At 42.9% G+C, this 60948-nt stretch overlaps 1 protein-coding gene across 1 annotated transcript; it reads left to right on the forward strand.

The window, feature by feature from the left end:
• The first annotated feature begins 3509 nt into the window (after nt 1-3509).
• Nucleotides 3510-60143, forward strand: ntn1a (netrin 1a). Its single transcript, XM_070920248.1, has 6 exons — nt 3510-4533; nt 36205-36393; nt 44468-44617; nt 47391-47444; nt 55241-55315; nt 59815-60143. The coding sequence occupies exons 1-6, from the start codon at nt 3510-3512 to the stop codon at nt 60141-60143; spliced, it is 1821 nt and encodes a 606-aa protein (XP_070776349.1).
• The last annotated feature ends 805 nt before the right edge of the window (nt 60144-60948 follow it).

The following is a 60948-nucleotide window of genomic DNA, read 5'->3' on the forward strand; positions in this document are numbered from 1 at the left end:
GAAAATACAAATCTGATGACGAAAAGAAGCGAGGTCAGAGATTCATTGATCAGTTCGTATTTATGATCAGGGTGTGCCGGATTAATTACCAAAACTTGATCTAGAAACTGGTCTTTTCTTCAAAACGGTCACTGCCCTACTGCTCTTCCTGCAGTGGTGCAACGTGTATCTTACAAGCCTTGATGATCACTGCTCCACAAGACATCAAATATTGTGCTGGACTTCTAACTTCCAATAAAAAGACAGAAAACAAACTTGCAGCCGGCCGGTCATCCCAGACACCGAGAGCTTTGACAGGAAAACGACTGAATGAAAGCAAATGCTGAAGAAACAAAAACAGAGCTATGTTGAAATTTAAAAAGATCCAGGAGGATGAAATTGAGGAATGAAAGCATACAGTGAGTTACTGACTGAAGTTAGGGAAGAGGTGAAGAAGGAACAGGATCCTGAACAAGGTTCCTTCCACAACAAGGAACTGCAAAGTGGTTGAAAATAATTATTTAATTATTATATGATTATTTGTTCTTTTTTCACCTCAGTTGATTTCTGCTTGGCCACTTTTTTTAACGCCTCACTATTGTCAAACATGCTTCTTTACTGCACAAAAACATGTTTTTCTGCTTCATGATATCCACAATGGCGAGCTTCTCACTTCTCCATGTGTTGGATTCTCATTATGTTCTTGTTGAAATGTGTTGAAATGTTCGAAAGGCCTCAAAAAACAGCTGATTGTCCAGAACATATTTTGGTTTGTTTTTTTAAATTTCACCTCTCTGTAACTCACTTTCCATATGTAGGTGTTTAATGACTTCTCTGTGATTTCCTGATAAGGGAAGTTGCTTCATTTCATTAAAATAGATTGAATGCATATTGATTGTTGTAACATAGCAACCATTGTTTTGTTTGGTTTTGCTGGTGTAAATCCTGTTAACATCACCTTCCTCTGGTTGCCTTAATTCAACCTTATATGGACAGTTTATCCTCCCAAGAGGCCTACAGCTGTCAAACACCTAACTTCTTCCCAGCTGGGGAAGTAGGCAGTGTGTGGCATGTGTTTCCATGCAAGAGCTGATACAAAGCAAATACCTAGTAACAGTGAAGATAAGATAAGATAAAATAAAATAATCCTTTATTAATCCCTCAGCGGGAAATTTGCATTGTTCCAGCAGCATACAGGATAGTGCAATAGAGACATAAGTAGAAAATCAAGATATGATAAATAAAAACAATAAAGACTGTTATAAAAAAGCTACTAAACTAAAAACAAACAAACAACTGAAGCCAGGGCAACAGCTGCAGGACTGATAATACTTCATCATACCTGCATATGGGAGGGGGGAGAGCTGAAATTAGAAATATTAACAAAAAGTATTAAAGGCTTTTGTTTGTTCAAACCTGTTGAAGAATGTAATCATCCTGTGTTGATTATAAGAGTAAAACCAAATTTGACTGTGCCCTCCTGTCTCCCTCCTGACCTGCACATTTTATTGAACACCATAAAACCTATTATTATTTGCATAATGGTGTACCCTCTACATTGGGTTTCTATAAGAAATAAATACTTTTGATAAAAGTGTGAAAATATGTGTCAGTAACTCTTAAATGACCCTTACCATGCATTCTTATTTCCAATTTCATAATAGTAATAATTATTGTTATTCTTGAATTTGCATGGTTTAAAATGCACTTATGCCTTTGTTTCCCCCACTTTATCTCCCTCAGATCGTTTCATTAAAGATTAAAAGTCTCCCAAACAACATCTTAAATGTAAGCACTGACTTCTTGCTATTGATTAACGAAGGCTTTCTGAGGGAAATGTTCAAATCTCAGCACTAAAAGTATCTCAGACTTGAACTCTAGTGGTGAAGTAGGCCTCCCTATCACTCCTGCAGCAGCCAATCATCTCCATGCCCATGAAGTAAACGGTGTTATGCCTCCACCGCCTGGGGACAGTAGAAGACGCCGCTCGCTGCCCAGGGTGGGCAGGTGTTTCTCTCCATGGGCACAAGATGGCGCTGTTACTTCTAATGCCAACATTCAACAGGTCCAGTAAAGCTGAAGCTGCACCACGTCGGACTGCACGAGAGAGCCACAATACAGGAGGGATCAATCTCACAAAACAATATCTGGTCTGCAAACGTCTTAATTGTCAAGACCTAATGTTGCTTGCATGTAAGTAGAAGCCTCCAGTGTCATTTCATACCTCAATGGTCTCCCAATCAGTGTAAGGGTGGGGATTGGTTTTCAGTCAAGAGTGGTCATCTAAAAAAAAAAAAATACATGACAACTGTATCACACGATGGAAAGGGAACTTTTTATTTGTTATAAGGTAAATTAAGTCGCACTTAAATTAAGCAAACTTCACATTTTATTGTCTGGGATGTTTTATTTTGAAGGAATCTCTTCATTTACTCCACATGGACAATCTTTAATGCATTGTAATGACGACTCACGTGACTATACATGATCCTACACGGTGTGTCGAGTTGGTGATTTTCGAAGAGACCTCTGTTTGACATAGGGCACTTTAATGTTGCTTAATTAGTGCACTACAAATGACAGCCTTGTTAGTAGCCTATTCATCACCAGGATACTACAAACCGTTCAGCCCCCGAGAGTGACAAGCAGAGCACGCCAAAAAAAAAAAAAATAGTCCGAGAAAATGATGAGCAGTATTTCATGGTTACCATCACAGCTTTTATTGTGTAAACGGTGAAAGCTGCAATAATAATGTTCGTTTTACTGTAATTGGATTGCGGTAATAGGCCTACATCCCGACGATTAAACTACATGGCCGTAGTATCAGGTGTCGTTCAGACTGAAGGTGTGGCGAGCACCGAGTCGGTGCTGTGCTCGGGTTCCACTCGTTTTCTCTGGCTCCTGCGGTCATTTGCGTCTCTCCGCGCGTCAATCTTGTGATGCGCCACCAGTGGACGTCGTTGTTCCGCCTGGTGTCACCCCTCAAGATGAGCTGACCGAAAGCTGTGCCAAGCAAGATCCGACTCGAGAGAGAGAGAGAGAGCGAGAGAGAGAGAGAGAGAGAGAGAGAGGAGACCGGCAGGAGGAGTGGGACTTGCTATAAGGACACTAGCGACTCTTCCAAAATCCAGCCGCTCCTCTAATTTTACGCAGGAGATTTGAAGAAACCAACAACAAACCAGGAGGAGCTGTGATTGAAGCCCGATAGAGAGCAGTGGCCTAACATCGCCGGTATTTTGACATCTTTTTAAATTATTCCCAGGTAAAGTGAGCTTTATAGAAATTTCACCAAACCTGACGTTTGCATGAGCTGCGGGAGAATTTTACTTTTATGTCACCGTCAAGTGTTAATGCTTGCCCCAGTGTTTGTTTGGAAACTGTTTGCAGACATTTATACATCAAACTTAACTCTCTCTCTCTCTCTCTCTCGCTCTCTCTCTCTCGCTCTCTCTCTCTCGCTCTCCCCACATGCTCGCTGCTGTCCCTTCCTCCTCCAGCGGCAGAGACACTCGGGGACGGAGGGACCGACCATGATAAGGGCTGTGGATGTTGTGCTGACTGTGCTGCTCGCCGCGTCCCTGTCGTGCCGGAGCGCCCTCGGCGGATACGGGATGAGCCTGTTCGCGGCGCAGACCTCTCCCCCGGACCCCTGCTACGACGAGCACGGCAACCCGCGGCGCTGCATCCCGGACTTCGTCAACTCCGCCTTCGGGAAGGAGGTGAAGGTGTCCAGCACCTGCGGCAAAGCGCCCAGCCGCTACTGCGTGGAGACATCGGCGGAGAAAGGAGACGAGAGGACCAGGAACTGTCACACCTGCGATGCTTCGGACCCCAAGAAGTACCACCCTCCGGCGTACCTGACGGACCTCAACAACCCACACAACCTCACCTGCTGGCAGTCCGAGAACTTCATCCAGTACCCGCAAAATGTCACCCTGACTCTGTCCCTCGGCAAGAAGTTTGAGGTCACTTACGTGAGCCTGCAGTTCTGCTCGCCTCGACCCGAATCCATGGTTATTTACAAGTCCATGGACTACGGTAAAACGTGGGTACCCTTTCAGTTTTACTCGACCCAGTGCAGGAAGATGTACAACAAGCCAAACAGGGCCGTTATCACCAAGCAGAACGAGCAGGAGGCCGTCTGCACGGACTCCCACACCGACATGTACCCTCTGACCGGCGGGCTCATCGCCTTCAGCACGCTGGACGGGAGGCCGTCGGCGCACGACTTTGACAACTCCCCGGTGCTGCAGGACTGGGTAACGGCCACTGACATTAAAGTCATCTTCAGCCGGTTGCACACTTTCGGCGACGAGAACGAGGACGACTCGGAGCTGGCCCGGGACTCGTACTTCTACGCCGTGTCGGACCTGCAGGTCGGGGGGAGATGCAAATGCAACGGGCACGCGTCTCGGTGCGTAAAGGACCGGGACGGGAGCCTGGTGTGTGAGTGCAAGCACAACACCGCCGGGCCGGAGTGCGACAGGTGCAAACCTTTCCACTACGACAGACCGTGGCAGAGAGCCACAGCCAGGGAGGCCAACGAGTGTGTCGGTAAGTCCATCTCCATCCCGGAGCGACTGTCTCTGATGCTGAGCAGAGCTGCTTCACATGCAGGACACTTCTTTATTTGTGGTGGCTGGACGGACTGATATGATTTTAAGATAAACTGTCGGCTTCAGTGGAAATATTTCATAGTTAAAGACAGAGAGAGAGAGAGAGAGAGCTGTTTGTCAGAGGGATGTAAAATCAATGAAATGTGGTCATTCAAAATGATGCGTCTGACGGTTTTTTGAGTATGAAAGACATTTGATAATAATAATAATAATTATAGTCGTAATATTAATAAGACTTTAGTGATATTTTATGACTAATCTGCGACTAATTTTACAGCTCCAGTTCATTAATTCCAAACTTGAACACTCCCTGTAAACAAAACCACAGCAAAGCCACATTTTTCCCTGATATTGTGGCGCACGTCCACGAGCATAAAACTGGGTTTAACTCACATGCAACATGAAAATGCAATTTGACAGTCCATTTAGCTTTGCTGCGGGCCATAATGGAGGCTTTTAAACCACCTCAAACGGGACCACTGAGCCTGATCGTCCACAGGAACATTTCTCAGCGCTCCACTTCACCGCTGCAATAAAGCGAAGCCTTTTCATTTATTTGAAGAATCCTGCAATAAACACACCGCAGTGCTAATCGAACACACATTTATTTTTTATCATTATCACTTAATTATTCTCCACATCAAAATCAATCTGAAAGGACGTATCAAAATGCCAGGTCTTGTGGTTGAGAACAGAAATATAGATTTATCATTATTAATGCATAAATTATTAGTTTATTATTACATTCTAAGTTATGATCAAATTGTTTCCTAATTGTAAATTTGAATAATGCAATTTGGCTCTAGTTTTATTGCATTCATTCTATGTTTTAGATATCTTTTTTTTTTTTTTTTTAAATCACAGTGAAAATTAGTTTTAACTTGGACATTTTTATAATTATTATTAACATGATTCACTCACACTTATGATCAAGGCACAACTGAAAAACAAGCTTAGAAAGTGGGCAGTAAGACGTTAAGATATATCACAGTATAACACAGAATTTACTATATTAAAAAGAAAGCAGGTGTAACAACAACCAAAAAAGAAGCTAGTCTCTGATCACATCTCTGCTGCTGCTCTTTGTGTCTGAAAGCCAACATGTTTCATCAGCTGCTGAATGATCAACGTGATCAAAGTTACAATGGTTTCAGTAGTTGTGTTATATTACAGTCTGGCACAGACATATAAACCTGCAGATTGCAAAATCCAGGATCCCTGGCCAGGTTTCTGTCAATTTAAGTTCAGTACCTGAGGTGCAGATTCAGAAAGAAAAGTTGTGAGAAGTGACTGGAAGATTGTTCGTGAAATTACTGAATTATGCTGCTAGAGTGTGCATCACCAAATTTTTGTAATATCACTCATCTCTGAAGTCCATTTTCCCAAAAATGTGCCTTTGGAGTTTCTGTGCCATGATTTTATAAAATCCTGAGCCTGAATCTGCATTCACCATCCGCTCTAAGGCCTTATGTGATATTTGGCTTTTCATCAAATTCCCTGTTTGCATTGTTTTGGGGTTTTCAGTTAGTTTCATTTTATCTTAATTATTGGACAGAAAAGTGTTTGAATCGGGAAGATTGCAGAGGAACAACAAGACTTGCAGTAATTTGATGTTGGTCCGGCTCCTGCTGACGAGGTGTGCGGCGAGGAGGATGACGAGGGACAGCTAGAGGAACAGAAACAGGTCTGCAGGGGAAAGAGGCTCTACATTGTTTGACAGTCACGGCACATGTCAGCCGCTTTGACACATAGCAGCTGTTCAAAAGGTTTTTGTTTGCTGGCATTGTCCGTTTTTAAAGCCCTGACATATTCTCACTGGCACAAGTGAAGGTGTTGCTAAATCAACAGGCGCAGATTTGTGGAAATATCTACATTCTGTATATTCTGTGTGACTATCGAGACACTCATGATGTGTTGAAGCAAGCAATGAAACCGATGCATAACGTGTTTACTCTTTAAATTTTGGCTGTTGTCAGGTAACCAAAATGGAGGCCAACTGACCCTACCGACTGATTTTCTCTCCACATTATCCAGCCTTCTGTTTAACATCAGTTAAACTTACTTTGTCGCATAGTAAAATTAGATCAATTTTACAATCGTGGCACTTTTAAAAGCTCTCTTTCAAAGTGATTTACAGAGAGAATACAAAGGAGAGAGAGGTAGAAAGAATTATATATATTAAGCACTGATAAAGCTGTCCATTCTTCCTCCATGTTTTGTTGACAATATTATCAAGAAAAACACTAAACTTTAAATTCTTATTTGGCTGACATTAGAAGCACTCAGTAATAAAGACTGCTGTGGTTTATTTATTATCTATTTTAAAAGTGGAAGGAGATTTTGAATTTACAGCTTTTGAATTACTACATGATCTACAGTGATACACGTGTAGAAATGGAAAAACTCCTAAGTTTTTACAAATGAATTGTTTAGTTTAGTCGACATCTTTGACACTTTATTTTTAGCGGACCGACACGTGTTTAATATGTTTCACACTGGAGCCATAAAAGCCTGGCTGTCACTAACTGCATCCATCATGTTATCAGCAAGATATTTGGTTTTTTTCCCACATTATAGTTATGGAAATGTGTGTGTGTGTATGAGCTAAAGCAAATGCCAAATCTCAAGGAGAAGAAGAAGAAACCACACCTCTGTAAGGGCAGTGAACAATGGAAGGAGGTGTGTTGGATGGATGGGTGCATACAAACTTCAGTGATCACACCGAAATCCGAGAGTTTGTCGCCGCACTGCCCTTAATGACGGCACTGCGAGTGTCACTGGACTCTCATAAGGATGTAGTTATCACAGAAGTGTTTCTGTGGGCAGTAAAAGGTCTGGCACTGTGTGGGGTCGAAAATGACGTAAGCTCCTCCGATATTCCCTGATCTTCACTTCCCACCAAAAAAAAAAAAAAAAAAAAGAGAGAGAGAGAGAGAGAAAGAAAAGAACGCTGGACAGAAGGAAGAAAATAATTCACAAAAGCACATTTGAACGCACAGGTCTGTCTCTGTGATTGTCTTGAAGTGCACTTTGCTGATTACTTCCATCAGGATCTTAAAGGACACTCGTGCGAGTGTGCACCTCGATCCATTTGGGTTATTGACTCTCCGCAGCAGAGAAAAGGCTTCTAATGCAATGAGTTCGATAGCTGGGACCACAGGCACAACAGAGACTCAATGTTTCAATCTCACTTTAGAGGTGTTGCAGCAAAGGTAGGAGGAAATGTCTGTAGTTTCACCGTGAGAAAATGATGGATGCATGTCCTGTCAGAATGCTCCTGCAAGCTTCATAGGCTAAACGACAAGCTCAAGACAAAATGTAAGGAAGGTGACATTGTTTCAGCTAATCACTGTGTGATGAGAAAGGGCTGCAGTCAGAGAGTCCCCTCTGGAGATACATTCTTTCAATGCAAATTCACTGTAATTTTTATACCCCAGTTACACAGTTTTCAGGTTTGTGCAGTTTTCTTGACGTGTTAGGTAAAAAAGAAGAAGAAGAAGAAGAAGAGGAGGAGAAAGTGTCTTGAATAATTCAGGAAGATTAGAAAGACAGCTTGAAGGCATGCAGAATGAGGGGACCGAAACTGCACCACAGAGAGAAGCAGGGACAGAGGGAGGGGCTGGAGATGGAGCAGGACGACAATAGTGAAAATGAAAGGGACGGACGTAAGCGAGAGAGGGGGAGTATGATGAGGAAAATGTGTGAGGGGAGAGGACCAGGGAAATAAAGGGCCAGTAGAGTGACATCTCCATGGCCTCTGGGCCAGCAGAGTATTTTGACAATTGGGAATGTAAAGGCTGCGGGGACAGGAAGAAACTTTCTTTCTTTCACTTAGAAATTCAGAGTTCTGTTGGTGCATTGACACTGTAACAGATCAGTGACTTGGAAGAGATTCCACCTTCCTCCCAGCCTTTGCTGCCATTACTCCTTTATGCCTGTTTGCACATGAAGAGTCCCCCCCCCCCCACTCCTAATGCCCCAGTATCAGCTGGACAATTTGAACAGACCTGCTGCTTGTTTTGCCTCACTATCTCAACATCTACACTGCTGCACTGCACTACACTCAAATGTTCCCAGGTGCTGCTCAGAGGCATCAGACTGACAGGAGCAAACATGCAGTGCAGAAAAGTTGACATGGTTGATTTGATACCCATTAAAATAATTGAGTTTTAAAGCCACAACCACTTGTATAGACGGGGAGAAAAAAAGTTGTTTTTATGCCTTCATACGTGGGTACGCTTCCAACTAGAAAAAAAAAATCCTACATCTTCTGAGTGCCTTGACGAGATGTGAATATTAACTCAAACAAAATGTTCAAGCAAACATACGTAAGCACTTAAAAACAGCTGTGGCCACACTGATGTTTGGTGGTGAATTCCTCTTATTTTTATGGATTACTGCCCGAATGAGGTTTAAGATAAATCCAAAGTTTGATAACAGCAACAAACAATATCAAGATTTTCATGCAGTTCCTCTGACAAGGATTAGAAAACAAAGAGCTTTTCGTTGTGCACCAACCTTCAACTCCATACAAGAATAAAGTCCAGTCCAAAAAATGCAGAAATGTAAAGTGTGTAGAAACAGGAAATTCAGGATGAAGAAAAAGTCATTTTGATACATCATCACATTTCATCGTAAGAAAAAAACGATCAAATGTCACAGACAATGATGATATCTGACGGTGACTACATTATGGATTATCCCACCAGTCAGACGTGTATCATTTCACCTTGGTTTGCACAAAGAATAAGTGATGCTTTTAAAAGACATCAAGTCAGTTGTGGGAACAGAGATGTTTCCCAGGCCTTTCCTTAGGTGTCTCCCTGCTGTCATGTTCGTTTGGTACCTTTCAGACGTGACTGAAGGTCTGGTTAATGTTTGAGCAGCTCACCGTGTACCTTTATAAAGCGGCATCCTTCATCTTCAAAGGTGCCGGCAGGATGCGTTGTTAGTCCCGCTCACGGCAAACAAAAGCTGGGAATAAACTGACTGAGTAGGGTTGCACTTTGCACTGTCTTTCTATTCCTCACCTTCACTTCTTCTTTCCACTGACATGCACACACCTGAAGGCACGCACACACACGCGGGCGCACAGAGTTTTCTTCAGGTCTTTAGCCGCTAGTTCAAACAGGGGGAATGGCCTCTCTCTCACTCCAAGAATCTCTTTCGCCTGAACTCTTATCAGTGTTTATGACTGGCTTTGTAAACCGCTGCAAAAAATAAGGCGCTCATGGTCCAGACGGCCAGCTCACCCTTCTGCTTTAGATTTTGAGACCTGCTCTATCTCTCAAACAGACAGAAACATGGCCACTGAGCCAGCACATACTGTAAGCAAGGCTGACGCTACGGTATATCAAGTGCTGTAACCAAACACAAGAAAAGACAGCCAGAAAAGATACACACACACACACACACACACAAATGCAGTGAGTAGGCAGGCAGTACTAATGACTGCAGCATGGATCATCACAGGAGTCTATAGCTCTGTATGTGTGTGTTGAAATGTTGCTCCTGTTGTCTCATGAAGTGTGTGTGTGTTTGTGTGAGTGTGTGTGTGTGTGTGTGTGTCCATGAGGGGTTAGTGTGAGAGGCCTGTCACACTGCTCATTGCTAATTTTCCTGAGAATCTATGCCATGTATTTAAAAGTAGTTGTATTTGAAATTTGAAGAGCTGGACGTTTGAACTTTCAGACTTGGTGTTGCTGTCTCAGTGCTGGAGCCCGACTGTATTAATTGTGCATACACTGATGGTAAAAATAATACATAGTTGGTTATATTTATTGATAAACCTTCTAATCAAACAACTTGGTTGATGACAGGAGGTAGATTCTGTCCCTGACTCTTGAACCATCATTTTGGACTAAAAAGAATCACCAGGCCTGGGTCAAAGCAAGCCAGTTGATCCATTTTGGTTTTTGGGAATGATAATTCTGACGTCTGGGTCCATAAGCATATCAAAGCAATAATGATGATTAAATAAATCCATTACAATCAACGGACTTTTATAAAACTGCTACTTTGAGAACCTCTGTAACCAGAGACCGTGCAATCCCAGGTGCAAGATCATTTGTAATCGCAATCATTTAGGCTCAAATGGAAGCAATATATGTGACAAATAATGCGGATACTGTTGAGTATGTTGAAGCATGGACGATCTTGAAGCTATTAATGTCAGCGTTTGGCAGCAGCCCTTTTGAGCTGGAATTTTGGAGCTAGTTGTTGCTTGTCATGGGGCCTGTTCAAGAAACAATTCAATTTTGATGGAATTCCAGTTTTGAGCGGATAATACATTCTGACAGGCCTTTGTAGAGTGGAAATGAGTTTATATTAAAAAGAAATGTACAGATAAGACAGGCAGTTAACACACAAAGCGGTAATTAGAAAGTGTGCATGTCTGTGTTTGTGCTGAGAGAGAAACACAAGGAAGGCTGCCACCATTCATAAAACTAAAAACTGAATCCAAAACACATCTGTAACTGTGTTTTACTAAAGCTTTCTGCATGTTGCCTGGTATTAATCTCAAGTGGAAAAATATCATTTTCATTACAATCCGTTTTTACTGCCTTTGACGAAGCTCAGGTCGCAGTGCTCGGGGTGAGGGAATGTGTTCACTTGTCAGAAAAGACAAAATCTGCTCTGAAATTTCACAGCCTGAGTGTCTGTTGTTGAATTCAGGGTCCTTTGGGCAAAGTGAACATATCTGCAGGCCGTGGTTTTGTTTCATTGCTTTGGCTACAACTCATAATGCAACACAGATCCCGCTCACAGTGTGAGTCCGCATTTTTAGCCAGCGTCTGTGTGCGTGTGTGCACGCAGGGATCTGCGCGCGTGCCCCCACCAGGAGTGGAACCTCGACCTTGTTTTTGAGAAACGGTTTGGTCGGCAGCCATATTGCCTCTGAAGGAAAGCCATATTGCGTTACTCTGTTGGCTTCTGGCCTGCGCTCACTTCCTCTTGTCACCCTCACTGGTGCTTGAACTCACCGTGGACTGTGACTGGTTCATCACAACATCCAGTCAGGCCAGAAACTCTGATTGTCATCATCATTATTATCATCATCTATTTGTTATGATCAGAAATATCACTGCCACATACCTGTGGGTGAAAACATGCTCTGTGTGTGTGTGTGTGTGTGTGTGTGTGTGTGTGTGTGTGTGTCTTGCATTCAAAATGTTTCCGTCCAATCTGTGGCGCACTCTTCCAGCAGCTGGCGATAATTGGTCTGGCCAATGAGATCCAAGCGGATCTTTTTCTCTTCTTTCTATCCTTCCAACACAGCACTCCTCTTACTCCACATTAGCTGCTGGAAGTAGCTCACGTACACACACTTCCGTACTATGTTTTTACGCTGTCAGGTACGTTCTCAAGAGAGAAATCTGGGCGTTCTGCACAGTAAAGATTTTCAACAATCTGATTAATCTCTTTCAAACCACAGACATGAAGTAGGCTTTCTTTACAGCGATGACAGCTGTTTCATTATTTTCATTGGACGACGGGCTCTTTGACAGCGCAGAGAGCTCGATTATAGCTGGTCGCCTTAGGTGCAAAATGTTAAATGCATTACAAATTTACCCAAACAGTGTTCAAACATGACCAGGATGGCTCCCAAACATCTGCTAAAGTGCTGCTAGCTGCAGCAGAGAAGGTGTTTGAAGGACGTGAGGGATACAGGCAACTCACACACACACTTGTATACATACACACCACTCAACAGGTTGCTCTTCATGTTTAATTCCCTCCAGCGACAGACAGACATAAGATGCTCTTCTCAGTCTCTGTTGATACCTGCCGTCTGCCAGTTACCTGTTTATATTTGTGTGTGTGTGTTCGCGCTTGTGTGAGTGTTTCCATGTGTCTTTCTTCACCGCCAGTAGGCCTTGACATTGTACAGTGTATTTATTTCTGTTGTAGAATGTGTGTGTGTGTGTGTGTGTGTGTGAGAGAGAGAGAGAGAGAGAAAGAGATTGTGCAAGCGTGTGCCTCTTAATCTGCGTTGTCTGCCAGTGGGTGTTTACGCAAACAGTGATTCTGCCCAGGATGTGAGCAGCTATTATTCAGTGCCTGGGGAGACGTCTGTTAATGAATTAATTGGTGACTTGATGCCATAGTGAAAGCTCGTATTAGCCGAGGGAGGGATCTCTGCGTGCTGTGGGTTTGGCATGAACTGCGGGATGAGTGTGTGTGTGTGTGTGAGAGAGAGAGTGCGAGAGACAGAGGTGTTTGTGTATAATGGAAAGGTTTGGTTCGAGCGGGTACCAGATGATTAGGGGTAATCAAAACCTATGCCAGACAACATCAGTGTGTGTTCACACATTAGACGCTCCAGTGCCTTACTCATGATCTCGTATATCAAGTGGCCACATTCACATTACAGAGTGAACGCTGTCACACCGGGACATAGTCTGTGCCGTCTTACTGGAAATGAAGAAACTGTTCTGACAGAGCTTTTAGGTCCATGTCTGGGATTTGGGGATATGTGATACAAAAAAAAAAAACGTTCTGGCTTTACTCATTGTTACTATAAATGTGAGAAAGCTAAAGAACACTTAACTGCACACAGCACAGAGTCTGTGTTGCACTAAAGCTTAATCCCCAAATTCAAATATTGTCTTACAGTGAAGGCACAAAAGACACTTTTGCAATCGGCTGTCGGAGAAAAAGCCAGGCAGGACCCCAGTGGTACTACTGGAAGATAAAGTCAGGACTTCTACCACTGAAGCAGTGTATTCCACTGATTTAGCATTGCACTGCAATAACACTGTCGGACTCACGAAATAATAATCAAAATCACAGAACCAGAAAAATCTTCTTTTTTAATCCCACTCATTCTTCTTCCTTGTCAAAACCTACTGCCTACGTTACCCACAATGCAACACAAACGCCGACAGTTTGGTCAGAGATTCGGGTGTGTTATGCTAGTAGTGGCTAACGTAACCTCGAGCTGCTAGCCTCAAGCAGAGATGAGGAGCAGGCTACAGAGGTCTGGTAAACTCACACCTTTCCAACTTTTTTTTTCATCAAACTTGCAGTCTTCAGACTGATGCTGACTCAAGTGACATCACTTGAGGCAGTTTATCAGACTTAACTCGGCTCCCTTTGGAGCAACAAAAGGCTGAATGCAACTTTACACATTGCCTTCAAATAGGCTATGCAGCAGTGCTCCCCGACACCTGTTAACAGACTTTGATCGGAGGAGTTCCCCTTTAAGCCCGCCAGTTTATGCCTCAGCCAGTGTCACTCCTGCATGCAGTCATCAGGTCTGAAACACACTGGTAGCACGATCCTGATTCATTGCCGCAACCATAGGCAGACCAGAGCTGTCTCACATGTTAACAGGGAGCCATAAAAGGACCAGTAAACAGGGTAGGAAAACACAGTGAGTGAGTGTGAGAGAGTGTGTGTGTGTGTGTGAGATGATGTATGCGTAGGTATTGGCAGCTTTTTAGAGTTAAAAAGTGGTGAATGTGTGTGTGTGTATGTGAGACCTGATCCTGAGGCCGGGGCCAGCGGTGCTGTAGAGGATCAGGACTGATGACCTCAGCAGCTCTGTGTGGCAGCGGGTTACTGCACGGTTACCAAGAGGAGGGCGAGTGTTTGCAGCCAAAGCAAATATATAATGTGGGCGGGAGGCAACGGCAGAGAGAGCAAGAAAGGAAGCAAGAAAGATGAAAAGTGATTTTAAGAGACGACAAGAATGTCATTCTCCTGTGCTGTGCCCTGGGCTGTGCCTGGCAGTGATTAGTTAATGCAAAATGAATTAGATCAAATGTAAAATCTTTTGCATGCTGCACTCCTCCTTGTACTTTTAGGTAGAAGAAACACATCAAAACAAGCACTGAAGTTGGTGCAGCATGTGTTGTTACATTGTGCTACAATTATCCGAGCCTGTTCGCACTTAAAAATGAAAGCCCTGGCACAGCTTGTTACAACTCCTCCAAAATCTCCCCGTAGCTGATAGGACTGTAACAGCATCAACAACAACAATAAAAAACAGATACTCGCTTATGTATGTGAGAGAGAGAGAAATAAAAGAGAAGGAGACTTTTATATTTGCAGCAGCGTTTGATTCAAGGTGAAAGTCCTGGCAAAAACTTCTCTGGCACCAGTCGCACTACTCCCCGACAGGACCACCTAGCACGAGCGTGAGCACATCGGGCCTGAAGCAGGGGTCCTTAACACTCACAGCTACAGATGATTAATGGCTGGACGAAGTCGCAGCAGCCCGCTGTGTAGATCAGAGCGCCCCCCGCTGTTCCTGTGGCACACTGCTGTCGTCATCTGAGGGAACTGCAACCAGCTGGAACCTGCCTCTGAGGAATAAAGTGTCTGCGGTGGTTAATTATGTTGTAAATATTCAGACTGCAGATGCAGATTAAGTTGCAAAGAGTTCTGACGCAGAGTTACTCTTTAATGATATTAGATCTTAGTGAACTCAACATGTATTGGTTAATCTGTCCTTTTACCTTTTTTATGGATCTCATATTCACAGTCTCTCTCTCTCTCTCTCTCTCTCGCTCTCTCTCTCTCTCTCTCTCTCTGTCTCTCTCACTCCTTCGCTCACTCTCTCTCTCACACACACAGTCGGAGAAAGCACCTGTGACAAATCAAGCAGAGTCAAACAATTTCATTTTGCGTCATGCTCACGCTGCCAGAAAAAAAACCTTCTCTGGAATTCCTGTGTGTGTGTGTGTGTGTATGTGTGTGTGTGTGTGTGTGCGTGTGTGTGTGTATGCATGACAAAGTGATTTATTACCAATGTCTTTGTCTTTCCCATATAAGTCATGGAGCAGGCTTTGTGTGTGTGTTTGTGTGTGTGTGGCAGCCAGCAAGTCACCAGAGGTTTGTAGCACCCGGTCGTCATGGATGCCTTGAAGTCACCGTAGTGTGTGTGTGTGTGTGTGTGTGTGTGTGTGTGTGTGGGCCTGTGATTGTCTATAAAACCAACAGTAATGCTGGCAGCTAAGGGTCATACATCAGCTTTTTATCTCTGTTTTGTAAGGATGGCAGCCCGTTGGACCAAACAAGCTGGTAAATTAAGCTGCATTCGCAGGCAGCAGGTTGACATGGTTGCACAAAGAGATCTCAGTCAGCAGAGGTCAGTACAAAGTAGACAGATTTATAATAAACTTGATGGATGCTTTCTCTTAGATGGATGTGTATGATTTCTAATTAGAAGTTAAGAAGTTCATAGGTTGTTGTTGGAAATCAGATTTGGCAGTATGGGATCATGTTTGCAGTTTCAACAGGTGCTCAAAGTAGTTGTGTGTATTTGATGCATCCACATATTCCATGACGTTTCAACCCTCCAGAAGACACAATAATGTTTCCAGAGTCACGTAAAGAAATCAGGATCATTGGGAAAAAATGCGTCTAATAATTGATGCCACAACATAAACTCTACAAGTAACCTGTGCTTACGTCAAAACACAGATCTTCACCTTTAAGGAGGATGAAAATAATACCAAAGACTAGTGTGTGTGTGTGTGTGTGTGTGTGTGTGTGTGTGTGTGTGTGTTTGGTTGTGTGAAGTGGAATGCAGACTTCTTCTGGGAGGGTGGTTGGGGTAAGTTTGTGGGGTCATCTCAATTTGCCAGGGGTGATCACAGGTTAATCCATCACTCATTAGCTCCCACAGATAAGACATAGTGGGGGAGGGGGGAGGGGGGGGCTGTGAGTCACACTTTCTCTCTCAGTCACCCGCCTGCAATGTTCTCCCTCTGTCTTTCAGAAAATATAGAAAAAAAAGAAAAGAAATGGAGAGCATCTGATAGAATAAAAGCCATGCCCTCTCCTCCTTTGCCCAACACTTTTCCCCTCCTTATTAACCCCTTCCCCTCACTGGCTCTGCTCCCTCTGGGACAATACAGCCAATTAATTAGGCTCGGTGTCCAGCCGAGAGCAGCCGAAGCTCAGAAAAGCACTGGCCTCAGCTGATTTAGCTCCTCTGTGGAAGGCCCATTATAGAGAGAGAGGAAAGAGAGACTATAGGGGTGACTTGGTGAGACAGCGAGAGGCACATTGAGAGAGTGAGGGGAGGGTGAGCAAGAGAAAAAGAGAAGGGGAGAGAGCTAAAGACAGAGAGAGGCACTTGACTCAGCATGCTATTCAAATAGCTTCCACTGCTGCTGCTGCTGGGTCTTGGTGTTGCAGGATGAGGGCTGCCTCTATGGTCGTAATGTGGCGTGTGTGTGTGTATGCAAGTGTGTGTGTGTGTGTGTGTGTGGCAGGGGCTCCTCAGCAGCTGCGAGGACCTCCTCCAGCAGAATAAGGCATCAGGTTCCCACGTGAGTCTCCTCTCTGCTTCTAATAACAAAAGGCCCATATCACTGGAGGATGACAAAGCAAACAAATGGGCCTAATTATGGGGGTCGATAAGGAAATTATAAGGAAATTGAGTCATTAATGGTAATATTTGTGTTATGAGATGATAGTTCATGGCGAAAATTCATTTCCAAATGGGGCCCCTCTGTGTTTTCTCTGAAGCTAAGACCTGGACCTGTGTGACAGACGGAGAAAAACTTGGCCTCAGTCTCGCTCTCTCTGTCTATCTCTTGCTCTCTAACCTCAAGAGACACTTGCAGATATTGAAATGATTATGTACCAGGTCTCTGTAGATATCCAGATGTCCCATCTGATGATAAAAAAAAGAACCTGGAGAATGCATTTCACCCCTTTGAGCTCCCCTCCCTTGTTTTGGTTGCATTTTTCTTCTCGTATTTTCTCCCATACGGCCAGGACAGGTCGTTGGCTGGAGATGAAAGTCGAGGTGGAGCATGAGGGATAACCGATGGGAGATGATTCTCCCGTCTCACAGAGTCTCTGAGGAAGACAGGAAGAGTGGGGTGAAGAAAGAGGTAGATGGATAGAGAGATGGAGACCGGCCAGAGGTAGCCGTGAGGGGGCAGCTTGCTCCCAACGCTCTCCTCCTCTGCCTCATCTTCCCCCTGGTCCGTCAGGGGCCGGTGGGAGTACCAACAGTAGCTGATGCAGACCTGGTTCCTATCAGTAATTTGTGGATTCGAAGGATTTTCAAATGCAACCCTGTCTCCTAGAAATTGCATTATTGTTTCGCCAATTATGTTTTGATTGTAAACATAATTTCTCTCTGGATTATGTTCCCTGGCAGCGTTTTTTTCTTGTGTAGGAAGTCTTACTGTCCTTGAGAGGTGATCGGGGTGGATGGTGGTCATACAAAGTGCAGGAAATATTACGCATCCTGAGTCCTGCATGTGGTTAGGTTTAGGCATCAAAACCACTGGTTTAGGGTTAGGGAAAGATTGTAGTTTCAGTTAAATGTTAACACGTCCTGTCTTAGGCTTCGAATCACTTATTTAACCAACACAAGAACCAAGAAAAGAATATGAGCTATGAGACATGGTTGACTCCTGCTATTTCAATGCAAAAACGTACATGTACGAACGAGTATTCAGTTTCATTTCACTTCTTCCCTAGAGGAAGTGTCCTGTGACGTTTCACTTTTTCCAGAAGTGCCAGAAACAAGGCTGATAAGACAAATCAATGAAAAGAAACAATGAATGAATGAATTTTGGTTGAAGAAACTTCCCTAAACAAGCTTTAGTAAGTGATTGCAGCCTTTTTGGTATTTATTTGACTTGCAAGTAAAATTAATTATACAGAAAGACATCTAATTGTTATGTAACTTGACACGAGGTGAGACATTTTGTACATCAACTTCTTGTGTTTTGAGTCCCAAAACCAAAATGAGGAATTAACCTCTGAATCACGGATTCTTTAGAGGACATTTTTAGATTTTTAATTTAACTTCCTGCTATCTTGGATATCTAACAGTTGTATCAGAATAGTTGGTGGAACTGATTTGTCAGACAGATATTTAACTTTAAAGCGTGTGGCCTTTGTCCTACCTCCTGTGACAGGCACCGAATCATTATCCAGGAACACCGAGCAGCACAGTTTCCACTTTTAGAAAGAAAGACAGTATTGGGTTTCTGTGAGCGGTTTCCATGGCAGTGGGCGGGAAATGAAATTAACTCAGAGTCCCAATAACAAACAAGGTCAGTGAAAAAATAAAGAATGAGGCGATCACAAACAAAGATAGAGAGAGAGAAAGAAGAAACATAAGAGTGGGATTTAAGGAAAAGAATAACAGTGGCTAGTGTTTGGGTGGCTGCATTGGCCAGTGACCTCATCGGAAATGACACCTCTCTTGCCAACGCAGAGGATTTCATATTTTAGACGCAACAGTGCAGTGGGCAAGTTGTGAATGTGTGGACGGGGGGTGGGGTTGAAATCTGCAACCATACTAATGTGATAAATCTTGACAATCTTGACATCAACATGATCAAGTTGATTCACAATAAATGTTGTGAAACAGCCCTCTGTTGGGTTTTCACTCATTAATCAGCGGCTAGATGTTCAGACATAAGACACCTGCACTAAGAGGTCAAACTATTTTCTGAAGTCATTTTCATTAGATTAAGTTTAAGTGGCCTATTTGATAATTATAGTCAATTTTCCTTCCACTGAGCAGCGCAATCATCCTGTAGCTGAGAGTCAACCTCCCGCCAGAGCAAATATAAAGGAATATCTACAGAATCGATAACACATTGGGGGTTAAATTATTCTTGACATAAACTAAGCAGCCAGTGAAGCTCACAATAGTCGTAGTATTTGGATGGAAATAGTCGTGGCTTCTTTTTCCTCAGTGCCCTAAACTGATAATCTGTTTAGCTTTTTGCAGTCGTCCTCCTTCAGACCAGAATCCCTGTGATTCCACACCTCACAATTTATGTTAAGTACCATGTAGGAAGTAGTATGCCCTTTTGTGAGATGAAAAATAAAGGCGAGGAGGTCGGGGAGGTGGATTGGTGTGTAGTTCATCACCCATCGCAGACCTGCAATTAACATAACCTCAATCTTTCCTTAGCATTAACCATACCATAGTTGCCATGCAGAGATTTTGTAGAAATTTCATACTAGACTGTGTCTGTGTCTTCATTCAATTATCCATACAGTGTACCACAATGATCAGCTGTACTGCGGCTCTACAACATCTAGCTGCCGCAGCCTTCTCCAAAAAGTCTGAACTTTTGGCCCAGCATTGTCCGAATAAATCCTCATTTGAAGTGAGACATGAGACAAATAGAGAGGCATTCCACCTCCTGCCTTTAATCTTCTATCTGAGGGGGGGCATTAATAAATCTTCAGTTCATTCCCTCCCTGTTCAGAAAATACTGTTAACCGCCTGCTTGCTTTCCTTTCCACCAAGATAAAACCTTCTTTGTTCTTTCTTTCTAAGTTTCAACTTGCCATTATCTTCAAAATAACACCCACAGTCTGTTGTCACATTTTTAGTGCAGCAAAATTGTGCTTTCATTGCAAAACGCAGAGTTTGCTCTCAGCATGTGTCAGACGTTTGCTTGCTCTGGCAGAGACCAGTCCTTCCCTCACTAATTGCCCTCTACCGATGACTAAATTACAATGAAGTTTTGGGTTTCTTTTCCTGCTTCTCCACTTCCCCAACTGTGTCCTTCCTGCCTGAGTCACAAGTGTCACATTTGGTTACGGAAGATATGAAGTGCTGCGATTTTTGCTAGAAAACAGTTTCCCCTCGAAAAAAAACAACAACCTTGAAGGGCTACTGTTCCAACATTGCAATTAGTGCGATGGATATATGTAAATGTGTGTGTGTATATGCAATGTGTATATGCACCGGCGTGTGTGCTTGCTTGTGTGCACGAGGGCCTAATTCGCGCTGAGCAGTAGGCACTATGCCACAGCAGAGAAGTGCAGTAAATGTGGTTCTGGAGCCAGTACAGTAATAACATCTCCGCTCCATCAGTGTCAGAAACAATCTGCGTGGACCAAACCAGCTGCCACGCCACCGTAATACACAGAGAGCCGTCTGCTAGAGCTGCTGCAGGGTGGCAGCACGCTCCTGTTTTTACACTAATAGTGAACCCAACCAAAACTTTACTTGAGTTATTGGCAGAGTCTTATTCTCAAAAGGAAGCTGCCTACTTAATGAAATGTGCTGAAAAAATGACAAAATAACAAAAACGTGATAACGTGGATCTTTTTACAAAGAAATGTCCAAAAGCTTGACTAAGACATCAAAGCAGAACCACTGAAACACGTGCATGTGATGTACTGCATGTACATTATAGTGTTTTTTTTTTTACTTTATTACCAAAATATTAAATAGAGACTTTACTGAATGTATTTATTGCATGTGCTGTACTGTTGTGTCATTGTCCTATGATATAGGATTGGTTTTCAAATGGATCCTAGAATGTAGTTAGAGAAAATGGCATTTAATTTATTTGTCCTGGCAGGCAGACCATTAATTCATTAATCATTAATTGACTGATTGGCTGAAAATGCTAGCTCTTCTAATTCAAATGAACAACAATTTGCTGAATTAAAGTCAGCAAATTGACAATTCAGTCATTTTGTAATGAAAGGAGCCAATCAGTCGTAATGCAATCAGTCGGTACAAAATCTGGAAATGGTTGTAGGTTCAATCACTTAAACAACATTATCTTCACATCTTTGATGATGTCTGCATATAAAAGGGATATCACCTGTTATTTATGGTTGCAGTGAGAGAGCAGACCTCCACTGTGGTGCACTGACGGAGCCCATTGTACATTTCTTCTTCTCTACCTACTTCCAGGCCTTCTGTCTGCCTTGTTGCAACTGAACTTTATACATACAATGACAGATCATATCATATTCTGCCAACTGTCAGCACGCCATCACTGTGGTTGTATCTGTGAAAAAGTGACTTACAGTAATAATCTATGGGGGTTGAAACTGGACACTGTACGTCTTACTGGTCTTAAAGATCAACTCACTGAGTGGAAGGACAGCACTAACTGTGTTCGATTCACATTTATAGCATCATGTTCCTGATGGCCTTGGATTATGACTAATGGTAGCTGCGGCTGAAACACAGCAAAGACTTCTTTTTAGAGCCCAAAGACAACATGGGACATAAAAGTGATGCATATGCATGCGCACACTCTTGCCACATTCTGATCCTTTTGATCCTCTCGTTCTCTTTGAAATGTGCTGCACTATTTGGCCTCTTTGCTCCGCGGCACCTACTGTAACTGTGCATGCTCTCACTTTCCCCGTATTTTCAATAGGCAGCCATATTCATATTAAGCTCGTGATTAAAGTGTACTCTACTAGTGAGTCTGAGAGATCATAAGAGCTCGTGATCAAGTCACAGAATTGCTGATCATTGCTAATGACTCATCATTAATCATATCCTGCAGCATGGCGATAACAGTGGAGTTCATCTTGTCACGCACTGGTGTTCACGCTAAGCTGCAAGTTGACACTCAAGCTTCTCCTGTGCACAGGTCATCTTGTTCACTGGCTCTGTATCCTGTAGTATCAGCTTTTCTGCTGCAGCCTGGCAAAATCTGTTTCTTTATGAGCTCGTCTCTCCACATGCGGCTCCGCTCTCGGCTGCCTCTTCCAAGAAAAACGGCTGAGACGTGACAGATGCGATGCCTGCCGCTGGCTTCACACTCCATTTGTGAGCAGAGCATCTAGACTTAGCGGACTTTAAAGCCTAGAACATGGCTGGAGAAAACAGGGGCTGCTACAGGGACAAATTAAAAAATAGTGCCGGACAGTCAGGAATTCAGGTTAAAGTTTAAGAGTGTGCCATTTTAAAAATGGATGAGAGCTGAGGACAATAGAAGGAGAAGGGGAATATGAAAAGAGGACAATAAATGTGTCATAGAAGTGAAGGAGCGGCGCTGTGGGGTTTCAGATTTATGGCTTTCAGCGGCTTCCCGCTCACTCCCTCCTCTGGATGGGAGACTGCAGTTGACTTGGTGGCAAGAAGTCAAAAATGTACAGTGCACACACACACACACACACACACACACACACACACACACACACACACACACACACACACACACACACACACACACAGGCCTCTTCAGCTACACTTCCCTCATCCTTCCCCCCACATGCTGCTGTCTGCATAAAGTCTGCCTTTGAGGCCAGATGCAGTAAAGAAGTGCGATATGTACTAAGATGATTAGTGACCCCAGGTTCTGATTTATCTTGGCTCAGACAATTAAAATGTCTCTCTGATTGCACACTTTGACAACGCAGCCTCTCTGTTTACATTCTCGCTTATATAGCTGGATAATCATGCACTGCTCCTACAGTACACAATGTGGTGTGTTTGTCATTTTTCTGACAAATGTTCATCCGGGAAAGTTTTTTTTATACTACCTATCGACCCTGCACAGTACAGTTTAGCTTCTACTGGAGCTGCAGTGTTAAATGCCCGTGATTTTATCAGGCAGCGTGTGGATTCAAACCAACCTCTGGTTTTAATTTGAATGGGAGTGGGTCAGTTTCTGATTCCTGCCAGCTTGTGTGTGTTAAGATCCCTTTGCGTTAAGAGTTAAAATACTGTCATTCAACAAGACAGTTTGGAGATTTTCCGCAAAGTGATGCACAAGCAAGCACGTGTAAAAACCACCACTGCGCACTGACACTAAAGCAGCCACAATTTCCACAATGAACTGCTGTACTCACTGTAATCAGGGCTGTTAAGATGATTTTCATTGCAACCTGGTCTTAAGCCAAAACCTGGCCCCTGACAGTGTTAATGGTAATTGGCGGGTTGTAAAAGAGCTACAAAAGGTCAGGCAGCTAAGTAGTGGAACTTCAATTCGTTGTGAGTTTCACCAGGACGGAAAGACACAGAGGGATGGAGAGCAGGAGGAAGAGCAATGTGTGTGTTTTTTTTTTCTTTTTTTAACGTCTGTCTAGTTGAGATTTATTTCTTCTCCATTCCATCTCGCCACTCCTCCATTCCCCTTTGTCACTAGATTAACTTGTGTTTCAGATAACTCAACTCCTCTCCTCTCTGTTTGACTGCCCAACTGAAGCCGTTTTCATGGCTTATAAATTTTATAGAGAAATTTGTCTCAACAGTCAGAGCACCAGTCGCTAATGACATCTGCAGCAGGGAATGCCAGGGTTACCCCCAGAGGAAAAAGGAAAGCAGGAGGAGGAGGAGGAGGGTCACGGCCCATTTCGGAGGAGTGGTAACTTAGTAATGGGGACTTGACAAAGGAATGTAGGGGGTGTGTGTGAAGGTCAAAGGTTTCCCACCTGCTTAGCATGGCCACGGTGCTGTGGTTGCTAATGGGCCTACAATGAAATAGTGTTGAGCAGAGCTTTAAATTAAGCATTTACTGCCCAGTGAGGTGAGGCCTCAGTGTCTCTGTGGATGTTTCTTTTTCTCTGATCACGAGCATCCTGAAATATTGTTCTACTGTAGAGAACTACTTGAACAAAAATTTATTTACTCCAATATGTTCTGAATTGTGTAGTATTCAATTATAGAGGTTAATGAAATTGGAGAAAAATTTTGAACACAAAATTTCTGAGCACTTTTTTTTGTCAGTGTTGGCTTGAATAGTTAGAACAAACATTAAATCTCAAGTGGTAAGACAACACAGATGAGAAGTCCTTAAAGTGCTCAGATAAAATGGAAATTTGAACATCTAGATTTCCAAGATGACTAGGCAGCTCCATCTGCAGAAGAAGATCATATGATTCGAGCGAAAGCTCCAGAACAGCTACTTAGTGGACCTGCTGTTTCCAAGGTCAGGAATGAACTTTTAGTGAAGTCACAAGAGAGAAATTTCCAGAAGAAAATACCTATATTTCCATCATATTTTAGACTCTTACGAGGAGAATGTGTCCAGATTGGCTAATGCGAAGTGCATTTTATTAGGGAGTGGAAACCATAAACGTTTACCCAGCAGAAAGAAATCCGAGAGAGCATTCCTATCTCATCCCTAATCCAAGACTCGTCTGCTTATCCTTAAGACTGAGTCAGTTCATTGTGGGAAAACTTTCCAAAGCACGGTAGGGAGCGCCTTCTCCCACAGGGCTCTTCTTCACAGACTGGAGGTAGAAAATGTGTTTTAAAAAAAAAAAAAGAGCCGTTATGATGGTTGATGAAGACATACAGTGTTTTTCCTTTTTCAGAATCACGAAAGGAGGAAACGCTCTCTGCCTTTTCCTGCCTGAAGGGCCAAATTAACTCATCTAATCTTCTAATCATCCAGTCTTCAAACACTGTTTATTTTCTCAGCTCACAGCCGCCAATCAGCGCTGGCCGACTGCATTCTGTTATAATGCGGCGGGTTTAAAATCTTCAGTTAACATTGTTGGAGCAGAGTGATTGCCTTAATTGCAGAGGCTGTGGGATTAGTATGAATCACAGTTATGGAGAAGCGTGAGCTAGCCCAGCGCAAGCTCTGTCTCATTGTCTAGCACTGACAGCACCGGCCCATCCCTGTCAGCCTCGGGGCCAGCAACGCACAAGACGACCTGCCAGGAGTTATGTGAACCCAAAACACTATGGATCTGCTGGTCCCATAGAAACCAAACTCGCGGAGTAAACAGACTGGAGGTGATATTTGACATGAGCAGGGAGAGCCCTTGTTTAGGGAAGATTTGGAGATCTGTCTCGCGTGTTTCCGATGAGCGTCCTCTCCGTGAAAAGCCCGAGTGGTGTTTGTGGATGTGTGAGGGTCTAGGCAGAGGAGACAGGGTTAGGTAATGGCTGGATGTAAAACAATAGAGAGCAAAGACTGCGAAGAAACCTTATTATACTTGGCTTTGACAGCCAGGTCGATGGCGAGGAGCTGCACTGCGGTTGCAAACCGTTGCACAATTGATTTACAGCTAATACTTGAGGAGGAGGAGTCTCAAAGAGTTCACACTGTGATTATCAGATCAGACACTGATGGCAGAAAGAAACGTCAGCCACTTGTTTCAGTAATCCGCCTTTACTTTGAAAAGGAAACATTGCGCCATCAGTCAAACACAATACATTTACACACCGTTCCCACTCATAGCCCCTTCAATAAAACCCCAACCTCTCTGTCAAGTGAAAGCAGAGATTTTTGGTCTTCCAGCTAAGGAAACTGTAAATCCAGTTTGTTCCAACCATCATCACACTCAGGAAGGATCTTTTGCTATCGTGCCACTGCATCCGTTCACACGTGGGGTTCCTTGAACGTCGAGGTAATACGGCTCTGCCAGCACTGTCAGCTCAGGTTCCTTAACGACTTACGCGTAATAGAAATGTACAGGAAGCATTCACTGTCTGAACTCTCTGGCAAACAGTATGCTATCCTGTTAGACTGTAGGATATTGTTAGACAGCGGAGCGTTGTTTGGACTCGACCGAAGTTTGCGGGGATGCTGCTCTGAAGCATCGCATCGCTCCTAAAGCTGTCAGTCCCTCACGCTATTAAGACAGCTGCTCTTAGTGGGCATTGTTCAGCGGGGAGCTATGGGGACCTGACAGGCCTAAGGAATCTTTTTTCACCCTAAAGGGCCTTTCACAGCTATAGCCCTGAATAGGACCTGCCAATGTCATCCTCCACCCATGGCATTTTTATGGCATAGCTGACATACACACAACACACTCTCGTCAGCCCCTCCGTGGCTCTAGCCGGGCTCCCTTTATTCCCGCACTGTATGTCAGCTGGTGTTTTCCCATAGACATGAATCGGAGGAGATCTTTTCCAGGCAGCGGCACTTTATCTTGGAATTACTCACGCAAACACTCACATGGAGACACACACTCTGAGAGCGATGGGTGCACACATAAAGACAGATGGGCAGAGAGAATCTCTCTCTCTCTCTCTCTCTCTCACGCAGGTGCACACGCTTTCACGCACACACACCTTCTCTCACACACACACACACACACACACACACACACACACACAAACTGAACTATACACACCACTCAGACAAAAGACCCTTGATTACTCAGCAAATGGATGCACCACTGATCACAGGCCAGCCCTTTTACAAACTGGCCTATTATGCAGTCTCAGCGTGGGGTGGAAGTGTTGCAGGGGCCCGAGGCAGTGTGGCTGTGGAGGGCTGAAGGACTGCATGTGTGTGTGTGTGTGCACGCACTAAGGCTGAGAAGTGCTCCCATGCTGCGCTGCCTAACGAGAGGGCAGGTCAGCCATTAAATGGGCACTAATGCGGGAAATTGGAGGCCATTAGGCCTTTCTTTGTTGTTATGCCTCTGTGTGGCTAGTTAGACTCTTGAAAAAAGGAAAGGCCTTATTAGCCCCCACATGAAGACAGAGGGGGAATATATGGGCCATTTAGCTCGGCATGGAGCAGGCCGGCCTGCTGCTGGAGACTGCTGCAGACTGTGAGGCCGTGTGCACACGAATGTAATCTGTAGAAATGGAGTTAATGTGTCAAAGTTTTTCAATCACATCTGTGTTTTCAATTTGTTTTCTAAAAGTTTGCAGGCTAGTAAGACAGAAGGGAAATTCTATTAGTAGGCATTTGTGTTTAATCTACAAACAAACAACAAATGGCTTTCTGACTTTTTCAGAAAAGAAGATATGATCAAACATGAGCAGGTTTCAGAGTAAAAAAAAAAATAGATCCCATGACAATCAGACATCTGAGAACACAATATACTCTTTTTCCAGAAAAGAAATATAAAATATAATATAGACCAACATTTTCACATCAGTTCATTATGTTGATTGGAAATGCCAGCTTTATCCAAGGCCTAAACCACAGAGAGAAGTGACGCTTTTACAAATGTATTTGATTTAGTGTAAACATACATGGTCTAAGTATCTTCTTGTCCTCTTGCAGTTGCAGCAACAGAAAATCAGCAACAGTGCAGTAACTGTGAAGATTGGGATTTTTATGAAGGCAGCTGCTATTGGAGTGTCTCTTATTAACTTGTCCAGGGAAGCTGCTTTGCTAACTGTCACCCACACAGGAAAATGAAAGCAGAGATCATAGAAATTACAATTAAGAGTAAAGCACAAGAGAACAAACATTAAAACATGTGGAGCGACAACAACAAATAAAAGAGAAAAATAATTCTAAAAAGTAGACATAATCATTGCAATAAATAATGAAACACCAATTGGGTTAAAAAAAAATGTATGCAATCACTCCAATCTGATTAATGCCGATTCAGTTTATTCAGTCTAATTGCAGCAAATATTTGTTTCCTGTACTTATATACAAGGGTACATTATATCTGTATGATTGCTGTGTGCTGAGAGGTGACGTGTAGAAGGAGCTGTATAGATACTGAGTTGTTTCCTGCTCTGCTGGTATTTACTCTGCTGTCTACTGTAAATCCGTTGCTTAACATTAACCTCCGCTCCTCTGCTAATAGCTTCATGAGGGATCCCTGCTTGTTCTCAGATAATCAGACTGCATTTTATCACCCACTGACAGAACATGCACCGTGGACTCTGCGGACCTGCACTGGGAATTGCATAATTTGCCCAAACATGAGAAAACATCTGAGTGTTAAATTATGAACTAAAGAAAGGAGAAATAAATAAACAGCTCGAGTGATATGGAAAAAAAAAAGGCCAGACAAGTGCGTAAAGGCTGCTTGACGGCAAATGGAATCCGTCCACTGGAAGTCAGTCCTCACCGCATATTTAATCTGCCTTTGATAACCCTGCAGGACTGATGAATATTCTGTGTGACGTGATATCAATTAGCCAAGTCTCCTCGAGTCAGGCCTGGGATTTAACAAGCAGCAGGCCGATCTCGCTCCCTTCCTCTGTCCACCTCATCTTTTCTTTTCCCAGCTTTTTTTCCTTCTTCCTTATCTCTTCCTCTATATTCTCCTCATTCTGTCTCAGTGAGGCAAACTGCTTATTAAAAAATACAGCGGCTGCAAAACATGGTCTTCTTTGGGAGCAGCTGAGATCCAGAGTTTAGCTGGGGTCATTAGAGACCGAGAGAAGAGGGCTGGAGGGTTCACAGGGGGCTAAAGTGCTGCGGCTAATTGGCTGCAATAAAGGAATTAAATTAGCCTGATATAATCTCTGCAGTGGGCTCCTCTTCCTCCCTTCCCTCTTCCCTCTTACCACTCACATACACACAGCCTCGTTCCCATCACCCCGTAGTTTCATGGCATTCCCAGGGTGCTCCCCCAATACACATCGACCAGGTCCACAACACCCAGAGGTGTTGACCTTAAACTCCCCACACACTTCATTCATCCTCCACATCACCAGCATGATATCTCTCTCTCCCACTCTTTTCTTTGTTTGCTCTCTGAATGCTTCTGAACATCTCAATTGTTACTTTGTGGAAAGTGTTTAGACCTTTAAGAATGAATATCTTTCATTTCAACACGTTTGTATTTGTTCATATTTGTTTTTGTCGCAGAGGAGTTTGGTCTTCCATTTTTCCTAATTTCAATTTCTTGCAAAACCCTGTCCTGTTTTCCTTCAGACTTTATTGATTTCTTTTTTTCAAAATAAGAAATGTGTGGTGAAAACATGCCACTTAGCAGCTATGTAAAGAGGAGCTGATTGCTTATTGAAGGAAGACTTCCTGTGTGTGTGTGTGTGAAGATAATTTAGATTTAGATTTAGTTCGATATTGTGTAATGTAATGTGTATTTTCTGAATTCTTTTGTACAGCAATTAAACATATTGTGGCAACAAATAATGAAAGACATGATTTAAAGAGATTAATTGAGCTGACATTGGTAACTGACATTTCTATAAAGCCATAATTGTATCTTAAGAGAACGTCAGTTTTGAACTGCGTTCTTCTATCATCTCAATCCCTCAAATGTCCTCAATTAGCTCTCACTTTATTTGGAAATTCCCGCCTTTATCATGCGAGTGTCTGGATCAACAAACACGAGATGAAAAGCAGTATTGTTCCAATTTATAAGAGGCTAAATAAACAGTTGCCATAAAACAGATTTATGAGTTGAGATGTAATAGAGCAAAATATGCACCACATCTTGGTTATAGAGTTAATGTAAATATTTCTTTAGTTTCTCATCTCTCAGTGTTTTGGTTAAACAGTTATTATCAAGGCTTAAATTAAAAAAAAAAAAGTCAAATTCCTCTGTTGTTTTGGGAGAAACAGTCATTATCAGCACGGGCGATTATTTCTTCATTGTGAAATTCCATCGTCACATCTTCTTCATTTGTGTGGTCCGACATCAGCTGAACAAGAGGCGCTCGAGTTACTCGTCACCAAGACAATGTTTTTAAATCACTCCTCCACGAGAAAATATCAACACAGAATTAATCTGGCCACAAAATGATTGTTTGTGATGTCTGCGCTCGAGGAGAAATCCCAGACATTAACAGGATAACGCCACTGTTGTTTTTTGTCACAATTGTTGAAGCGTCGTCCCTCTGGTTACTGAAACATCTTTCCGGCTGCTGTCTGTTTACAGTCAGCATGGATATAGAAATATCCTATCTCATTTATCACCATTCATCCCTGTACAGTCTAAAAAAAACTAGAAAATTTATTTAATTACAGCTAACATGAAATCAGAATTGGCTCCTCCAAACCTACATTAACATGATTTTGTTTTTTTACTGATGCTGCATTATGTAGCGTTCACCTTTTTAGTTAAGGAACCTTCGTTATACAGGACAGCAGTTCATTTAAAGCTACTGGAGGTAAAGTTTTTTTTTTAATAGTATCTATCTTCCTTTTAATGTGCCTTGTTGTCATTGAAAGGTGCTATACAAATAAACTATAAAAAAATGACAAAAACAATGTAACAGGAATTCCTTGGATTCATAAACATTTAATTAAAATTATTTTTAGACCTCCACAGCAGGAAAATGGGCGGTAACTTGTTTGTCCTTTAATCTGTGAAAAACAAACTACAACCAAACACAGAGATTTCCCTGCGTAACCTTTACGTCTTGTGGCTGTGTGTGTCACACGATCACACGCAGGATCTCTGAAATGGATCCATGTGGGGTTTTGTGTTGGATGCACATCTGATCCTGTGTTTGGTCATGTCAAGCAGCAAACCTCCCAAACTTTCCCGGCATGTGTGTGTTATGTTTCCCCATCGACCCCCAGAGAGATAGAGAGAGAGCAGGCAGCAGGCTGTGTGTGTGTGTGTGTGAGGGGGATAGAAAGAAGGATGCTTTACCGACTGCCATGATTTAATTTAATGCACCATACAGTATAAGGGGTATCAAGTTGTTCCCAGTATTATGGGGCACAGTTCATGAAAACTTTTGCAAAAATAAGTCATAGTGAATATTTACTACTTTGAAACTCTCTCTCTCTCTGCTCTCAGTATTTATTTCATTTTCTCTTGAGGGGGTTTTAGAAGTTAATCTGGTTACTTTTGGGAGCGCCCATAGGATTAAAAGTAAACTGTTCATGTGAAGACGCCCTTTGGTGTTTGTTTAAAACAAAAATGCGGTCCCCTGTGTTGGGTTCTGGTTTTCTGTCCTGTTTGGGTGAGCGGTGGAGGTGACGGCAGCAGGGAGGCTGACATCTCCTGAGAGCCGGTGAAAGATGAATCTTTGTCAGAGACTGTGAGCTCCTCAGACCTCACAAAAGACTAGAAATGTCTATTTGATGAAAATGTTGAGGACAGAGAAGACAGTAGTGTCTCAGTGTGACTACGTAAATGTCTGACATAGATACATGAGCCGACCCTTTTCGAAGTTTTCTGTTTATGTAGCTCTTTTTTCTTCATTTGTGTCTTTTTGTTCGGGTTAGTGAGCGGCCAGCAGCTACAACAACAACAAGCACGATCCAGCATGTTGATTTGGTGTGAAAGTGGCAGAGATCAGTTGCTTGAGTGTCTCTGTAGAACAAATCGAGGCTGTGGCCGACATCACTCAATTACCAGGCTTATCGTAAGTACGATGAGCTTAACCTCAACCGCCAGCTCTGTTGCTCGAGTTTTCCCTGTAATTAGCAGAGGGAAGGCTGCCTCTGTGCTGCTACGAGACTGAGGTCAGTTGATAGAGGCTGGGAACCGCTAAAAGAAACTAATTAGCCAGCTTTCCAAAGCACACTGTGCTGAGGCCCCCGTGTTTCCGAGGATGTGCGGGAAACAGCGACGCCCGATAAACAAATCGGTTTCCTGTTAAATTCTGCAGTTGGCGGTTAAAACAGCTGCAGGACTCAAAAAATGCAGCTTTTCGTCATTTCAGATAGTTCCACATTACAGGAGGTGTTGAAAAGCTTTGGGTAAGCTTAGCTTTATCCAGCTAATTCAATTACTCTTGTTTTAAAGGTATCAGTTCACACTTCTTTTTACTGCTCACCTGGGGGTGGTTACAGCCAGCCACCGACTCACTAATCCAGCCCGAAGCAGTTAACTCGATTGAAAACAGGCCTAACATGTTAGGGTGTCCTGTAAGGAAAGTGTAGTCTTTGTTAACATTAATTATCAAAATAACATTTCAGCCCATTATAATTTATACAGCTACTCAAATTGTGATAATATTAAAACATATTATGTTTTAACAAACAAAATGTCTCTTTTTTTCTCTCATTTGTGCATTTTATTCTGATATTTATAGTTATTTGAATTCTTCTGAGATTCCATTTATTGTTCTCATATTAACACATAAATGAAATGTTGAATCACAGGAAGCTAGGAGCCAACTCGACTTTAAAGTGCACCTGGTGTGTGTGTGTGTGTGTTGGTGCAAATGGCAGCAGTAGCTTTTGTTTGCTGTGAAGGTGTGTGAGCTGATTGCTTGGCTGAAATAAACTACAGCTCAGCTTTTGTGTCTGAAACCCTGAATCCTGCTGGTTGTAAAGAGCAGGACTGAGGAATGTTGCGTGCTTGTGTGTGTGTGTGTGTGTGTGTGTGTGCGTGCATGTGTGTGTGTGTGCACTGTTATTGCAGTGGCCCTCCTGAAAACAGATGGCAGGTATTTCAGCAGCAGCAGAGAGCAGTGTTTCCCGAGGTGTTCATTTTGAATGTGTCTTGGTGTCTTTTAGGAAAATGAAACAGAGGAAACTTCCACCTTCACTTCTAGTCCTGAGACATTATAGCGCTATGTGCTCTGGAACTGGGCTGTCGTGCCTCTATTTTTATCTCTTTTTTAGCCTGTAGAGGGAACCTGGAATGACCTCACCGGTTGCTCGCGTCAGTGTAGTCCAGTTTAATTCTGCTTCACCTCGAGGAGAAAAAAGGTTGCAGCTGCTGCTTCAGCGTAAATGCATGATGCAGGGATTTTAATAAAAAACCCTCTGTATCAACACTGTATCAAGCTTTTCATGGTGACAGAGAGGACGTGGTGTCGTTTAAAGGAGCAGGTGCTGTCGTTTTGATTTAGAAGTTAAAAGTCATACTAATCTGTGTTTTGACTCGCAGATCTCCTGCCAGGAGTGAATTTGTCAAACGGCTTTTGTTCTCTTGGCTTGACAAAGGTGTTTCCACAACACGACAAACTGAAAATCAGAAACAAACTGACACTCATACAAAAATATGTACATGTGGTTGATGGCAAACCCAAACGGGTCTATTTTTGAACTGTGAAATTCAGTCGACCAACCAAGTCCACCCATATAAAATTCAACAATTTACATTATAACACACATGAGAAGAAGTGATCAGAGTGGTCAACATGGTACATTAAAATTAGGTTAATTAATGCCACTCTCATTGATGGTTATTTGCTTTATGATAAGCACTGAATGGAGTATTTATCCACCTACATAGACTGCAATACCACCGCATCACTGTGAGCTGAATCTGACGCAAATATGAATACATTCAAATGAATAAACAGCAGAAGCAAAGAAGCCTCGTTGAAAGAAAAGGTTGAGAACAGCGGGTCCTGTGACTGACAGCATAATGTTATCTTTAAACACAAGTCGATTGTTTGCCAGATGGAGAATTATGAAAGGAAACAGGACATGAATGGATAACGCTGAGACGTCTGAATGACAAGCGGTTGTTTTATAACGCCGCAGGAAACCTGATAAGCTCGCGCCAGACAAATTGCATGTTGGCTTACAAGTCTTCAATAGTTTTTAATTAAATGTGCCTTAATTTGGACAAGGATGCGATGATGTCATTTTCAAAACAGTCTGTGCTCATGAAAGACCTGGAATTGTGCCAAAAATAAGATTGTCTTTTACTTTTTTTTCCAGTGTAGACGGTGTAAGGGATATTGTGTGAACAAGCTCACATCATGCCCAGTGTCAGTGAGTTTAGGTAAAGTGCTTCTCACTCGTCCCCATTATCTGACATAATACCTTATGAAGCACGATACCGTCCAACACAATGTGGCCTTCTGCCCCACGCCTTCACATCCAGCTTGTATACTGTCTCTTCTTCAGTATCCTACATGCCTCCCAGGACAACAGCATTATTCTCAGTGTAGTGCAGTGTAGTCCGGCAGGCTAGAATTCCCCTGTCTTCATTTAGGGAGGGTGTGAAACAATCTCTGTAGTGTAACAGAGACGTGTCTGCAGGTCTGAGGCCTGCTGTGCTCCTCTCTACAGTGATCATTGTTACCTGCAGGCGGGCTCAGAGATAGCTTTCACCTACTGTGGCTCAGAGCTGGAATCACAGAGAGACTGAACCTGCCCTTCGGCATTTTACGGGCTGACTGATTGACAGCCAGCTCAGTTTTTTCAATGCAGTGACACGGATCAGTTCAGAGCTGCCTGAGAGTCTAAGAGTTTAATCTATTGTGTTATCAATTGATCTCTGTGGCTGAAATAGATGCTGATTTAGTCACAATATGTTTATCAATGAAAGAATGCACTTATTTCCCTTTTGTGTGGAGAGACGCAAACTATCAGGTTGTGGCTATCAGTGGGCTTTAGGGGTTTTCCAGTCTGCTCTGCTGTCTGAAAGGCTAACAACATGAGTCATGCACAGGTGTAAATCTAGCTTAAGACAACAATGAAAACATCAGATCTGTGTCACTTCAAGGAAAGGATAGGTCTCAATCCAATCAGGGGAGTCCACAGGACACAGGAGTGAAGATGATCGTTTTAACCCAAATTTACTACTTCTTTTCCCTAGAAGATATAATGGGAATATCATCATCTAGTAGTCTCACGGCATTAAAAGATTTTTTTGCATTGCAGTCATTATATACTGAGGCTCAAGACCAACAGTGCAAAGCAGGGAGGGAGAGCAAGCAGAGACATATCACTAATTAAACCCCTGCTGTCCTGCAGGAAAGACAGAAAGCCAAGTCACCACTGATAAGGCACAGAGCTGCTAATGTGTGTGTGTGTGTGTGTGTGTGTGTGTGTGTGTGTGTGTGTGTGTACTGTATGTGTATTTTAGAAAAGATATTGTAATTAGGTCCTTGGAGTGGAGAGAAGGAGTCTCGGGGGTCCGAAATAGGCACACACATCCAGAAAAAAAACACTCCCAGAAATATAAAACACACACATCACTGAGAAGCCAGGTTCAGGGATGCTGAGGGAAGTGAGAGCCACCCTCCGTCTTCCTCCATTATGACGGGCAGATGATGAAAAGAGCTGTGTGAAGAGGTGGTGCAGAAAAACATGGACAGATGAACCAACCAGGGGACCCCAGTTGGACCCAGATAACCAACATTTCCATGCGTACACACAGATACAGTACAGTATGTTCCCACACACAGTAGAGCCACAAACTGTATCAGAAGTGTTGCTGTTAATAATGCATGAATGTGTCTGTGGTGGTGGTGGTGGTGGTGGTGGTGGTGGAGGACCGGTGTCTCGGACGGCCGTCCTTAATGAAGTTGGGCATGTCTGCCTCACTCTGCTGCCAGAGAGTCATGAATAAACATCAGCCGGCTAATTAAACTCAGCGCTGGCAACTGTACTCATCAGTAAACAAGCGGCAGCGAGGGGTCTCGCACATGCTCACAGGGATTTGCTGGGAATGGAGGAATGGTAATGCCAGGCCTTCACTTTCTGTTTAGTACAGTCCGGACTCTGGAGAGCAGGGCGAGGACCTTGAGGACAAGGAAAAAGGGAGCGAGGAAGTATAGAGAAGTGTTTTTGAGTAAGAGACAGAAAAAGACAACTGGAGAGAGGCAGGAAAAGGATGTTTGACCTCATTATAAGAAACGTTTAAAGTCTCTCACCTTCTCTCAGTAGGTATGGGGGCTTCGCCTCGAGTCTGACTTCAGTCTTGTAAAGACAAACAAAAGATCCAGTTATACACTAAAATCTGATTCTGATTGAGATGTCCATTAAAACTGTACATTCATATCAATAGTTTAATTACCATTGGAAATGATTGCAAAAGGCAAAAAGTAAATACAACCATAGCAAAAGTGGTTATTAGTTAACTCTCACAAGTAAGATTATCCCCATCATGACTTAAACTGACTACAAGGACATCATCGTACATGATGCCTGTAGGGTAATGTTAATACTTACTGACATAAAGACATTCATGTTTTTCATCCATGTCAAGTCAGTTCAGCAATGAGGATCAGAATTTACTGTAAGAAACAATATGAAACATTATTGCCGCTGCCCTTGAGTTCAGGTGCTCTGAGGGGACACCCAGAGGATTGTAAACTCTCTTAATGTTTTACGTACATATATACCTGCTCTACTCACCACATGCTTTATTTTGGTCATTTGCACAAACCCGTTACTTTACTGGTTAATCTCAACAAAGCTCCCTGGTTCAAGTGTAAGCTGCCACTAGGCTGCAATACAACATGTTTAATGCAGATTAATGCAGAAAATTGTTTTTTTTTATCGACAAGTGGAACAAATTCTGCTTTTATTTCACACTAATTTAACCGTTTTTGTATCCTGTTTTATTTCCTCCACAGCCTGCAACTGCAACCTTCACGCCCGAAGGTGTCGTTTCAACATGGAGCTGTACAAGCTGTCAGGGAGGAAGAGCGGAGGAGTCTGCCTCAACTGTCGCCACAACACAGCCGGACGCCACTGCCACTACTGCAAGGAGGGCTACTACAGAGACCTGTCCAAGCCTATCTCACACAGGAAAGCCTGCAAAGGTACAGTGCTCTGGTTCTGGTTTTTCTTTTCTGGACCACCACGCTCACCTCTCTCCCTCTCCGTGAGCAGTCATTTGGCTTTTGTAGACAACTTTACGACAACGTGATTGGAATTCCTTTATATTTTAAGATAGTAGAAGAGAAAATAAAATATCTCTCTTCAAAGACATAAATAGCAACACTTATATACTCAGTACCTCCACTACTCCGGTTGTTTAGGTCTGATGTGAAACAGTTTTAGATGAATTACAGGAAGTGGGGGGAGCCAGCAGTCTTTTCATTCCTGAGCCTGTCTCGCCCTCATCTCCCTCTGTCAGCGGAGATGAGTTGGGGGTCTGTTGGGATTGTGGAGGTCGTGGTGGTATGGGTGAGTCGGGATGGGTGTTCCCTCATCGACGGTTGAGTTATTTGGCTTCATTCGAGTGGGAGGGGAGAGGGGTGCGGGGATGACAGGACAAGCAAAACAAACAGAGCTGAGGTGCGAAGTGATCCCTGGTGCAGGCCAAAGACAAATGAGAACCCAGGAAGATCGGTGGAAGGACTGCAGGACGGAGAGGAAAGGAAAGGAGGAGACAAGGTGAAACTCAAGGTTCAAAGGGGTGGCAAGACAGTGAAAGATGGGAGGGAGGGTATAGAAGAAGAGGAAGAGAGGAGGACAAGAGGAACACGCCCCCACGCAGGTGTGCTCACTACTAAGTGCTGGATGAATCGCCTGCCATCAGCCCTCACCGTAGCTAATAAGGGTCAAAGAAAGAGAGGAGGAGGAAGAGGAGGAGGGGGGTGATTGAAAAGAGAGAGGGTATGTTTTCTCACCTCTTCTATAGCTGCAGGGAAAGATAACAGGAGCTGAATCCCTGTGCAAACAAGCCCAGAGACACCTCAGAGTCGCTCGGTAAAGATACTGCTCGCGCACACATGCTCAGAAATACATGCATACCTGTTGGAGGGGTTCAGGGCGCTCGCTTCTAAAGGCAGCCCATGAGGAAATATTAGCTGCCTGCTGACAGATTAAGCCTGAGTTTTCTCACATCATTCACCAGGGAGTAAATAAATAAACTGGCCAATCAGTCAGTTTGACAGAAGGCATGTCTGAAGAGTAAAACATCTGCAAAGGAATCTGATGTTCAGAGAAAACAATGATTTGCAAAGTTAGTATTTTATTCAGCTGTACTCATGATGAAAAGATATATGTGTCCTTAGTTATACTGGTGATCCTTCAGTTCTCTATTTACAGCATTTCCCTTTGCAGAAAGTGTGTTTGCCCACAAGGACATGCTTCATGCTGCTGTAACAAAAACATTTATCAAGTTAACGCAAAAGAGCGTCACACGTGTTGCATTTAGTCTCATTAAATTCCTGACACCCAGCGACCATATCAAGCACGTTTCATTCTCTGTCTGCATGAACACAAATTCATAACAAAAGCTCTCTGACAAATGCATCCATTTATTCACCCCTGCAGCCGCTCAGGAGCGATATTCTTAAGCTGACATTAACACCTTCCGTGGCTTTGGGCCCATTCTCCTGTCGAGCAGGAATGCAAACACACATTCATCACAGCGGGACGTTGTGTATCATTAACCCCGTCCTCCGCTGCCTCTACCAGGCCAACTAATTGTGGAGATTTAACCTCTTTTTTTGTTGTTGTTGTTGTTTTTACATCCCTTCTCATGTGTCCGAGACTTGATTCTTTCAGCATCCCATAACTCACTTTCATGGGGGTTTGTTTCCTGGAACAGAAAACGTTAGATGCCCTAAGGTCCTGCTGTGCATTTCACCACAGAAGTAAGAATTGTTAAATCCGTTTACTTGCACTTGAAGACAAAAGATTTACGATATACAGTAGACAAAATATTAATGTAGAGCATAAAAGCATAATAGTTTTCGCTAATAAGGAAAATCTGTGCCAAAATGCGGCACTTTTATCCTGTTCTTAAATTCATGTCTGGTAAATAATTTGATCCTATTTGAATTAGTCATTGACTTTGTTATTTGACATTACACCACTATTTTATCTAATGCCTTACAAATGATTAATCCAGCATATTTCCAATGATTACAGACTGCTTTTCATTACCTTACACTGATGAGTTTCTCAGTGAGCTAGACACTGAAATGAGCCTGGAAGTAAGCAGGCAACATTTGGGTCACCAGAAGAGAACAAATACACAATTGCTTTTGCTTTTGAACCAAATGAAAGCAAAAGAACATGAGTGAAAACCTCAGTTCATGTGACGATAAAAATGTTTTTTATACCATAGCTAGAAAACAGCCTGCCCGCAGTGAGAAAAATCTGTTTCCACTGATGTGGAAATCTGTTCTCATACGACGATGGTGACTAATTTGATGATTGTTAGGAAACTTTGGATAAATGAGTCATGAAGTGAAAGTCAAAACAGCGAGTCAGAAGCTGTGAAAAATGCACCTGGTATGGACCTCTGGCATGTGGAGTAAAGGGATCATGTATTGTACTTGTGCATCTGGATATGTGGGGCTGGCTCTGTATTTTATGTCTGTGTTTTAAGTTTTTTGATAACTAGTGCTACTGATCTGGAGCCTGACAGGAACTCTGCCGGCTTCATCTTCATCTGTCCTCTATGCATGGAGGCTGCTTTTCTCATCTTTTCTGACACTGTCGCTGAGGAAAACATGCTGCTAATGTGACATGCACATGCAACATTTAGTCATGTCTTTACACTGTAGTGTGTGTAGTTCAGTTTTCTGTATCTTTATCTAACTTGAATGAACTGTTTCTAGTTTCCTTGTATTTCTCAACACTCAAAAAGCTACGATATTGTGAATAAAACCTCAATCATTCTATGAATTCTAATACTGAAACAATAAGTTGATTAATCTATTAGTCAATCGAGCACCAATTCTGATGATTCATTGAAGATTTGCTAATTTTCCTTTGATTTTATGTATGAATATCTTTGGGTTTTGGAACAAAACAAGCAATCTGAAGACTTCCACTTGGGCTCTGAAAGCATAGCAATGGCCATTTTTCACTATTTTCTGACACTTTAAATACCAAAAATATGAACTAAATTAAAAAAAATCAATATTGAAAATAGTCAACTCTAATTCTTACTCTAATTATTCTGATCAACACTGATGTCATTCTCATTACTCAACATCAGCCCCGCCATGCACAATTTCACTGTCATTAACTTGTAGCCCCCAAAATATACAGCATCAGTGTGCTTTGTTAGCTCCAAGCACCCTTTCACAATAATTAAATATGATCTAATACAGTACTGTTGTTATAAGATAATGATAGTCCCACAGGCTCATAGCAGGAGTGCAGTCATGTCATATACTCATTACATCAGAGTCTCCAAATGAGTAAATACTAAATCATCTCACTCACACTAGAAACACTTCTCTCACTTCTGACTCCTTCACGTTCTCTGCTGTCTCTCACCAAACTGAAATCTAAACACATTTCATCATCATTTATAAAATTGTCAGTTTACCCAAACGGTTTTGTTCAATTTAATCCATGAAAATTGCCAGAGTTTATGCACCTCCCACCTCTCCCAGCCCTGTGTAATTATAAGCAAACACTGTCCAAGTTCTACTGAGGTATTCAGTTACATCAAAACAGACGTACAATAAAGGACCTGTGGTAATTACCCCAAGCTGACAAATGATACGAAGCATGAACTGTTTCCTTTGCCAATTAAAACATTTTTGCAAACTATATTTGGAAAGTTACAGATGAAGACTTTAAAGATGTGTGTCATTGTGTTGCATGGTCTCTCTCTCTCTCTCTGTTAATAAACTTACCACACACAGCTTTTTCCCTACGTCAAACACCTATATGTGCTGTCAAAGTCTTGCCCTGCCAGATTCTCTCAGGTTTACCACATCATAACTCAAGATAATTCAATGAAACTCAAACCGCAGAACTAATTTCTGTCCGCTCCTCAAGCAGCAAGAGTGCTGCACCGAAGTGACAGCAATTAAGAGGTTTGGTTATTTATTGAGCTCAAAGAGAGAGAGGGCCTTTCGCTGTGTGGCTTTTGGAAGAGAAGGAGCGCAGGGTAGGTCGAGGAGCACAAGAGTTTGCTTTTATATGCGTAATACAATCCTCCCCGAAAGCAGCTCATTTCCATGGGAGGCCATTACGAGTTAAAGAGAGCGGCGGCTTATCCGCTGCAGAGCGAGCCGTGCCCGGTGGCTACACTTACACGCCGAAATTTATAACTTCACCCCTCATTGAGTAAGTGTGTAAACACAGAGTATGTTTCAAGCAGCTCTTGTTTGTATCTTTTAACTGTTTGAAACCTCTGAGCGTGTTTGACAGAGAAATGCACGAGTTTAACTTAAATAAAGGTGATAGTGAGATTTGAAAAGGCCGAGAGACGCAGCACTTTGGGTGGTCTTTGAACGCTTCTGACGTATAACTGAGATAACAGACGTCACTCTAAAGTGATAGAGTTTAATCTGCTGTCTGTTATCCCTGTTTGTCACCTTCATACTGATTTTAAAAGCCTGTCTTAACTTTATTTTAAAAGTTAGTGATTTCCTCGAGAAGCCATGTTGATGCGGAGTCTACAGTACGGACGATGATAACTCCACGAGAGGCCAAATGATGAGCCCTGCTCTTGATTAGTGCTCCTCAGAGGACCATCTCAACTTAATAAAATCAAGCTTGAGCAGGACGGAGTTGGTTCTGGGACTGATGGATTGAATTCAGGCCTTCACGTTCAAATCCGAACATCAACCATCATATAATTACATCGGTCAGTGGGATGATGAGGAACATATTTTGCATACAGGGGGAAATTAGGCTTTGATTGAGGGATGGTCTGTTTCAATCAGAATAATATGCTAAAAAACCTACTCCCCTTTCCTCAGCATATGTCTTCCATTGTCTTTATATTGACCACATATAAAATGTTTTCTGCTTGGGATTTAAAAAAAATATTGTTTTTCATGACTTCATTTTTAGCTTTGGATTTCCATCAGGATGTGCTGATGTCTGCGTGTTTTCAATTACAACAACACACATGGGCAGTGTTGTGCGACAAACATCATTCACAAAATAAGCTCATGTCCGACATTTTAGTTCACTGTTCGGGCTGCTGCAGCCGATTATTCTGATCAATAAAATACCAAACGGCACAACAAGCAAGACACACCCTCTATTAGATAAACACGTCGTTTAGAGAGCTGTTTATGTACAGTGCAACAACCCAGTGACACTGTCTTTTTCTGCTCTCCAAAGATACTTGTGGAGGAGCAGAAACCTAATTATAATAGAACGCAGACTCGGGTAGCTTGGCTTCCATCCAGGGCCAACAAATTATTCTTATTGGCACAGAGCACACAAACCAAATGGGGGGAGCGGAGTTCAGACTTCAAACACCAGCTTTATGGTAAACGATTGGCAAAGTTCAAAATTCTCCCATTGTGCAATCTCAGACTCAGGCCTGCCTTTGAAAAAGCCTTCCACTCTCCCCATTAACTGAGAACATTTTTCATTCTTTTATATGCAACTCCCGGCGCCAAAGGCTTCTCGTGGCGTTAGGGATTCTGTCTTCATCTAGACAACATGACAGTTATACAGGACTAATCCCTTAGATTCAGTTCTATTATATATCTTTATATATACACACACACCTACACTTCTTGTTGTAAATTTCTGTCGCTTTTCCTCGCTGGAAGTGTTGAGACAGAAGCCTCTTGCTCTCTTGTCCCCATATCTCCCTGAGCCATCTGTAGTAGCCATGAAGCAGAGCACACAGCCACTTAACCGTCAAGTGGACGCACACTTAAAGCAGGAACTCTCACTCACACCTCCACAGTAAGCCAGCCCTTTAGCCAACAGGTGGGTCATCCGGCCAGGGAGTCAGACAATTTATCATCCCGAGCGGACAGCGGGTCAGGCAGTCAGTCAGCCCTCCAGTCGACGGGGAGGACCAAATGTGGAGGAGGAGAGGGAGGCTGAGTGTTTCCCACCTGTAGACCATGTGCTGTGCACCTTGATTTACTGGCAGGCTTGAGGCTCTGAAGCTGTGGTTACCAGGCAGACGCTCTTAAAAATATAAACTGAGCTCTCTGAAGCTCCAACCAGGAACGCACTTTTTCCCTCCTGAACCTCAAACTCCTCTGACATACACCTAAATTTACAGGCCTGAAGGCGTGCTGCACCGGCCTCCACGCTTTTTATTGGGCTTCCTGAGGCTGTGTGTGTGTGTGTGTGTGTGTGTGTGCTGTTCCTCCCACTGAGCTAAACACAACTAAGCAATGAAAACGGTGACAGATTGGTCTGATAAAGGTACCAATAGATACACACACACTTTTAAGGAGGCTTCTCTAAGTCTGATAAGAAGGGGCGAACAGCACAAGTACTTGTACTCACACTCAAACACACACACACACACACACATAAGGAGAGATAAGAGCAGCAACAGAAGCTGAATCACAGGAAACAGGCAATAGAGATAAAAGCGAGAGAGAGTGTGTGACAGAGCGGAGAGAGGAGGTGGCCTGCTGAAGCCCATAGGATTGAGTTGTTTTGTAGTACTTCACTTGTCAAAATATCTCACTAAGCAACAACTATGTTGTTTCCAAGAGTCCGAGGTCAGTCATAAAGAGAACAGATTCGGTGTTACATTACCACTTTACAGCAGTCTTTTCCCTGAGGCCCGCTGTAATGTGGATCTCCCAGAGAGCATGTACCGTATCAACGCTCTCGGTCAAAGTAAAGATAAAGAACACATTACATTATAACTCATTCAACATTCAAACAAATAACATCTGTTCCTGCAGTCAGATTGCATTATGTAATCTATTAAATTAATACACAGTAGAAACTTGTGGTTTTGATTGTATGCATAAGCTTTACTATTAATTAAAGTTGTTTTGACATTGAAAGATATTAAACACTAATTTCAATGCAATGGGCCGAAGTGAACAGATTGTTTTGAAGCTGTAATTTTGTGCTGTGGGCTGAATAGTCTGTGTGGTTCAAAACAAAACAGGCCAAACCACTAAATACCCCCACAAACCTCAAAGTCCATAATTCTGCTTCGCCTTTGAAGGCTTTCAGAGTGACAAGTGACACAACGCAGAAAAAGAATCTCTAGGGAGGGGCAGCGAATGAGCAGAGCCGGCCCAACCCTGAGGCTCAAAGTCAGCATCACTGGCTTTCCATAGGATATAAACAGAAAATATTACAACACTTATGGGGTGAGGAATATGGTGGTGAGAGTTTAGTGACAAACAGCGTTTTCGGCTTTGTAGGTTTTTTTGTGGAGATGATGATAGATTATCAAGACTGTTCTGCTTCAACCACCTCTCCTCACCAGAGTCACCACTATTTATATCCAAGTATGTAGATGAAAAGAAACAACTCTCAGACAACAATTATTCAGCACCGATTTCAAACCTGACAGGGGTTTGGCTGTGAAATAAATTAAGGGCTTGGATTGGGGAGAGCATTTGGAAAATGATTACATTCCAGAAGCATATGTGCTCGATAGACCCCCCAGTTTGGGAGGAAGTGTGACAGACGTTTTTGGGCTCGCGTTCAAAGCCCGGCAGAAAACAGAACCAGGCAATTAGGATTATCCTCCATTATTTTATCATTTGGTAAACATGCACAACCCTTTCTCTTTACCTCACACGTTCAGCTGCAGTCCCACAGAGCCCTCACACACAGGCACACACACCAAGGCCAAACAGCCAGAGTCACACGCAGAACACACACACAGACACAGACACAGTGTAGATGTGACGGTTACATGCTAATTAACTAATTAGCAAACAACACCAAAATGTCAAGAAATGTCTTTAGACTTAGAGGATGTGTGGCTCTTTTTAGTCATGATGCCACCCCCGCCTCTGCAGTGCTGGACCGGAGTTAGTTCTGTCTCTCTGTGCACGCCTCCACCTGTCTCTCACCACTCTATTATTGTTGCCACCACTGCTGTCGTTGCTGCTGTGTACCCACCTGCACTCTCTCTAGATAGTATATGTTTGTATCTCCCCACATGCGCGCGCGTGTGTGTGTGTGTGTGTGACCACTCACTGTGCCTCTCTTTCTTCCTCTGTTCCTTCACAGCATGTGATTGCCATCCCGTGGGTGCTGCTGGCAAAACCTGTAACCAAACCACAGGACAATGTCCCTGTAAAGACGGCGTGACTGGTATCACGTGCAACCGCTGCGCTAAAGGCTACCAGCAGAGCCGCTCGCCCATTGCCCCCTGCATAAGTACGTGGAACCAGTCTCTACCATATCTGCCTCACTGTAGGACACTGTTGGCCTCAGGTCTATTGCACACATTTGAAAGGGAGGCACACACCAGACACTACAATCTGATATTCACACATGATACGGTACGCTACACACACGCACAAACACACACTCCTGCACAGCTTAAATCCTCTCATCCTTTTCTTCAGACAAGTGCTTAGTGTCCGACAGTCGGCGTTCTGACCAGTAAATCTGCTAGCTTAAATAAACACACCATTAAACTGAACCTCAAGGTTATGGCAGCGCAGCCTCCTCGGCTTGTTGGTCTCCATAAATCTGAAAAAAGACCCAGAGCTGTTAACACCAGCATCTCTGAGCCCCAAAGTGTCTTAGATAAAAATACAGAAAGCTTTGGGTTGAATTACAAAATCAATCTTGTTCTCAGCATCCGATGACCATTTACAAGCCAAAATATGGCCTTGTATTACAATCAGAATGACGAAAAGATGTAGTATTGTTGCCTAAGGCAAAGCCTGTTGTTGAAGACTTAAAGTTGAATAGCAAATGACAATTTGTGGATATTTATCAGCTCTTTCGTCTCATTCTGAAAACACATTTTAATTGGTGCTCTTGCCAAAGGAATTAAATGCTTATGATTAATAAATCTCTACATGGATATGCACAGCTGAGGTCCCATAAAGGAATAAATTAAATCAACTTATCAGATATCTTTGATTCCTGGGAATGTCAAGTAAGAGCTGAGGTGTCAAACATGCAGCGATCCCTGTGGGTCCCTTCTCTGATGAGATCGCTGTGTAGTTTAATCTTTAACAGCCCTCTGTTAGATTCAGCCGCAGCGCCGGCCAACTTTCATTTTAATAGAGAGTCATGTTATATCTTTGACTTCGTGTACACCTTCCAACGCTGTCAGTCATAAATCTACACGAGTCAATTATGAGAAACAGGCTCATTATTTAAACTGGCACACGCAGCGGCTGAATACTGATGGAAGATTGCTGATCAACATCAGCGAAGGGACCTGTGGGCTTCAGGCGCCATTGTTTTGGCAGCAATTGTTTTTCTCTTGTCAGTTATAGACCAATTCGTCATGGGAGAAGGCCTCATTATGTCCAGAAGTCAACAACAGGCATGCACAGATTCTGATTTATGGTGCACTATAGACATAAATGTTGTGTAGGTTCAGAAAGTAGGAAGCAGATTTGCTCGATACCAGCTGAGAGAATCTGATTTTACTGATCAAAAGACTTGATTCTTTCTTTCTTCCCTCATACGCACAAAGTCTTCACCTTTGCACAGCTGAAACCACCACTGTTGTGCACCTCTTTCCTCAGCGTGTCGACCTCTTTCTTTGCATGTGTCTTTGATACATCTCTGCGGTTTTGCCTTTTGTCCTCGTATTCCCCCCCGCTGCTCTGTACAGACTTTATGATGAGCCCCGTCTCTCCCTCATGCCCACAATAACAAAAAGGCATTATGTGTTTTTTATATCTTCTGTTGCCATCCTGCTCCTTTGGAGATAAGAGGGCTGTTCTTCATGCATGGTGTCAGCTTCCTACCCACTTGTGAATACATCAGATTATGGAGGAGGGCTGAGAGAATCAAGTCTTTGGACAATCATAGAGCTCTGTTGAAGTTTCCCCACAGTAGCAGGGTACAGGGGAGGAGGATGAAATAAAGAAATAACAACTCAATAATGAAAGATTCATTAAAGAAGGTTAACCATATCTATTATGAATCAAAATATCAATTTTGGAGAATAGACTTCATTAAAGCATATAGCAGGATACAGCTGGGAGTCTAGATGCTGGTGGTGATAAAGAGTAGAGTAGAGGATGGAACAATGGGCAATTTATGCCTATTTTAGACAGACAACAGTAGAGACAATGAAATTAAGGGGCAGAGAGACGAGGAACCAGATATGTTGCAGTTCATAGTTGGTACCATAACCCTTAGGCCACCAGGGTGGCCCTATCAAAAATGTTTTCTTATATTTTGATATGAACATCCAACATCTAACTGGTTTGTAGAATGCAGAAGGGAAGTTTATTGGTCAGATATGACTACGTACGAGACCTTGTGGATGAGGAGCTTTGACAGCATCTGAGGGAAAGGCTTCGAAATGTATTGAGGAAGATTGGAGAGGAAAAGAAATGATAAATATTCAATAGTAGGGAAATAAAAGGCCGTTGGAGGTAAACAACTTTCTTACCAAACTTTGCAAAACGTTAATTTATGTACACGTTACATACTTTGACCCCCAGATCATACAGATTATAGATTATATTGCTTTATGCATTTTTGTGCATTTTATGCCCTTGTTTGGGAGTTTACAGAAGCGACTTTAGAAAATTACGAGAGAGACAGAGAAGGCAACAAAAGTCTCAGGGATGTTGCAATGTCACGGTTAGCTTATTAAACCCCCTGACACACGTTACTCTTTCAATCTAATCGATCAGATACGTCTTTGTGTGAGTAATGAAGATAAAATAGACACAATACTTCCTATTATTTAGTAAAGTACCATCAACCATAACTCAAATTGCACATTTACACTCAAAGCTTGTCTGTTGAAAACAGTTGCAACTCATGACCTTAACACTGATAGATTTGCATTTCTTATACTTGTTTTGTTTAATCCTTCCTCATCAAATATGCACATTTACACACTGTACCAACAACATACATGCACACAAAGACAAAAATACATGTATGTCCATAATAATGAAACTGATATTTCTTTGTGTCTATGTCATGTTTTCTCCGGGAGTAGAGATTCCAGTTGCACCTCCTACAACCCCATCCACCAGTACAGAGGAGCCATCAGGTGAGTACAGCTGAGAGTCAAACATTTACTTTATTTTCTTTCTAATATTTATCTATATGCTGCTACACATCCGTATAAGCACATCTGGCCTTGGGGGAAAGATGAGGAGAATATTGTGGAAGTGTGTTTAAATGGATGTGGGATTTTTCAACAGTTCTACACCTCACCACAATATTTTTCCACAAGTGTAAAAAACAGACTGCCGGATAAATTGGATCCCTCATGCCTTCCCCCTCCTTATTAGGGCTTCATGAATATTAAATCCATTAGCAGCAACCCTGGGATGTGCCTCCTTTAATCTCTCACACTTTCACAATTAATCAGTCTAACTGCGGCACAGTGGGGTGTTGGTCTAGCGTACAGCACGGGGGCCTGGCAGTTTGTTTGATTTGATGATTTTTCATCTCTCCAAACTCCATCTTTCCCAGTCTGATGCAGTGAAGCGAGGGAAGGACTGATCAGGGGCAACTGGATCTTGTAATTTAGTACTTTTTTTCATTGGTTCACCAGATGATTCAAGTTTGAAATGACACTGTAACATTGTGGATTTTACTGTCCTCCCTTTAAGGCCGGGATATGAAGATTAGTTGTGGTGCATCAGATATGAGAGCTGGTTATTTGTTAGTGGTAGTTGTAGCTACTTTCAGTTGCACTACACGAGTGAACTTGGAACAGTAAGAGATTCATACTGTTGGTAATTCAATACGTGTCTTGATATTATGATTGATAAAGATTGATTAATTTATTCAAATGCAATTGTACTGTTAAATTCTACAAATTTGAAGCACAAAAACTTTCATCTTGTGCTTAATAAACAGACAAACCTGTGCAAACCCTTTTGGAATAAGTTCCGCATTTTGTCTTTTGAACTCATGTTGGAAAAAATGGAGTCATCTGGCATTGCATGTTTGCTCTGTCTCACCCATGAAGTTGCAGGAGGCCCAAGGTATATATGTGTGTGTGTGTGTGTGTGTGTGCGTGTGTGTGTGTGTGTGTGTGTGAATGTGTGTGAGAGGCTCCTGCAGCTGTTGTTGGGCCCTCTGAGGTCCCTAACACTCCCTGGACAGCTTCGATTGACAGCGCAGTCAGGATACTGCCGGTCCCCAACCCTCCTCCACCTCTTTTCTTTTCTCTTTCAGTCTCTTTTTCGCTCTCCTCCACTTCCTTCGTCTCCCTCTGTTTCACGCTTTGTCTTCACATAACACTGTGGGTGGTGCTGAGCTGGAATATCTGGAGTTTCTCTGGGCCCCTTGTCAGGAATCTGTCCACTTTTGGTGTGTAGGAAATTTTCCTCACCTCATTGAGGGATTACTGGATAAGTGAGAGAAGGGCCTGTATTACTTTATCAACTTGAATAAATTGATCAGCATATTTATTGCTTTTCTGTTTTAGTGTTTTTACACTGAAAAGTAAAACATGTGTTTTGGATATTTGTGTATGAAAACTATACACTTACCTCTCCCTCCAATTCACTGTTGTTATGTAAAATCCTTGCCTGTAGCTACATCCTAGTTTAAGGCTAATACTGCCTTAGATTAAACCGTGTCATTGAACTAATGTAAACACAACATGAAGGAGACTGTGTAATGACTGGGACCATGTAGCTATACCGATAATCAAATCACGACAGAGTCATATGGGCGACGAGACTGTTCAGCCCAGAGAGGTTGAAATCAAGCAGATTGCAAGGTGGAGCACCTTGATGGACATCCTGCGTCGGCCATGTCAGAATCATGAGGAGCTGAGGGTCCCGCTGGACCATCCGGGCTTGAGGCCCAGAGGATGCATACATTACCCTCTGGGCCTTCTCAGGAGGTTGCAGAACAAACGCACCTCTCGCTCGGCCTGGTATTTGAGGAGCAATGATATCATCTAATATGTGATTGCAAACAGATGTGGTGATTTTATCAGAGCATTTAAGAATGTTTTCCACCACACTAATACTACCGGAACCAGATTAACTATTAATTTCATACATTATTAAAATGGCTAGATTATTATCATAATTATTAGTAGTAGTAGAAGAAGAAAAAGAAGAGGACAAATAGGAAAAGAAGTGGAGTAAATTGGAAAACCACAAAAAGAAAGATGACAAACATAAAGGAAAAGAGAAAGAAGAAAGAGTAAATGGAGGATGAGAAAAAAACAGCGTGGAGGGGAAAAAGGGGAAGAGGATGCTGAAGAATTAAGTTCATTTAGAAATGTGAAAAAGGGAAAACACAGACTCGTGAACACATGAGTGTGTGTATGTGTGATAGCAGGGGGTGTTGGGCTGACAGCTGTGAGGCAGGTGCCTTGTTGCGCCTCAGTTGAACGAAGGGGGGGATTCATTTTTTTTTGGGGGGGGGGGGGGTGAATAGAGGGCGTGAGGGAAAATGGAGTGGATATTAATTTGTCTCCTGCAGCAGAGCTCTCCCCCTCTCGACCACACGGAGGGCTGGAATGCATGGAGAATACCTCTGATGGTGTGGCCCAGACAAAACACACATTGTGCTGGTAGGTCACGGATGGTGTGAGTCGCCACTCCCACGGGTCGTGACAGAGACGTCTGCACGGCAACGAAATGTGGAGGAGATTAACCGCTGATGACCTGTGATGGCCGCCCAGGCCTGTCAGGATACACAGGATGTGAAAGTAACCAATGATGATGAGGAGAGGGAGAATTGGATTGACGATGATGAGGCTCGTAAGGGTAACGAGCTTCAGTCTCATATGTGTGTGTGTCTTGTCCGAGGCTGGAAGTGATCAGAATCCATGGCGGATCCTTGGATTTTTTGGACATGAGTCTTGCTTCACACGCCCTGTTCAGTACTTGCCGACTCAACCGCACTTCACAGTCATATCAACATGGGATCTTGTTACGCCACTTAATTGCATGAGAGAGTGAGAGAAAAAAATGATGGTAAAAGATATAGAACAGCACGGTATCAAATTCTCATTATCAGTATAAAACTTTTGGATGCAATTTACGTTTTGGTGCCCGAAAACTGTTTTTTTAATGAAAACCTTGGCAGGGTTATTTCCTCTCTCCGTGTCAGTGCTTTGGGTGATAACCAACAGGAGTCCCCACTGACTCATATGAAGCTCATAAGTAATAGTAACAGAGGACGACCCAACTCACCAGAGCTGATTGCACGCCACACAAAAAGTAAAATCTCAAATCAGGTCAAGAACTCTGAAAGCCTCTTCGCTGGCTGTTGTCTGCTGAAAACAAACCATCTTTTGCTCTCTGGCAACACAATGAGAAAAGAAGTGGGGGGGCTCCGTCTCTTTCTTTCCTCCTTTTCTCTCCGTGTCTTTGCTGGACTCGATCCAACCTCACGGCTCTGGTGTGAGCAGCCCAGCACAGAGCAGGACAGCACACTGGGCTCCATAATCTAATTACATGCTTTATTTGCCGCAATTTGTTTCTCAATCAGTCTGGTTGAGGGAGAAAGCCCTCCTCCTGGGCCATCATTTACACCTCCTTGTCTCGCTGCTCTGGTACCTCTGATACCGCTCTGCCTCTGTGGCCATGTTCACACTGAGTATCTTGTATCTGGATGTATCCAGAATGTGTCTAGATATAGTTGATATAGATTGCTGTTCACACCTGGCTTTGACTCGAGAGACCGCTTGTGATCAGATTTCATTTGCGTGGGTACATTTGATTTTATCTGTGTGGAAACTGTGAGAGCTGCTGAACAGAAACAACAAAATATACATTTGTATTCAGCCATACCACTACAGAAGTGGCAGTGGTTATTTTGAAACATGGACCTTCAACACCTTTTTAGAGTTGTCAAATCAACTTGAGGTGTGTCGTGTAATGATTGCAACAGAGTTCACTGGGATTCCTCAGTGTGAGCAGGGGTACATTTTTTCAAACTGTACCATGCCATATATGCAGTCACACACCTCCCGGAGCAGCTGTAGCCTGAATGATCTGATCCCAGTGTGTCCTCAATACTATTCAGCCAGGTATCTCTTGGAATTTCATCCATATTAGATGATTCTGCATCTCACGATGTACGTTCAATATTTCAATGACAACGCAGGACATAGTGTTCCCTTTATGTAGGGAGGTGGAAAGCAAAAGTGTTGAGTTTGGGGTGGTGGATGGGCATGTAGCGCGTCTGACTTTCATGCAGGAGATCAGAGCTTTTATTAACAGTAACCATGATCTTTCCCTAACCATAACTATACTGTACTTGACATGCACAGATATTGTAGAAAGCTAGAATTTTGATAATTTGGAAGAAAAGAAAGTTGTCATTGAATGTAGTCATCCAATATTGATGATGATCAATATCATCGTTCTTGTCTGGTGATAGTGTTGCTTAAAATATTTATTTCTTCTGCTAACTTCTGAGGAAATAGGGCATTCACGTTACAAAGTAATCCACCAGGAATGTGCATGTATTGGATTGGCCAACGCAGCGCCTTTCCAGATGATGTTACGGTAAAAGGTGGTTGTTTTTTACTGGACGACCCTGCATTTTTTTTGCCAGAGCCCTCACCGTTTGATGTGTTGGATCAGTGTGCCATCGTCTTGTAGATTCTAGAGAGATGTCATTTTACTGTGACCATTGTTGTCTGAGTTTTGATCTTAAATATTTCCAGCTTTTGTAGGTTACAGTACATGTTACCTACGCCCCAAATTATGTTGAGGGTCAGTAAACAATCTTTTTTTTTTTTTTATTATGTGCTATTGTACTGTATCTAACATGGTTACTGAACCTAACCCAGGCCTAGTTTGGCTTCCATCTATGGGCACTGTAAAGCTTTGGCTCAAATACATAGAATGCACAGAACTGTACAGTACTGTATTCTGTCCTGGAGCAGCTTTAGTAAGAAGCATCCCAAATGAAAACGATTAGCTTAAAGGGTTGTACAGCACTTTGATAGAAGGGCCAAAGGTCCACCTCTCAGTTACGCACTTCTCAGTGTTCTGAAAGGCTGGAAACAAAGCGCTGTAGTAACTACATCTACTCAGAACACCCAAAGCACATTTTAGCTCCGTGCTACAGGACTGCTCCCACTTCCCCTGCTTGTAACACGCGCACAAAGGGAACATTTGTCCTCACGGTAGGGGACTGCCTGGCCCTAAATGGGGATCTCGGGGTGCTCTCAGCGGGGCCCGGAGCTGTGTCTCAGGGGTACACTAATGGGGAACGAAAGGCTATCAAAGGGAAGTATCATGATGGCATCAAGGGGGGTTATGAGAAAACAAAGCTTTCTTTCCACAGCTCCCCCTTCGATCATTTACATGGTAATCAGGTGCAGCTCATATAGACTCCTCTGTTTCATTTACTTTGCCTATTTCTGTTATTCTCTCTCTATTTACCACCACCAGCTCCAGCTTTGTGGCCTTGCTAACCAGCGTGTGAGGCTACCAGCTTTGGGTTTTTCGCTGATTTGGGGGGTTTACTTAAAATCCTGGTCCACCTCTTCTTCTCCCCACCCCCCTGATAAACTTCACTCCTGTCTTCTTTTTTTTTTGTCAACCTCTCCACCCCTTCGCTCTCTACCAGTATCCATTCTCCCGCCTCCTTCCCTGCATTTTTTCTTGTCGTGGTGTTCCCCAGGCAACCTCATTCAAACAGAGTATAAAGGAGAGTAAAGGCATGGAGCAAAGATCTGGTCACAACAATGAAGTGTGTTCATATTCAGGCTGCCTGAAAGCTCCACCACCCCATCACTCTCCTCCACTACTACTTGCTGTCCATCCATCTCTTGCTCCCTCCTTCCTTCCCCCCTTTTTTTTAGTACACTCATTACCACTTGCAGCACTGAAGTGTAAACCAAAAATCAGTACTCTGGATCCAATTTATGCCAGTTGGGAGTGTGCTAAAGGAGCAGAAAAAGAGGGAAAACTTTTTTTTTTTTCATGATATGGCCTCACGTCACGTTGTTCTGGCCCAGGTTGCAAGTGTCTGGCATCGTGACAGCATAGCATGGGGCAATCACTGAAGCTATGCACCCTCTGGATTGCTGGGGCCAGCAAAGTGGAGTGAGGGATATACTGTTGCCTCCTTCACCTCCTGGTAATCTATCATAAAACTGATGGCATATGTATGTCCTCATGGATCTATTTGACAGGGTTAGTTATAATCTGCAATGTCAAAAATAACAAAAATAACAGCTCACTTCCAATAATTAAAAACACAACAACCAATGGAGAGGCAGTACAATGTGATGGTGTGGAAGAGCTTCCTTGAATATACACAATACAGAGCTGACTCATCTATTCTCCGTTTTGAATCATGGTAGATTTCAACCACATTTGGAATAGACAAACTTTAATTAAGCCTCTACTTTGTGCACAAAAAATGTCTTAAACAGCCTCCAGCAAATAAAAAATGTTCTGTTTTGAGGCTGTTATCCAGATCAATTAAGCTGAAATCAACCTTAAGTACTCACTTATTGAGCTACCTCAAAGAGTGTGTGTGTGTTAGCTTCCCCACAGCAGAGAGCTGTGAGGCGATTTGGGTGACCCCTCTGCCTGCGTGAGGTATTTATTTGTTCATGGCTCCAGAGTGGACACCACCCCCCCCCTAAAAAAAAAGGGTCCTCTGCCTAACGCTTCATGGATGGCTAATTTTCCCTTCCTGACCTCCCTTTGTGTGGCATTGACCCCCTTCACACCCCCACCTTCCACTCCCTCAAATAGCTGCCAGCCCTCAGCGCCGCCCCCCCCCCCCTCCTGTCCACACTGCAATAAATGCAAAAGCTTGACATGGTCCTCGGTGGGGCCTTGAAGTGATCCCAGGGTTATTTTTTCGGGGAGGTCGGGGGGCTGAGGTGACAAGCGAGGTGAGATTTGTAGGGAGGTGGGGGTTGAAGTGGGTGGAGGGTGGTCTGCACAGGCCTGACTCATTCCCACAGTCTGACAGGGAGTGAGTGGGTAGATGGCAGTGGTAATTTGTATTTCTCCTAAACTGCTGCTGGTACCATCAGCTCCATTCAGAGGTCCTCACCATCACACATGGAGGTTGTCAACATGGTCGGAGGGTAAAGTGCCTCCACCACAACCAGAACACGCACCCTTAATAATTCGTCTAAAGTTTCAAATTTAGAAAAATTGTTAAAACTCTGCCATTCGTGTAAATGTAAAATTTATTTTAACAGCCAGCTCATCGACAGTGTGTTTAAATTGTATCAGCTTCTTTGGACATGTGAAAATAGTTATTATATAATATATATAATTATTATTATAATTTATACTGTAAACATTTTCCTTAATGTTGAAAGAGATATTTATTTGATTTGTATTTTTGTTTGTTTATTGCGAGAGGACATGTGGTGGATGACTTGTGGTAAATTTCATCACTTTTATTATCTACAATAACAATAATGATTATTATTAATTACTTGAGCAATTGAGTATGCATAAGAAATTATTTACATGAGAAATGAGAAAAACAATTAAATAAAATGTTGTGCTGTGTGTGACTAAAAAAAAAAATCCAATTTCTTAGTTTTTAATAAATGATTAATTCCTTTTAGACTTCATTTGTATCTTGTCAATTCTTTTTTTTACCAAAATTTATTTGACAAAATTCTGGGAACAACTTCACAGATTTTTATAAAAATGTATAAAACATGAGGCCTGAGTGCTATTGTTTTGCAACTTACACAAAGTTATAGGCCCACAAGTTGTTTTTTTCCATGTTCTGAAAATTGCTTAATGTGAGAATATTTTTAGCCCCCCCCCCCACCAACAATGAATTCTTAACAAATTCACGAAACCCTTTTCCCCATTACTAAAAGGTTCTAGCCTCCTAACTCTATTTTCTCCCTTCTCATTCTTGCAGACTGCGACTCTTATTGCAAAGCGTCTAAGGGCAAACTGAAGATCAACATGAAGAAGTACTGCAAGAAAGATTACGGTGAGTCAACAGACAACGCGCAGCCCATTTTAATGACTTGGATTTACATTCATTTCTACAGGAAAGCTTAAAAACATGTGGTCTGATGGAAGAAACACACAGTTTCCTTTTTTGCTCTGGATAAAAAAAACTCTACAGGAACAAATAGCGTGTGTCCAACACACCTCCAGAACATGCTACATTTACTCCTTTTGCGCCAAGTCCTGGGACCAGAATACTTCCCATCTCACACATCCCAGACCAGCACGTTGCTGGGGAGCTGCTATAGTTTACAGGGGAGGCATTTTGCTGATGGCTTACTCCAGCTTTCTGAGGACAGAGACAAAGGATCAAACAGAAGACAGCAGATCTTCAAGGAGGAAGAGAGAAGCAGACAAACAGAAGGAGAGAAAGGGCAGGATAAAGAATTAGGCAGAGGTGTGTGTGTGTGTGTGTGTGTGTGTGTGTGTGTGTGTGTGTGTGTGTGGAGAGGGTTGTCTCCGAGCAGGCATTTAAGACCTGGGCGGATAAAGCAAAGACAGTGTGACGGACAGTGGGTGCTCTCTAAGAGATCCTCATTAAGGCAGCCCACTTCCCCCACAACCAAGGCGTTTTCTCGCTGCATTCCTGTGACCGTCCGTCCGCCACGCCATTCAAGGTGTGGATAAGACGTATGACCTCTCCCCTCTTCCCCTCCCTCTGTCCCCTCCCCTGATTGAAGTCAGACTGCTGAACCGGTCAACCAAGCAGCGGCATCCTGCAGCATACCTCAGCGGCTTGACGGACAGGCCTGGGCTTTGTTCTGCGGGGATTTGGAGGAGTTAGGGGGTCGGCTTATAGACACCTCCTCTTCCACCAGTGCCTACCTTACTGCTGATGTCGTGAGAAGTGAAATATGTATCGGTTCATGCATGAATGTGTCAGCGACCTGGCTGTATTCAATTCTTTGGTTTGGCCAAATAGCAGACAATGTTGTTAAATCTTTCAATATCAGGTTCAATCTTTAGTATAAATATTTAACTAACAGTAATTTTATCAGTACACCGTTTATGTAACACCTGAATGACAACAGACGGCAGCATTCATTCGAGGGTGGAGAGGTGTAGAGGTAAAAAGAGACATCAGGACGTCCTGCTGGAGGAACCATCACTCAACACGTTACTGAGTACCCTCATGTACGTACATCTCCCAGGAGTGAAGCCAGAAGAGCCTCCCAACTGATTTGGCATGTGTTGTGCTTGTGTGTGAAGTGTAGGGGATCTGCTGGTACTGATGGTTGAGATAGTACCAAGCCAAAGACAAATGGAAGTTCCTCTTTTGCACCAGTATTTACTGTGGAGGCAGGGTATGAGGATAATTAAGAGAAAAGGTTATTGAGACAAGAGAGAACCCCAAAGTTCAGTGGAATATAATTATAAGGTCTATAAGGTCTAAATATAACTGATTAGGTCTATACATTTATATACAGTAATTATATACAGACACATTTAATGAAGTCATATATAAAAGAATAGCAGATAATGAGCCCAGCTGGAAACATGTGCCCTCTGATTACTGTGTTTGTCCCTTCAAACCTTTGTAGGTTTTTTAAGATTTGTTTGCAATTAGGTTATTGTTCAAACATTTAATTTAATCCATCTGTCCATCATTAGTTTTACATGCTACATCATCCTCTGTGTAATCCACTTTCTCCTCGACTTGCCTTTACCAGGGGGGCTTTGTGCTGGCGACATACATGAGAACCATTAAGCTCCTCGTCATATCCATCCTCAGCTTGCAACAGCATATTCAAGATTCGTAACAGACCAGAACAAGATCCCTGTACAGTATTTACCACACATGAGCTTAGCGAAGCTGATCGAAAAGTCAAACACAATGTAAATCTACAGGATAAGTTGAGAGCGCTGTGGCTTTGGACTGTTTTGAAAAGATCAGCAGGGGAGCTGGGCTTCATGCTGCGTAGGGAAACGATGCTACAAGCTTCTGTGGTCGATATACAGACGCACATAAAGAATCACAGGAGGGAGCGGGGTGTTTGGAGGGGGTGGAAATGTCTGGTCTCAGAAAAATCCCTGGTACTCTTGAGATTTCAGTGTACAGTGAGATTGCTGACTAAACTCAAACAGAGAGAACAGCTCCTGGTGGCAGCTGCTAGGTGCAAGGTGTTGCCGAGGTCACCATCAGGTCACACCAGGTCAGCCACTGAGTCCCTATGGACACGGGGCCTTGGGGGACATACAACTGAAAATAGAGTTGCAAAGTGGGAGGAGGTATTTTGGGTGCCCCTGGTCCCACAAGTAAAAGTCGTTTTCTACATTGACAATGTTAGGTGACTCACAGCTGGAGGGCTTCCATAGCCTGGATGGACATGAGATTTTCCTGGTTGAATCATCAGTACAAAAGATGAACAACTGGGTTAGAAAATACTCGGTTCTTTGATAAAAAAAAGTCAAAGGTACAAGCATGTGGTCATAAAAACATAAGGTGAGCAGTCAGCTATGACTCCAAAGGTGTATTTCAGTAAAAAAACATCAAAATCACAGAGCTAAAAATTGTGTCACGTGTTCTGCTGGTGGTGACGGACAGACGCTAAAGATTACGCTGTTGAGAAAACTGACAAAACGTAAATGGCTCATGGGTAGTGTAGTGTTCTGAGCTGTCCGCTTCGACAAACTGACAGAAAAACATGATTTCTCAGGAACAAAGTAGAAATATTTCAAACTGGTGGCCAAAACATAAACCTACATGGTTGTTTTATAATCCAGGAGACTCCCACACCAAAGAAACATTTTAAATAGAAATGGAAAACTGAGTCTCAAGGCCTTGGAAAGCTTCAGCAGATTTTGAATTGACCCTGGAGGCAGCAAAAAAAAGTATTGGAAAATAAAGTGTAATCTGGAAACAGATATGTTTTCTGTTTCCCCGAGTCGGGCCTTTTTGAGTCCGTTTTAGATCTCCACCATTCATAAAGTGTGACTCCCACAGCAGTGATCCAGCATGTGTGGTTAAAAACCTGCCCTGAATACAGGATGTACTCTTCATACTGCCATGATGTTCAGATCCATTAGCTCTACAGTGAAGGTGAAACTAGCGACCCCGTAACACTGTGGTCCATTTCAAAAGCTATCCCGTAAGTACAGGAGAAGTATAATGGAACTTAATAGAGATCCGGTCAATATAATACATATTGATACATGCTGGGTTTTACTCCCTCGCTCTCTCTGAGGACCATACCAGTTGATTCATCATGTGATATCACTGAGTGTCTTTCCAGCTAACGTCTCTAATAGCCTTACCCTGCCTCCTAATCACATTACAAATCACACTGCTCTGTCTGTAGTAATGGACATAATGCATGTGGAGCTGTATATCATAGCTGGACCACAGACCAACCTTTTCCACTGAGGATAAAAACAGTATTTAAACCACATGAGTGTAGTTTACTGGGATTTACAGTACCTTTTGCCAAGGTTTACCCAAGTGATCGTATCACTTCTCTTATTTCTCAGTTCATTGCTTGCTGACCAGTTGATTTGCCAGTGTTATCAGTGGTACCAATTCAGATTGGGGGGTTTCAGAAGCTGTTCGAACCGACCCTGCATCAATGCAATGCAACCAAAGAAATCCTAAACATAAGAGGCTTGTGGGGATCCTGAGGCCAAATCATCCAGTCCTCTCAGAAGGTGTCAGAGCTCTGGATACTGTGACGTGATCCCTCTTTTGCCGCAGCATGGGTCAGCACTCACTGCAAGCCTCCCTTTACATAGTGCCCTCTGTGATCTTAGCTGCCAACTCTACGCTCGCGTTTGCTGAGGACAGAGTGTGCTGGTGTTTGAATGATAGCCATAGTTGGAAAAAGAACCAGTGTGCTCGCAAGAAAAAGAAAAGAGCCTTTCCTTTTTCCATTGTGACAGAGATCTTTGAATGTGGTGGATACTCCTCAGTGAGAAGCTGATGCAACAAAGTGAAGCAAAGAACATGTTCTCATTAAAATAATATCTGCATATCTTCATGCAGGAGAGCGGTGGTTAGTTGACCAACTGTATCTTATTCAATTACCGCAATAAATATCCAAAGACAGAGAAAATTCAGTGGAATAGAAGTTGTTAGAAGGGAAAACTTTGGCTCAGAAGGAGTATTTGCGCCTGGATTACCATGGTAAGGCATGAGACACTGTTGAAGTGAATAGGTAAATGCAGAGCATGAAGCACCAGGACCACATAATAAGTTGTGGACAAACTCTATGTGCCTAGAGGTTTTTATACCACTTGAATGACTCTAGGGACGGCAATGTTGTTCAGTCCACCACTTTGGTCCAGACTGAAATATTTCAACAACTATTGGATGGATTGACAGACAGAGAATTAATCCTATTGACTTTATGGATCCACTGACATTTCCTCTAGCGCCACCAGCAGGTTGACATTTCTTGTTTTCTTAGCATTTAACTCAGACTCTTGATCTTCTTGACCCACGTAATAATGTGTCATCTCTTTTGTTCCCCCGACTTCACTCTGCAGCCGTCCAGGTGCACATCCTGAAGGCAGACAAAGCTGGTGAGTGGTGGAAGTTCACCGTCAACATCATCTCCGTCTACAAGCAGGGCGAGAGCCGCATCCGCCGCGGGGACCAGTTCCTGTGGGTCCGTGCCAAAGACGTGGCCTGCAAGTGTCCCAAGATCAAGCCTGGGAAGAAGTACCTGCTGCTGGGGAATGACGAGGACTCCCCTGGGCAGAGCGGAGTGGTGGCAGACAAAGGCAGCCTGGTTATCCAGTGGAGGGACACGTGGGCACGCAGGCTCAGGAAGTTCCAGCAGCGCGAGAAGAAAGGCAAGTGCAAGAAGCCATAGGCGGAAAAAGATGGAGAGGATGCCGGAGAGGGAGAGGAATTCAAGAGAAAAGCTGAGCGGGTCATTTAAAAAAAAAAAAAACAAAGTGAAAGAGAGGCAGACAGAGGACCACGGACAGACAAGAGACTGTTTATGTCGCTGCTTTTTTGTGTAGAAGCATGAAGAGAATTATTTAGGATGATTTGTTTTTCTAGTGAACTTTTGTTGAAGGAGCTCACCTTGCAGATTTGGTTTTATGGTTTATTTTACTTTGAGATTTGTCTCTCTTGTGGATTTGCCAGATTTGCACCTATTACCAGCATATAAAGTTATTTGTGTTCATTTTCTTTATCTCAGTATGAAATCATTATATTTTATGTTTTAATTTTATGGACATTTTCTGCTGGTGCAAAAATGACACAGAAAAAAGCCACTCAATTACCACTGCAATTTTGCCTCTGCATGGTTTTCTTATTGTATTCTTAGCTAAGAAGCGAGCTTGTTTCATCAAAAGTCTTCACTGGTCTGATTGAGGCAGTAATATTTCCTCTGTTGAGAATTGTGCCATAAAAACTATTGTTTGTAAGACACAGAAATGCATATACATTTAGCTGTCAATGAGTTGCCATTCCTTCCTCCTGTTGTACAAATCCAGGTATATCTGCAATTCAAGAAACAAGAAATCTGTTGTCCTCCATTTTTAGCTCTCAGGACTTAGACTTAGTCCTGACAACTAACACATTTGGAATACACAAGTGACAGAAGAGAACCAAGGATAAAACACAGTATTAACTAAAGCGTTTTTGACCTGATTAATCTTGAGTAT

The sequence above is a fragment of the Enoplosus armatus genome, chromosome 2, assembly GCF_043641665.1.
Source record: "Enoplosus armatus isolate fEnoArm2 chromosome 2, fEnoArm2.hap1, whole genome shotgun sequence".
NCBI classification, from domain to species: Eukaryota; Metazoa; Chordata; class Actinopteri; order Centrarchiformes; family Enoplosidae; genus Enoplosus; species Enoplosus armatus.

Coding starts and splice junctions, on each gene's coding strand:
- ntn1a (XM_070920248.1), top strand. CDS start 3,510: ATGATAAGGGCTGTGGATGTTGTGCTGACTGTGCTGCTCGCCGCGTCC. Junction 36,394..44,467: donor ACACAGGAAAGCCTGCAAAG/GTACAGTGCTCT, acceptor GTTCCTTCACAG/CATGTGATTGCCATCCCGTG. Junction 44,618..47,390: donor GCCCATTGCCCCCTGCATAA/GTACGTGGAACC, acceptor CTCCGGGAGTAG/AGATTCCAGTTGCACCTCCT.